Genomic DNA, 60,948 nt, shown 5'->3' with positions numbered 1-60,948 from the left:
AGTTGTTAAGTTTTATATAAATGTGTTATCACTAAAGTTTAATCAAATGTGATGGTACAATGGTTACTACTCTGGACTTCTATAGCAAAGGTCCCAAGTTTGATCCTTTGCAACATAGAATTTAGCATTTTGCAAAACTTAAAAAAAGATTGAGGGGAAAACTGAAAATCGGGAATTACCGGTTTGATTGGGTTTACCGGTTTTGACGAGTTCGACCGGTCTTGACTGATTTATTTGTCACTTTCGATTTTAGTATAGAATTGGATCGGTGTTATGGTCGGTTCACGATTTAACCGGTCGAACTGGCGATCCGATTCGATTTTAAAAACACTGATTGATTGTTAGAGCATCTCTTATTGGTTTTTTATTTTTATTTTTTTTAGTTTTGTCCGACAAGTTATGCCATAGGATTATGATAGTAATAACATAGATGGAATTGTTAGTGGCGGTGTGGCTCTAGTGGTAGAAACAAAAGAGTCTTAGAGAGTTTTCTATTGTTTTTTTAACCCTTCCAGGCGGCAACCTGTGCAGCGGTAATAGTGGTGGACTTGTAGCTGTTGTAGAGGCAAAAAGATGATAGTGTTAGTGGTTTTGGTGGTACAAAGAAGAATGTAAGAGAGTATTTTCTTTTCTTTTTTTTAACGAGAAGGGTAATACAGGATTTTCATATAAATTTGTGTAATTTCGAAGATTTTATTATCCAAACAATAAATATGAGGAGGTTAGTGTAATTTTTAAAATTAGAGAAGGGTTAGGTGATCCAAAATAAAATGCAGAATATTTGGTAAGTCCAGTAGTAGGATAATATTGCAATTGGATATTTATTTGCACATTCTGATTGCTTCCCCCAAAAAGAGGAAAGAAGAAATACTTCTTAAATATAGTTATGGGAAAAATATTTTTTTCTGAAATGCCCAAGCTATTTCTGGATCCACTCAAAAGTGCATCATATCAAAGTAGCCGTCTTTTTACTTGCGGAGAAATTTCTTGAACCAGAGGGCAGAGCTTTTGGGATATCTTTTCAGTCCATCTTCGAAATCCACATAGCATATACCGAACCTCAAGGTATAACCGAAGCCCCATTCGAAATCGTCAAGAAATGACCAAGCAAAGAAACCCTTTACATTCACTCCCAATCTGCCAAGATTACGATTGATTTCTTATCAAAATAAGCACCTTGTAAAGTTACAAAAACAAATAAAAAGATAAATAAAAGTACCATTATAACATCACTAGGCAACAAGACGGCTACTTTTTTTTTTTTTTTTAAAAGTATTTACATTTTGCTAAAATTAGAATTTGTAAAGTACTATTTAGTTGACATCTAATACGGTAGTATGGTTTGGAATAAAATTTTGGCTTGGGTTTTGTTTGATTAGATGTAAAGTTACGTGAGAAAGTCAGGTGAAGGAAAATCGAGCAAAGAAAAGAAAAGTCACTTTCTTATACATGTTTGATTGACAAGAAAAATTTTGGGCGAAATAGATAGTGGCGGTTATTATAAATAGTACGTGTAACTAATAATTTTCCTCCAAAGTCTTGCAAACTTTGTAGAAGACAAAATGTAGAAAAGTGAGGAAAAGTGTAGGTAAATTTTATAACTTTTCTGCTAATTTCCTCCGCTTTTCCCATACTTTTAATTGCAAACAACAACCAAAAGCAAGGAGACTCACTTCATGGCTTCTTGAACAGCCAAAAGATGGCGATGGTAGAAATCAACTCGTTGGAAATCCTTGATACTTTTTATTCGTGTGCTATTATTTGCATCACCAATCCCTGAAAATAATCAGAGCAATCAAGAGAGAACAAAAAGATAAAAGAGAAGCAAAGGCTTTAATAATAGATTGTCTTATGTACCATTCTCCGTGATATAAATTGTGGGATTATTGTAGTTTTTCTTGGTGTATTCAAGAAGATCTCGAAGTCCCTTTGGATAGACATAGAAGATACTGACTCCAGTCTACAATGAATTTTCAGAAAAATATTAAATATTTTTCCATGTAAAACAGGGAATGTGTAGTTGGGATTTGGAAAAATCTAGAAATTATCAGCCAGACATACCGGATCACCTAGGAACTTTCCATTCCTTTCCGCTGGAAACGAAGAAAATAATCAAGAATTTGTATAGCATAATTCATAAATTGGAAGAATTAACTGTGGTTTTGTGGCAAAAATATCAGATTATCAGCCATAGAACTTACAAGTGAGGTTGACTAGAGGATCTGTAGAGCTGCTAACGTTGATATTATTCTGAGAGGCAATATTAATTGCATATTTTGCTGTATAATAATTCAGTCCAAGAAAGTCGAAAGAACCCTTGATTATCTTAGATTGCTCCGGGGTAAATTTGGGCAAACGATTCTTAACAAGTTTATGCATGCTTGCAGGATAATCTCCATATATCAATGGATGTATAAACCTGCGAAACCATCACAAATCCATGATACATTGTTAGCAAGCATGTATAGATAAGATTGCTTAGACAAGATAGATGAAGCACCAAAAGTTTATGTTCTAAATTAATTTATTTTAAGAACTATTATTTATCTTTTCTTGACAAAATGCCAGCCCTGAATTTTGAATTGTAGAAGCATTAGTATTACCGCTAATTTGGATGTCTTGTCTTACAACTATAGTTTTTAGTCAATGTAAATTTCAGATAAATACCTGTACTACTTTTTGCTTACTAGAGAGAAAATGGAAAAGAGCAAACAATAAATCTCGAACAGGAATACAATTCCTATTCCTTGAAGTTGACGATTGACTCAGTTGAACCAGAAAGAATTCAATGTTTGCAAAGAGAATTGTTGTCCAAACTCACCATCCATACATAAAATCAAGAGCTCTTTGTGTTGCAAGAATGTCAAGCTTGCTACTAGAGTACGGTACTATCCAGTGCGACACCAATGTAATCCCTATCTCTCCTTTTTGAGTTGCCTGCAAATTGAAGTTTCAATCATGCATTTAACATCTACTCATGTACAGAAATTACCTTCACTAATATGATTTCAGGGTTCATGGGATTGATACAAAATTGGCGATGCATGCTGAAGATTAAAGAACCTGTGTTCATTGAGGGTTAACTAAGAGTCTTAACTTGTAACGTAGAGATGCTCTTTTTATGTGAGACGTCTTTCAAAAACAAAATTGAGACGTCAAATGCGCCAAAATGAACATTAGTTCAAACGAGCCAACAAACAAATTCTAGCATTAAATAGTATCAATGATTTTTAGATAGTTAATTAGCTACGGGAACGAGAAATGACATTGCTGACCTGGTATTTTTCTCTGTATAATTTTACAGCTGCTGCATGACAAAGAAGCATATGGTGTCCGACTATATAAGGCTCAGTTGCTGAATTTCCTGCTGGGCAATCGTTGTTTAGCCAAGCAGAGCAGCGACCGGGAGCCAGAGTTCCCCCATCATAACCTCCATTACTGAAAATATATGGCTCGTTCATGGTAATCCAATGCTTCACTCGATCACCAAATTCCTTGAAACACAGCTCTACAAAATCTAAGTAGTCATCCCTGGAAATATGATTGGAATTGGGTTTTTTTAATTTGCTATATATAACTTTTTCAAATACATTTGATAGGGTCGGATTTATAGTACTTTTCTACAAGTGAACCAATTATTTATTGTGGTTTGTAAGCTTACTTTGAATACATATATCATTTGAGTTGTTGTCGGTTGGTGCAAGTGAAGTTCACAATTGATCAAGTATTGGACTGTAAATGCAACAAAAGTGGAAGGAATAAAAGCAAACGAGCGTTTGCCTGGACTAAAAGGATCCGCGGACGGATCCATAGCGATCCGCGCGCAGATCCTCAATAACCGGCGCCAGTCTTTAATTTGGTCTTCTCGCCGTTATTCTTCTGGTTTTGGCCGCTTTTGAGTTTCGATACAACTCCAGTGCCGGAGTTTAGGCTGGAGTTCATGGCGGAGTTCATCGGGAAAGTACACCGACTCGCTTTCTTCAGTTTTAAGAAACCTATTCCTTTTGGAATTCAACTAGGACTTGAAGAGGCTATGAATAAGAGTACTTAGGACGTTTTTTGGGGTTAGAAAATATTAGCCTAGTTTAGTTCTAATATCTTTTCAGTGTCATTCGAAATTTAAATAAAAAATGATTCCTAATACATTGCATATTAGCCATTCGAAATCATCAAGTCCAAATCCAATCTTGGCCAACTATTGTAAATTGGATTAGCCCATCCTAAAATAGGGAGCAGGCAAGGGTTAAAAGATAGGATTGGGCTTATCTGACGCTATTTGATACCATAAATAATTGATTGCTGTGTTTCTCATGAATGCTGCATCCAGATTGCAAAAAATCTTTTTTTTTTTTAACAAAGAATAGCAATTTTATTAACCAGATTGGAAAAACTCATAGTTATAAATAACTTTTAGATTAAATGATGTAGTAGCTTCGGCCTCCATTAGCTAAAAAAGAGTTCGAACTTCCATTAGCTTTTACTTACACAATGAGAGGGCTTAAAAAGCTGTGGTACTCGTCTTCAAGTGCTTGGGGAACGTCCCAATGGAAGATTGTCACGAAGGGCTTTATACCTAAGTACGATATTAGGAAAAATTGTTAATAAGTAACTCAATAAAGAAAAATTGTTTGTTCCACGGAAGTGGTTAAAGAACGAAAATTAGTTAGCGAACCATTTGATATGAGCTCATTGATGAGATTGTTGTAGAAAGCTACGCCTTCCTTGTTAATACCTCCACTTAGCTTCCCACCTGAAAATGTGAATAACAAAAATGATGAGTAATAAGAGTAAACTTATAAGCTATAAATAACCAAGCCAATTTTGATCAATAAATTTTACTCGTACATCTACCATACACTTAATTTGCTATGTAAAATTACAAATATAATGGTCCCATGCATATAGACAATCAGTCAGTTTATTAGTTTGACTTTGCTTTTCAAGAGATTGACGCTCGAGAATCTTATTATTCCGTCTGCTTTGAACACACATTAGACAAACCGTGGCTTAATTATACATCAAATTATTCTGAATATGACTGTTGAACTTTGTTATGGTGCGTCACAAGATAAAGTAAGAATGATTGAATGAGTTAGAAAATGAACAAATTCGATTGGCTATTGGCCTATAGCCAAGCCAATTTTGAGCAATAGTTTTTGTTGTATGTCTTACGAGGCAATATTCTGGGCCAGGAGAAGGAAAATCTGAAAGCATCCAGTCCAATAAACTTCATCAATTTGACATCATCCTGTTGCCAATACATTAAAAGAAAAAAAAAGGCGATAATCAGATGGCATGCATATCACTTGTGAATAAGCAATTAGTTTGAACTAAAAATGAAAAATCAAAATAGCAATATGAAGAAAACTTAGAAGCATTTAACTAAATTGTTCAACTACTTGAGACTGAAGTAGTATTTAACAAGCGCATATAGGAAGAAGAAACTTTTAATTACTTGTAAGGCAATAAGGCAAGAAACATACCATTACTAACTTTCTGATGTGGTACATATATATATATATTGACCCTCTCCGATCAGCAGTTGTTTTGCATTACAAACACCAGTCAAGCTGTCCTAACTAGTGGAAGGTGTTCGGTTCCCATCCCCTCCTTGTATCCGCCCTTTTGAGTCCCATGATGGTACTCATAGAGTTCCTACGTGACCTATTATTTACGGTTATAAATAGTTGAGTCCAGTCAAATTCTTGTTTAATTAAACAGAGCTTGATTCAATTTTATCAGTTGTAAACTTGATCAAGCTTTTACTGTAAAACTCAAGCTCGACCTTAAAATTCGTTTTGAACTTAGTTGAGATCAAATTAAAAGTTGTAGTATCTTTTAAAATGGATAAAATAGATATTTTACTCCAATAAATAATAAAGTATGGGAGACATTTATGCAATTTAAATACTAATAAAAATTAATTAAAAATATATAAAATCGAGCAAGCTCGACGCAGCAATATGAGTCAAGTATATTTACACTGTGACATTACTCGATAGTCTTGCTAAAATGACCCGAACTCAAAATTAATCGAGTTCCAATCCAGTTTTGACGGACACAACTGACAATTGCTGGCCAGCCAGCTCTAATTGCTTGCAAGTTGCAGGGGACCTGCAGCCGTACTTTTCCCATTGTCTCCTTTTAACGTCAATGATGGAACCCTCGGGTAGATGGTGCGTAGTATTCATTTCATTGACAATTAGGTAGATTACGACACATTTATGTGCTTGGGCTCAAATGAAAAGGCACTGAATCTTATTTTTAGTTATTGTTGGTACAGAAATAGATGATCTCATAAAAAAATAGTTACATCTGATATGAGGCAAGTCTCTATCGGATAATGCGAAGCAACTAGTAACTTGTGTAGAAAGAATGTTTGTGTTTTTTTGTGGGGTACAAAAAGTTACGGTAATTAGATAGATTTCGTTTATATGTAAATTACAAAAATGAATAGAAAAACTGAAAAATAGCTTTTTAAATTTTCATATCTGAAAAAATTTGAAGATATATTTTCGTATAATCACAAATTATTTGTTACAGTGTTTTTTTCCTCATGTATTTAATTTTTTTTTCTATTTCCCTTGAATAAGCTTTTAAGGTGATTAATAAAAGTTTTTTGAGTTTATTCTCTAGAATCAAAGAAATGATTATAAAAAACTATTTTGTCATCAGATTCAATATCTTTTAAAACGAACTGTCTGAACTTGTTTGGATTGTAATTTTTTTTTTATGTTTTTTGAACATGTTTTTAATTATTTTTTCTCCAGGTACCAAATCAAATGAGCTCTCTATAGCCTTGTAAAACAATATTTTTAGTAGTAAATAACAGAGCCATTTACTTGAAACAATAAAAAATGATAGAAGAAAAAAAGAGGCATTTTGTTGATCTTTGCATGTTAATTTGTTGTGTTTACTAATAGTATTTTACTTTAATTTCCACGTTAATACATAGTTGTCTCACAAAAAAAAAAAGAAGAAGAAGAAATGCAATAAAAAAAAAATCCATGTCAATTTTCTAGATTGGGACAACTAGCTTATTCATGGTACTTTTATGGACGCATGAATTGTGTAACTAAGGTGTCTGGATGCAGAAAACTGGGTATCCAATAGACTTTTAGCTCTAATGGGATCTTCAATTATTTTCTATCACAAATCACAATCATATGATCCAGAACTTAACAACCAGTAATAAGAGAAGTGCCTACTACCTACTACTAGATATATATTTTCCATGCTTTGAGTTGGATTTGTAGCTTGTCCCTCTATTATTCTTTTATGTTTTCACATTATTTGTCCGGTGGACGGTGGCTTCATCTCCACTTGATAATTCCTTAGGGTATAATATTTTTTGGAAGTTTGAGGGCCATATAACCTTGCACTAATTGTCAATTAGGGACATTATTTATAGTAATTAATTGTAAGGCCAGAAGTAACTATGTCACCACTTGCGTATGTTGAAAAGTACTGTCTACCATACAATGATGTGATACAGTGCGTAAATTATCTACATGCATGACTTGAACGGTTCTTCGTCAAATTTTGTAATTCATAAACATGCAAAATGTATATCAAACTTAAAACGTCCTGAGTTTCAATCTTCCTTTCTTGGTTCTCTGTTTCTTAAATTCCACGTCTTCCCTGCTTAAAAATGTACGTCATGTTGAAAAGTTCAGCTAGGAAAAAAAAAATGAATGGCATGCAACAACAAATATTGTTGATTACTAGTTAATCAATCAACTCTCCCTCTTGTCTAGCATTAGTCAACATTATGTTCATACTTTTTTGCGACAATAATAATATACCTTGTATCGATGATAAAAGTCTTCGGCAACATCACCATTACTCCCATTCAAGATTTTCCCTGAAAAAAAAGTTCTAACGTTTGAGAAAAAGTATGCTTGAGATGTCACATGAATTATCGGCATCAGGCAAAGACTCTAAGGCTTGCACATTTAACATTGCATTTATTATGGAATTATTTCCTGATAATTCTAATCTTCAGGGATGTGGATTCTCAATGCTTTTGCTTATAGCCCATGTATGCTAATTGGATGTGATTAAAGCAGATTGGATTAACAAGGGCAGAGAAGAGACTCCAGATCTGGCATTTGCTGCCTCGTCGTGTTGTTACAATTGTTACAACATTGCTACCTTGTGTTTGTATCAATTCTGTGTACTGATTTGCCATTGCAATCCTCAGTGCATTGCAAATTATTTCTTTTCTTCATATTTTTAAGCTGTTAGATTACCATAGAAAGAAAGACATTAGTTTTTTTTTTTTTTATTTGTAGGTGTTAATTCAACATATTTTTATCAGTTCTTTGCTAACAATACAATTAAGGCGTGAATTTAGGACAAAGAGGGTAGATTTAGCATTGCCCTTCATTGTACTTTTTGACCTCATAAAAAAAAAGGGAAAGTAGCAAGCACTTCTTTTTTTTACAGTAAACCACTCAGGTAAATGCAGTACAATAAATGCTTTAATTAGTTGAAGCACTGGTTAGAGAAGTTCGTAACAAAAATTGTGGTTTCGTATTCAATTGAGCATCAGTGTCACATATACAGACCTGGATATTTATGGGTAATTGGATAAGTTTAAAATCATTAAACTTAGAGGACCAAATAGGCTTTTTGCCCTTTCTTCATATTTTTAAGCTGTATGATTACCTTAAAAAGAAAGAGGGTAGATTTAGCATTTCCTTTCATTGTACTTTTTGACCTCATCAAAAAAAAAGGGAAAGTAGCAAGCACTTCTTTTTTTACAGTAAACCACTCAGGTAAATGCAGTACAGATGAAAAAGTAAATGCGTTAATTCGTAAAAAAAATTGTGGTTTCATATTGAATTGAGCATCAGTGTCGTCACACATACAGACCTGGATATTTATGGGTAAATGTATCCCAGATACTTGGACCTTTCCCACCTTCAAATGCTGCACCTTCGTACTGGAACAAGAAAAGATAAACATTCACAGTTTGGATTACCATTAGGATAAATGCACATAAGGAAATAAAAATTTAAAATACATTTTTTTTTTCATTTCAAAAAGAAAAAAATGGCAAAAGTATAGGGACTGCAAAAATGGGACTGGCAATTTTTTTTTTCTTGAAGTAAACACAAGATACCAAGTTTAGTGTTCGAATTCTGTGTGTCTGACTACTGGAAGTGAAAAGAATGAAAAAAAAGGGTGGTTCCTCAGTCTTCTGTCTTCTGTCTTCTATTTATGGAACCTTATGACGTAACTTTTATGTCTATTTCTGGATCACAATAAATTTTTAAACGTGTTTAATGCATCAAAGTGGAACTTCATTATATATATAAATGCTTGGAGGAGATTTTTTTTTTTTTTTTTGGTTGGCAAATCCCGTATACAGGGGAGCGATGCCAACTCTAAGTAAACTGTGAAACTCTTATTTTCGTTGCCTAAAGATTTGCTCTTTTAATAACCCACTAGACAGAAACTCTTATTTTTCTTGCCTTTCGTCTACGACAGTACAATCAGAGTTGGTGCAAGTATATAGTATCTAACAATCTAAAAGGAGAGTTGCCTGGATGAATGGTAAGAGAGTGTTTGCGTTGGTATTGGTTGATATGTTCAGGTTATTGCGGCCTATTTGCATCACTCTATTTGCAGCTCCTCACGTCACTAGGTTTAGCCTTAGTAGTTCTTCATTTTTCGCTAATGCTATTTCCTGTTTCTCCCTTACTTAGGAGACCAAAAGATGCATGCTATAGTTGTGCGGTTCCTTTGTAATTTATTTGGCTAAGTGCTCATATTATTGTTCTAAAAAATTTGCAAAAATAAGATTCTGACAGGGTTGTAGTACGAAACTATAGCTATTGAGCTTAGTAAAAAAAAAAATGATTTTTTTTTTAAATTTTGGGGCTTCTAAGCTGACAAAGCCCGGCAGCCCAGATGCAACCTTTTAAAAAAAAAATTAAGATGGCTGCCGGCCTGTGCCATCATGGAAGGCGGGAAAAAAAAAAAAAACGACTGCGGCAATGTGTCAGATATTGGAAGTTGACAAACTCCATGGTTAATTATTTTGCTTCCATTATTACTCTCGACGCATTCTAGTCTGATATGGATATCTAACTAATCCCAGATTGTAACCAAATGCCCGGCAATTGAAAACCTTTTGATTTTTTCCCAAAAAAAAAAAATCTTTTGGTATACAATGGTATATTAGCATAAATCATTTTTGCCCATTGAACTATTATACCGACCTTACAATTTTTTCGCAACAGCTGCACTACACTACGGAAATTGTTACGTCCAGTTATTGTGCTCATTATTATTATTATTATTATTATTTGTTAGTTTTATCTTATTAGTTTATTTCTTTTAATTTGTTAATTTGCTCATTTTTCATCATTACTAATTTGTAACAAGTTATTGCCTCTTTCCCTACCTTTCCAAAATGAAATTTTAAATTTACACATGAAAAAAATACTAGGGGTTCAAAATTTTGCATTAAGTTTTTATGTTAACTTTTATAATACTTAGTTCAAATTTTTATATTCTTATTATTCAATTATTAAATAGTATGTAATTTTATGACAAAAAGTACGGATAAAAAAAATAATAATTAGGCTTATTAAACATTATAAGTAAATATTTAAAACTAATGACTGGTGCAAAAGATGGTGTAAACTGATAATTTAATTAACAAAAATGAATTTAAATGAGTTTACAAAAATGAATTCATGCAGATTGATGGGTTAACTTTGAATAAATCTAGAACCATGGAGAATCCACAATCCATCCCCACATATGATACTGGAAGCAACTGCAGGAACCATCAGAATGGGGACCCATCATCTAATATCCCCACATAACTTTTTTTTTTTTTTTTTTTTTTGGGCTTTAGATGATAGCTGTCGGCTTGTGTTTTAAGAAAAAGTTGCACGTGACTGCTGGGCTGATAAATTTTTTAAAAAAATTATTTTTACTTCTAGGCTGACTAGATAAGATTGCTTAGACAAGATAGATGAAGCACCAAAAGTTTATGTTCTAATTTAATTTATTTTAAGAACTATTATTTATTTTTTCTTGACAAAATGCCAGCCCTGAATTTTGAATTGTAGAATCATTAGTATTACCACTAATTTGGATGTCTTGTCTTACAACTATAGTTTTTAGTCAATGTAAATTTCAGATAAATACCTGTACTACTTTGTGCTGCCTAGATAGAAAATGGAAAAGAGCAAACAATAAATCTAGAACAGGAATACAATTCCTATTCCTTGAAGTTGACGATTGACGCAGTTGAACCAGAAAGAATTCAATGTTTGCAAAGAGAATTGTTGTCCAAACTCACCATCCATACATAAAATCAAGAGCTCTTTGTTTTGCAAGAATGTCAAGCTTGCTTCTAGAGTACGGTTCCATCCAGTGAGACACCAATGTAATCCCTATCTCTCCTTTTTGACTTGCCTGCAAATTGAAGTTTCAATCATGCATTTAACATCTACTCATGCACAGAAATTACCTTCACTAATATGATTTCAGGGTTCATGGGATTGATACAAAATTGGCGATGCATGCTGAAGATTAAAGAACCTATGTTCATTGAGGGTTAACTAAGAGTCTTAACTTGTAACGTAGAGATGCTCTTTTTATGTGAGACGTCTTTCAAAAACAAAATTGAGACGTCAAATGCGCCAAAATGAACATTAGTTCAAACGAGCCAACAAACAAATTCTAGCATTAATTAGTATCAATGATTTTTAGATAGTTAATTAGCTACGGGAACGAGAAATGACATTGCTGACCTGGTATTTTTCTCTGTATAATTTTACAGCTGCTGCATGACAAAGAAGCATTCGGTGTCCGACTATATAAGGCTCAGTTGCTGAATTTCCTGCTGGGCAATCGTTGTTTAGCCAAGCAGAGCAGCGACCGGGAGCCAGAGTTCCCCCATCATAACCTCCATTAATGAAAATATATGGCTCGTTCATGGTAATCCAATGCTTCACTCGATCACCAAATTCCTTGAAACACAGCTCTACAAAATCTAAGTAGTCATCCCTGGAAATATGATTGGAAAGGGTCGGAATTATAGTAGTTTTCTACAAGTGAACCAATTATTTATTGGGGTTTGTAAGCTTACTTTGAATATATATATATATATATCTCATTTGAGTTGTTGTCGGTTGGTGCAAGTGAAGTTCACAATTGATCAAGTATTGGACTGTAAATGCAATAAAAGTGGAAGGAATAAAAGCAAACGAGAGTTTGCCTGGATAAAAAGGATCTGCCGACGGATCCATAGCGATCCCAGCGCAGATCCTCAATAACCGGCGCCAGTCTTTAATTTGGTCTTCTCGTCGGTATTCTTCTGGTTCTGGCCACTTTTGAGTTTCGATACAACTCCGGTGCAGGACTGGAGTTCGTGGCGGAGTTCATGGCGAAAGTATGCCGACTCGCTTTCTTCAGTTTTAAGAAACCTATTCCTTTTGGAATTCAACTGGGACTTGAAGAGGCTATAAATAAGAGTACTTAGGACGTTTTTTGGGGTTAGAAAATATTAGCCTAGTTTAGTTCTAATATTTTTTCATAGTTTATTCTTGAGAAATCAAGATCAAACGTTGGCGAATCAAGGAGCACACAAGAAAGAGATCGGAGCAAGCAACTGAGAAGTTTTCTTTCTCTTATTCTCATCTTTGTATTAACTCTTTGAATTCATGGTTTTAATTTTCCAATTATATTGAACTAAATTTATTTCTAGGGTTAGGATTTTTATGAAGGAATCTGATTAATTTTTCTGGTTTAATTTCTTGTCTTTTACTGTGATTTATCTATCTTGATTTTAGTTACATGTTTATGCTTGATCACCATAAACATGATCTTTGGGTTCGTATTAAACTGGGAAGTAAGATACAGCCTTATAATAGATAAGCATACTTAATTTAATCATGAGAGTAGGTTAGGGTTTGTATAACCCACTTATATCACTAAAGTTCTTAAAGGATTTAATTGAATACTTGTGAGTTCGAAAGAGACATAAGATTTAATTAGGCACACTTTAGATGTATCGAGAGATAATATAAAATATAATTGTGTGATGCGTTCATGATTTATTAAGAAATTAACTAGATAATTGACTCAAATTTTGGATTAAAACCTAAAACCCTAGACTTCCATCTATTGTTTTCTCAACCACTTTCTAATTGAATTTTGCTTCTTAATCAGTGGTTTAATCCTTAAATTTGGCTTTTGCAATTCGTTAAAATAATTAAAGTAGGAGATTAACTCATTCCTGTGGGTTCGACCCTAAAATATTCCAAGTAATTTTGTCGACCCTGTACATTTATAGAAAGTTGTTGATCAATATTGTCATAGTTATAGGTGCAATTATCAATTAGTGAAAGTGGAATTTGTTATTTTATCTTTTTTGGATAAAGGCAAAATATGCTTATTTGACATCGTGTCAATTTCTTAGTAGATTGCTCCCATTAATAGTTGGAATCAAAGTGCTTACTGGCGATCATGACATAACCATTTTTGTTTAGAAAATTGAACGTGGCTAATGTAGGCCATGCTCAAATTCATCTTCTGTATTGTCCTATTTGTGTTCTGGAAAAAGTGGATCAAGTTAGAAGGTCATGTTCTTAAGGTACATGGATGGTCATTTTCTTTAGACATAATATATGGATGCATTTTTTCATGAATCTAATGTCAAAACTCTTTCCTCAAAAGTAAAAATGAAACCGCAACAAGCTATTTCACCCACTAGTGATAGACGGCCTGCCCGGGATTGGGGTCTGGTGTGGTTGTAGGTGCAATTGTATCGTACAATTGACTCCCTTAATTACCATAAGAGTCTAGAATTTGGGTTGTTCATTTGAAATTTGACGGTCCAAATTTCATCTAGACCTTGATAGTAAATTTGGACCATCAACTATTGCCTACGATTGCACCTAGATCCGCCTATGTGAGGTTGGAAAAACTCATAGTTATAAATAATTTTTAGATTAAATGATGTAATAGCTTCGACCTCCATTAGCTAAAAAAGAGTTCGAACTTCCATTAGCTTTTACTTACACAATGAGAGGGCTTAAAAAGCTGTGGTACTCGTCTTCAAGTGCTTGGGGAACGTCCCAATGGAAGATTGTCACGAAGGGCTTTATACCTAAGTACGATATTAGGAAAAATTGTTAATAAGTAACTCAATAAAGAAAAATGTTTGTTCCACGGAAGCGGTTAACGAACGAAAATTAGCTAACGAACCATTTGATATGAGCTCATTGATGAGATTGTTGTAGAAAGCTACGCCTTCCTTGTTAACACCTCCACTTAGCTTCCCGCCTGAAAATGTGAATAACAAAAATGACGAGTAAACTTATAAGCTATAAATAATCAAACCAATTTTGATCAATAATTTTTATTTGTACATCTATCGTGCACTTAATTTGCTATGTAAAATTGCAAATATAGTGGTCCCCATGTATATAGACAATCAGATAGTTTATTAGCTTGACTTTGCTTTTCAAAAGACTAAAACTCGGCAATCTTATTATTCCGTCTGCTTTGAACACACATTAGACAAACCGCTTAATTATTATACATCAAATTATTCTGAATCTGACTATTGAACTTTGTTATGGTGCGTCACAAGAAGAAGTACGAATGATTCAATGAGTTGGAAAATGAACAAATTTGATGGGCTATTGGCCTATAGCCACGCCAATTTTGAGCAATAGTTTTTGTGGTATGTCTTACGAGGCAATATTCTGGGCCAGGAGATGGAAAATCTGAAAGCATCCAGTCCAATAAACTTCATCAATTTGACATCATCCTGTTGCCAATACATTAAAAGGGAAAAAAAAAAAAAGGCGATAATCAGATGGCGTGCAAATTACTTGTGAATAAGCACTTAATTTGAACTAAAAATGAAAAATCAAAATAGCAATCTCAAGAAAACTTAGAAGCAGACTACATTGTTCAACTACTTGAGACTGAAGTAGTATTTAGCAAGCGTATATAGGAAGAAGAAACTTTTAATTACTTGTAAGACAATAAGGCATGAAACATACCATTACTAACTTTCCGATGTGGTACATATATATATAGACCAGTCAAGTTGTCCCAACTAGTGGAAGGTGTTCAGTTCCCATCCCCTCCTTGTATCCGCCCTTTTGAGTCCCATGATGGTACTCATAGGTAGGGCTCTACGTGTCCTCTTATTTACGGTTATAAATAGGTGAGTCTAGTCAAATTTTAGTTTAATTAAGCAGAGTTTGATTCAATTTTTTCAGATATAAACTTTTTTTTGTTGTCAAACGTTCAGATATAAACTTGATCAAGTTTTTACTGTAAAACTCAAGCACGATCTTAAACTTCGTTTTGAGCTTAGTTGAGATCAAATTAAAAGTTGTAGTATCTTTTAAAATGGATAAAGTAGGTATTTTACTCTAATAAATAATAAAGTGTGGGAGACATTTATGCAATTTAAATACTAATAAAAAATTAATTTAAAATATATAAAATCGAGCAAGTTTGACGCGCCAATATGAGCCAAGTATATTTACACTCGGACATAACTCGATAGTCTTGCTACAATGATCCGAACTCAAAATTAATCGAGCTCCAATCAAGTTTTGACGGACACAACTCGCAACTGCTCGAATTGCTTGCAAGTTGCAGCCGTACTCTTCCCCTTGTCAGTGTCCCGTGTGTCTCCTTTTAACGCCAATGATGGAACCCTTCCATCCGTAGGCGCGTAGTATTCATTGCATTGAGAATTACGTAGATTACGACACATTTATGTGCTCTGGCTCAAATGAAAAGGCAATTAATCTTATTTTTAGTTATTGTTGGTACAGAAATAGACGATCTCATAAAAAAATAGTTACATCCGATATGAGGCAAGTCTCTATCGGATAATGTGAAACAAAAAAGAATTTTTGAGGCCGTCATAAAAAAGAAATTTTTTTTGTGGGGTACAAAAAATTACGGTAATTAGATTGATTTCGTTTATATGTAAATTACAAAAATGAATAGAAAAAACTGAAAAATAGCTTATCAAAATTTCATATATAGAAAAATTTGAAGATATATTTTCATATAATCACAAATTATTTGTTACAGTGTTTTTTCCTCATGTATTTAATTTTTTTTCTATTTCCCTTGAATAAGCTTTTGAGGTGATTAATAAAAGTTTTTCGAGTTTATTCTCTAGAATCAAAGAAATGATTATAAAAAAAATTTTGTCATCAAGATTCAAAATTTTTTAAAACGAACTGTCTGGACTGATTGAAAATGCTCGTTTTCTTCAAAAGAACAAAAAAAAAAAAAAAAAAACTGTTTGGACTGATTTCGTACATCGTCTCAAACAAAATGCAATCATCCAATTGTGGCATTGATTGGTCCTAGACCATGTGCCATGTCCCCAGTCATTGCCCAACATTTGTACGTTGAAAAGTACTGTCTACCCTACAATGATGTGATACAGTCTGTAAATTATCTACATGCATGACTCTTGTCCGACTTGAAGGGCTCTTCGTCAAATTTTGTAATTCAAGGACAAGTAAAATGTGTATCAAACTTAACGTCAAGAGTTACTTTCCTTCTTAGTTCTTCCTTTTTATTTCTTAAACTCCACATCTTTTCTGCTTAAAAATATACGTCAAGCTGAAAAGTTCGGCTGGGAAAAGAAAATAAATAACATGCAACAACAAATATTGTTAATTACTAGTTAATCAATTAACTCTCCGTCTCGTCTAGTATTAATCAACATTATGTTCATACTTTTTTGTGATAATAATAATATACCTTGTATCGATGATAAAAGTCTTCGGCTACATCACCATTACTTCCATTCAAGATTTTCCCTGCAAAAAAAGTTCTAATGTTTGAGAAAAAGTGTGGTTAAGATGTCACATGAAGTGTCGGCAAAAGGCAAAGGCCCCGTTTGGACAGTCATTTTTCATCAAAAAATTGTGTCGTTTTCCGTGATCACATTTTTCTATTACCTTTTTTTCTCACATACATCAATTAGCTATAGTAATTTTTCTACAAAAAATCCTAGAAAATACAATCCAAACAAGGCCTTGGACTCTTAAGCTTGCACATATCACATTGCATTTATTACGGGATTATTTCCTGATAATTCTAATCTTCAGGGATGTGGATTCTCAATGCTTTTGCTTATAGCCCATGTATACTATTGGATGTGATAAAAGCAGATTGGATTAACAAGGGCAAAGAAGAGACTCCAAATCTGGCATTTGCTGCCTCGTGTTGTTACAATTGTTACAGCATTGCTACCTTGTGTTTGTATCAATTGTGCGTACTGATTTGCCATTGCAACCCTCAGTTTATTGCAAATTATTTCTTTTCTTCACATTTTTAAGCTGTTTGATTACCATAGAAAGAAAGACATTAGTTTTTTTTTTCATTTGTAGTTGTTAATTCAACATATTTTTATCAGTTCTTTGCTAACAATACAATTAAGGCTTGAGTTTAGGACAAAGAGGGTAGATTTAGCATTGCCCTTCATTGTACTTTTTGACCTCATCAAAAAAAAAAAGGAAAGTAGTAAGCGCTTCTTTTTTTACAGTAAACCACTCAGGTAAATGTAGTACAGATGAAAAAATATATGTTTTAATTAGTTGAAGCGCTGGTTAGAGAAGTTCGTAACAAAAATTGTGGTTTCATATTGAATTGAGCATTAGTGTCACATATACAGACCTGGATATTTATGGGTAAATGTATCCCAGATACTTGGACCTTTCCCACCTTCAAATGCTGCACCTTCATACTGGAACAAGAAAAGATAAACATTCACACTTTAAATTACCATTAGGATAAATGCACAAAAGGAAATAAAAATTTAAAATACAGTTTTTTTTTCATTTCAAAAAGAAAAAATTGGTAAAAGTACAGGGACTGCAAAAATGGGACTGGTAATTTTATTTTTTCGTGAAGTAAACACAGGATGCCAAATTCAGTTTTCGAATTCTATGTCTGACTATTGGAAGTGAAAAGAGTGCGGGAAGGGTGGAAAGTTAAAAGGAAAGAAAAAGGTGGTGAATTAACAAGATCAAGTGTACTTGATAGGCAGCTGAGGAAGCTCCAAATACAAAATCATCAGGAAAGCTGCTTCGATTGAATGAAGTTATGACAGTTCTTGCATTTAGGAGATGAAGGGGGAGTAGAAGAAGGGCAACCACAAAAGTGACTTGCATTGCCATAGCTAAGTGTGGTCTTGGAAGCTTTCGAGGTCCCCCCTCTTTAAATAGATGAGTTGGCCAATGGTTCCTGAGTCTTCTGTCTTCTATTTGTGGAACTTTATGACGTAACCTTAGTGTAATTTTATTAGTGTAAATTAGTGTAATTTTATTATGTTTTAACTAGTAAAAGGCAAAATTCTTGACTCTTACATTTCAATATAAATTTGATATGTTCTTAAGGTATCAAAAGCAAAAAAAAATTTTTTTTCGAAAGTTTATGCTTAATCTCAAGAGTTTTACATATTGTTTTTGTTAGGAAATTGGTTTAATTTCTTTTAGGTAGAATTCTTGTTTTATGTGGAAGTAACTAGTTTTCTAATTGGTTTTAGTTACTTGAAATATTAACCAAGCAATATTCTATTTAGTTTAGGATTAGAAGTTATTTCCTATTCTATGCAAGTCTAGGAATTAGAATTGGTGTCCTATTATTATTTGGGTTTTGGCTAAATAATGTTCTTTATAAATAGATGGGCTGATATAATACAAAGAGATACACAAAGGCATACAAGAGGCAACATGTAGCCTTATACATGGGGTGGTAAGAGACGGTTCTTGGAAGATGAGAGATGGTATACAAGGATTAGACTTGGGTTCAAGTTATATTCTTGTATAGGGTTTTCCTCTCATAATAAAGAATGGATTTTCTCTCCGTGGACGTAGACTCAATGGTAGAACCGAACCACATTAAATATTGTGTGTCATTTATCTTTCATACTTGTGACTTGTTTATCATTAAATTGTTGTGTACTTGATATCTCAATAGTTGTTTGTTCCGCGCTTGGATCCTGACAGTTTTGGGTAAAATACAAGGAACCCCCTTGTGGTTTCGCGAAAAGACACCTTACCCCCTTATTGTTTAAAAACCTCCACATAAACACCCTAAATTTCATAACTAAAGTGAAAATTACTTTCTGAACCGGCTGAGTTGCCGGCTGACTTTGTCAAAATCCTGTCCCTTATATCTATGAACTCCTTTGGCATCGATGCAATGTTCAACTCTCTCAGCGTTTTATCGAATCTCATGTTAATTTCCGGACACTGTCAATCACTTGATGCATATTATCACAACAACTCACAACACAAAGGTGCGTGCATGCGTGATTCGTTCTCCCTCTTCTAGACTAATTGTCTGTCTTCTTCCTCCCTCTTGTTCGTTCATTCATTCTTTTTTTTTTTTTGTTTAGAGACGTGCAGGTTGCGTTGCATTTTATGAGGAAGGGAAAATTTTCTTGGCTCAAGATTTTTGTGGAGAAGCCACTTGTTCAGTGTTACATTATTGTTTAGGGCTCCACCTCCACGTCCTTGCCGCTGAGAAATCAAGTTCAACAAAAGGCCCAGGTTTAATAAGTATCAGCTGCTGGCATTGTGATGCCAATCATGCAACTCAGCTCAATCATAAGCTCAATTATTGGCATGACATTGACAAATGCTGTAAAACCCACGATTTTTCGGCTCTGTTTTTTTTTAGTCTTTCCCAATTAAATTAAATGGTAATTTATCATAGGTAAAAGCAAAAAATAGTTACAGGTTAGGTTAATGGGTTAATTGAGGGATAGGAGGAGATAAGATAGGGTAAAAATTTACAACAGTTAAAATTCCTATCTAAACCACCTACTAGTGGGTGGTTATTAGGGTTTAGCACAATTATCAAATAACAAAAAAAATAACATATTCTCTACCTTTCATTGCCTGCTTCCCCTTAGAGTAAGAGCCGTCAAAAAGTAGAGAAGGAGAAAAAGACGTCGCCGTCGAACAAGTAGGCAATTAAGCGTTTAAACCTGTAACTCCCGAACGCGCATTAAAGTTTTTTCTCTTAAATAGTATTAATTCCATGAACTATTTTGGGGATTTTATGTATATATAGTTTGCGATATATTTATGCCTGCATGAAAATTTTAGGAAGATTCGTATCTGAATATGTGAAATTAGTGTGTTAGATTTTAATTATGAGATGAATAGGATTTACCCAAATCTGTTGGAAAGTATAAAAAAAAAAAAAAAAATGGCAAAGGTCGCCGGTTGGCAACCTTGACCAAGAAGAAAGGTTGGCCGAAGGGGAAACAAAAAAAGGAGGTTGCCAGCACAAGTAGGAAGGGTGGCCTTTTGGCCAACCTAGGTCTGATGACCCTCCTCCCTTTGGCTGAGAAAAGAAAGAAAAAAAAAACAGATTGTGAATAATAAAAATAATAATGAAATTTAGAAAAAAAAAGGACAAGTATATTTGGGAACAAAAATATAGTATGAGTTTAGTGAATGTCCAATAGTTAAATTTTAGGTATAATTAGTCCACTTTTTTATGGACTAACATAGGAATTAAATTGCAAAACCCAATCTAAATAATAATTTTTGGAGTTTAAAGATTTAGTCATTTAAACTTATACTTTATTTAATTAAGTCTAAAGTACTTAAATAGAAATCTAAAACATTTTAACCTAGCATTATTAGATTAAGTTATACAATGTAAGATAAGCTCTAGATTGTTGAATGAAATGCTTAAAATATTAGTAATAATAATAATAATAATAATAATAATATGGATGAAGCAAATTAAGGATATAAACGAAAATAAAATATAAATACAAGTGAAACAATTTAAGACAATAATTATAATAATAAGTCAATATATATATACATGTACACATAAATAATAATAACATCTACACATGCATAAAAATGGGAGTAAAGCAAAAGATAATAGTAATTAATTAACAAGTATATAAATGGTAATAAAATAAAATAGTGATGCCAAAGACGATAACAATAATAATGAATAACAATAAAATAATAATAAATATATATGTATAGTAAGATAATAGTCGAGATAATAAATATGATTATGAATAATTATTTTCTTTTAAATTAGAGAACTTCACAAAAAGGAGAACTTTCCAAATTAAGAAGTGTTACAAAAAGGGAAACTTTCCAAATTAAGAAACTTTCTAAAAATAGAAACTTTTCGATTTAGGAAACTTTCCAAAAAATAGAAATCATCCAATTTTTATGGATGAAACATACTAATGATGAGCAAGTTGCACCTTTGATAGAGGTAACCAAGAAATTACCGAAGGTATGTCTTTCAAAAATGGTTTAAAGTGTTTAAAGGCTAAACTTGATGTTATAACGTTACAAATTCAAATGGATGCCATTATGCATGAAATTGAGCAAAAGAGGAATGTTCATGCTTTTAATTCTAATCAAATGATTTGTGACTTGTGTGGAGGTTATCATGCTACTTATACATGTATGCAAGTACAAAATGTGGATTATTATGATGAATTGGGGCATTATAATTCTTGTTTTGATCAATATGGTGCTAATAGGGGCAATTCTTCTACTTTTGGTTAGGATAATTAATGTACTTATATAATTAATTAATTCTATTTTTATGATTATCCACCTGAATGTGTCAATTATGAATCAAAACCATCTTGGGGATTGGCAATAGAAAGGTTAGTTAATGCACCTTCACCTTTGGAATTAGAAAGTGAACCATTAGCTAACGATTCTAAGCCATCTTGGGAGTTAGCCATGGAAAAGCTAGCTAATTCGACTTCCGATCGTTTTGATAGGGTTGAGGAAAGATTATATGAATTAACCTCTCACTTTTGTAGAATACAAGAACAATTACATGTATTGATTGAAGTTATTTCTTCTAATAATATGCAAAATGAACCTATTATGAATGGTGGGAATGTTGCAAGTGAAAATGGATTATATTTTGATCAAAATGATGAATCCAATTTGTGTTTCAATGAGAAAATGTCCATTTCAGAAGATAGTACCTTTGGAGCTAACATTGAACCTTAAGAGGTGAACCTTAATGACTCATTTTTCACCCTCTTGAAGAATATGTTGATTGTATAGGTTCTAAAGGTATTATAGCCCAAGAGAACCATGTAGATGGTCCTTTGGTGAGTGCTTAAGTGATGCATGTTCAAGGTAATATCTACCATTCACTTGAGTTAGATAAGCTACTTCCACCTCTCATATCATTAGAACACGTGACTCATGTGATCGAGTCACCTTTTAATGATTCACCATGTCCAAAAATGGTGGATAATTCGTTAACTAAATCTTGTAGATAATGACGTTATATAGTCAAACTAATGACTAAAAAGAAGCGCTTGTTGGGAGGCAAACCAACGATTTCTTATTTTTAACAGTTTTTGTGTGTTTTACAGGTGGCAATGGCAAGGGTTCATGTGAATTGTTTCAAGTGCAAAAGATCTTATAAGGAGTGGATACCGACGTGAAAAAAAGAAACTTAACCTTTATTTTTGAGTTTACAATGTTTAACTTCATGATATGAGGTTAATTCAATTATTTGCATGAAATTAAAGTGCATTCAAGTGTTTAAATGTGGTCATGACCTATTTGCACTCTTTTGAACCATTTGAGTACCATCACGTGCATTGGAAGTGACGAGGGGACTATTTGATCGAAGAATCTCAACCCTCAATTTGGATTCTACATGTCTTTGATTTGTTTTGATGTGTTGAGATTCATGTTTAAGTCACTTTCCATGTGTGTGAAGTGTTGAATTGTTCAAAATTTCATTATAGAGCACGAATTGGAGAGTGTGTTTCGAATTGGGGTCAAATTGAAAATTGCTGAAAGTTCTGCAATAAGTGCAGATTCAATGAATCCGAGCTATGATCCGTATAGATCCGAGACCTCAGATCTACTTCTGCAATTAGAGATTTCTACAATAAAAATTCGGCCAGGAATCCGGCCAATTTTTGGCCGGATTCACGGCCGAATACACAGAGGAGGACAAATTTTTTTGCTTACTGGCCAGAATCCGGCCGGATATCAAGTGCTTGATTCCTTGACTTGTAGCTCTCTGTCCATAGGCAGCAAATCAAGTGCTTGTTGAACCATAGCAAGTTGATTCCTGAGATCCTCTATTATTGCAGATACATTACCATAGGCTTCACCGCTCCAAGATTTGAGACGATTTTTTAAGCGCTTAAGCTTTTGAGTTAGGATATCCATAGGATTACCAAACACTGGGGTAGCCCATTCCTCTTGTACTATGCCCATAAAAGTAGGATGTTTCACCCAATGATTAAAGAAGCGAAAAGTTCTCGGGGTGCGAGAGACACCTTTGCAGAGAGAAATGACCATAGAAGAGTAGTCAGAGATACTAGGATTGAGAAACAAAGCCTCTGTGCCCCCTAGTTTCATATTTCATCCATAATTAACTAATACCCGATCTAGCTTGCAACAAATTCTGTGGATGCCATCCTGCTTGTTTGTCCATGTATATTTCAAGCCTCTCCATTTAAGATTATCCAAGCCACAATCAAATAGACAATTCCCAAATGAGCGGTCCCTGGGATTTACCATAAGTCCCCCAATCTTCTCATCCATTTTTAGTACTGTGTTGAAGTCACCAAGAACAATCCATGGGCAGTTACTGTCCACATTTAATTGCACTAGGTCATGCCACAGGCATTCTCTTTCATCAATAGAATTACTAGCATAGACAAAAGTAGCTAATAATGATAAAGAAGACTGTTTATCAACAATTTCAGTATGTACAAATTGACTTGACAACTTAATAGTTTTCACAGATGCCTTTGACGGATCCCAAAAAACCCAAATGCTTCCATTATGATGGCATGCATAGTTGTCTAGTTTAACTAGATAGGGCCCAATGGCTCTAGCAATTCTATCAGCATTTTTCTGTTTTACACGAGTTTCCAAGAGTCCAAAAATAGATACTTCGTTATTCTTGATCCAGTTCCTTATTTCAGATTGTTTTGCATCAGAGTTCATACCCCTGATATTCCATGCTCCTATAACTGTCATTGGCATTGAGAGGAATAAGGACCAGGGCTAAAACCCCCTTTCAATAGTACCTTGGTCACAAGAGGATCCATTGGTGAGTCAGCAATAGAAGACATTTCGTCACAAACCTTTGTCACTGAGGTATGTTCATGAGATTGCAAGGCTATTGCATCCTGTTAAGGAGGAGGATGAAGGTTTCCTGGGGGTTGGATGAGAAGTCAAGTTACTATCATTCACTTGAGTGCAAGAGATATCTGAATTTTCCAAATAGGCAAGTGAGGCAAATCTGTTGTCGCTGGAAATGAGACAGGCTTTTTGGGGTAAAGTGGTGGATAGTGATAGCATAGATGGAGAAGATATATGTGGTTTCAAGGGAAGAGGCTCTGTAGTTTGGTGTGTCAAGGTTTCAGGAGCTGAACCATGAGATGAAGTAGTGAGTAGGGATTTGTTGGCTTTAGAGTTGAAGGTTTTTGGTGGGTTAGCGTAAGAAAGTTTAGGGGTGGGTAACGGAGGGCCTTTAGGCGCGAGGGCGCATTCGGGGGGGCTATGGCCCAAAGCCTTGCAATGGTTGCATCTTTGGGGTCTCCATTCATACACTATAAGGCTGAGAAACCCATTTGTCATCTTCCCCGACAAATTCAACTGAGTCAGGCAACTCGTCATCAACTCCAATCTCAACACAAACCCTTGCATATGTTAGTCTAGCTTTGTCAGCAGTCATTTTATCAGTGAAAAGAGGCGTCCCAACCAAACTGGTAATCCTACCTATGGAATCATTACCCCAATATTGCAATTGCAATCCAGGAAGACGAATCCAAATTGGGACGGTAGTCGCTCCCAATTTTTCAATATCCAAGCTTGGTTACCAAGGGATAAGGATAATAGGTTTACTTTCATAGGACCATGGACCGGATTCCAAGATGTATTCTTTATCCGATGCTTTCTCTGTTGGGGAAACCGGGTATTTTCCCACTCAAGATTACAACTAGTGATTAAACCGATTCAGTAATTCCCAGGAAAGATCGTCAAAACAATCTCCTTAGTCAGAATTACCATTCCAAGTAAATTTCCAAGAAAGGCTGGAGGGGTCACAAGCGGTCCCACTTAAAACCCAGTCTCCTAGACAGAACTTACGTGCACGGTGTATTATCACAACTATACCCGTGTATACATAAATAATACATAAACACGAATAATAAAATACACCCAAAAGAATCGTATAATACACTATAAATAAACCCGACAAATATATATTGAATACTATACTACAATAGAAAAGAGACTAATAAATAATGCGGAACAAATAAAAGATATAAGGAAAGAACGCACCCGAAAAATTGATAACGGAGTTCGGTCAATTTTACCTACCTCCGAGCACCACTCAAGCGACCTGCTTTTATAATTTAGGAGAGAAGAAAGAATACAAAGAATTACAAAATCGTTATGGGTAATTCTTTGTTGTTCTTGGTATATCTCAATTGGAAAGACTTGAGAGCTATTTATAGCTCTCAAACTAAGCTTCTTCCAATAACCCAACCGATGTGGGATTAAATTGTGTCAAAGAGAAGTCAACAATGTTGGCTTCCAAATTCAAGAATTGAGGCAGCCAACATTTGTTGAAATTCAACAAATCTCCACCTTGGCATAATTTCTAATCCCACCAAAAAATACAAATCTTCTCCCTCAAACAAAAAACTCAAACGGTCCTTGTGGTGCTTCCAAATTTGCGCGTTCAGGCGCCAATTCAAATATGCAGGATATTGACCAATTTAAACAATGTTCAAACTTGGACCTTGTAACCACCTTGGTCAGCATATCTGCAGGATTCTCCGTAGTCCGAATTTTCTGGAGAAAAATTTCCTCTTCTTCGAGAATTTCCCGCACAAAATGATAGCGAACATCAATGTGCTTCGTTCTTGCGTGAAAGACTTGATTCTTTGCTAAGTGAATAGCACTCTGACTGTCACAAAATACGTCAATGTGTTTTTGACCAACTCCCAAGTCTTCAAGCAATCCTTGAAGCCAAATTACCTCCTTCACAGCTTCTGTAATCGCCATGTACTCTGCCTCCGTTGTTGACAAAGCCACCGTTGACTGCAAAGTAGACTTCCAACTAACTGGTGCTTTAGCAAATGTGAACAAGTAGCCAGTTGTTGAACGTCGCTTATCCAAATCACCTGCATAGTCAGAATCACAAAATCCAACTACACATTGACCAAGTGATTTATCCTACTCAAATACTAATCCAACATCTACAGTATATTGAATATACCGTAGAATCCATTTCACAACTTGCCAATGACCCTTGCCCGGATCATGCATAAATCTGCTTACCACACTAATTGCCTGTGAAATGTCGGGTCTCGTACACACCATTGCATACATTAAGCTACCAACTGCATTAGCATACGGGATTTTCGCCATGTATGCTCGTTCTTCGTCCGTCTTTGGAGATAATAGGCTATTAAGTTTCAAATGAGGAGCAAGCGGAGTACTTACAGGTTTTGAATTTTCATTCATGCCAAAACGTTGTAGTACCTTCTTCAAATACTGCTTCTGTGTCAGACAAAGCTTGCCTCTCGTTCTATCCCTGCTTATCTCCATGCCGAGAATCTTCTTGGTTTCTCCCAAATCCTTCATCTCGAACTCTTTACTCAACTGAGCTTTCAATTTATCAATTTCAACTTGGCTCTTTGATGCTATCAGCATATCATCAACGTACAAGAGTAAGTAGATGTAGGAATCATCTCGTAACTTGTGCAAATACACACAGTGATCGTATTTGCTTCTTGTGTACTTCTAACCCATCATGAACTGGTCAAATCGTTTGTACCATTGTCTCAGTGATTGTTTCAATCCGTACAACGATTTATTCAGCTTACAAACCCAATTCTCTTTACCAGCAACTTTAAATCCATCTGGTTGAACCATATAGATTTACTCCTTCAAGTCACCGTGAAGGAACGCAGTTTTCACACCAAGTTGAGCTAGCTCCAAATTCAACTGCGCTACCAAGGCCAACAAAATTCTAATAGAGGAATGTTTAACAACTGGAGAAAATACCTCATTATAATCAACTCCCTCCTTCTGAGCGTAACCCTTAGCCACCAATCTTGCCTTGTAACGAACATCATTCTTGTCAGGAAATCCTTCTTTCTTTGCAAATATCCATTTGCATCCAATTGCCTTATTGCCCTTCGCTAGTTGTGTCAACTTCCACGTATTGTTCTTCTGAAGAGATTGCATCTCTTCTTCCATAGCATCTTTCCATCTACCATCTTCTGTACTTCGAACTGCTTCAGAAAATGTGGATGGAACATCATCAACAACTGGAAGTGCATAGGCCACCATGTCAACAAAACGAGCAGGTTTATGAATTTCTCGTCTTGCCCTATTGACGGCAATTGACTCTTGCTGCTGTTGAGGTTCTTGGGTTGAAACCTCTTCCTCATCTGACTCTTCTTCTGCCATGGGAGAGTCACTGAAGGTGCTCTTTGTTGGGCTCACCATTATCTGCTCAAACTCCACCTGTTTCGGCGTACACTCCACCTGTTGCGGAGTACCACTGGTTCCGTCTTGTGTTACCTTATTCAACATGGCAGTTTCATCAAAGGTAACATCCCTGCTGATAATGGTCTTCTTTGCTTCTAGACACCACAACCGGTATCCCTTAACTCCAGCACTAAAGCCCATAAAGAGAGCCTTCTTTCCACGTGGATCCAATTTTGATTCATTTACATGATAATATGCAGTAGAACCAAAAATACGCAAAGAATCATAATCTGTTGCAAGTTTTTCAGACCATACCTCTAATGGAGTCTTGCCACCGATTGCAGATGATGGCAAGCGATTGACGAGATGTTTAGCGTATGTCACAGCCTCAGCCCAAAACTTTTTGCCTAACCCAGCATTAGACAGCATGCAACGTACTTTCTCCACTAGTGTCTTGTTCATACGCTCTGACACCCCATTCTGCTGCGGTATTTTTTTAACTGTGAAGTGCCGAATTATGCCACATTCTTGGCATATCTTCTGGAAGGGATCACTCTTGTATTCTCCACCGTTGTCTGATCGGAGGATCTTGATCTTTCTCCCGTCTGATTTTCAACCTGAGCTTTCCATTTAAGAAAAATTCCTAGCACCTCATCCTTACTCTTCATAGTAAACACCCAAACTCTTCTGGAAAAATCATCAATAAAAGTGACAAAATAATACCTGCCACCAAGGGATGGAGTCTTGGCAGGTCCCCACACATCTGAGTGCACATAATCCAAAATACCCTTGGTATTATGGATACCAGTGCCAAATTTCACTTTTCTTTGTTTTCCCAGAATACAATGCTCACAAAATTCTAATTTGCAAACTTTCGTACCTTTCAATAATCCTTGTTTGGCAAGATTTTACAAGGATTTTTCACCAGCATGTCCCAATCGCATGTGCCACAACTTTGTTGCCTCTGCGTCTTTCTTACTGCTGGAAGATGTTGCTGCTACTACTGTCCCAACAACAGTACTACCTTGGTAGTAATACAGATTATTCTTCCTCACACCTTTCAACATCACAAGTGCTCCCGAAGTTACTTTAAGAATTCCATCTCGCATCTTCACTTCCAGGCCTTTTGACTCCAAGAGTCCCAAGGAGATGAGATTCCTCTTCAAATTCGGCACGTACCGAACATCCTTCAGGATTCTGGTGGATCCATCATGATTACGCAGTTTGATTGAACCTATCCCAACTGTTTTACATGGATTGTCATTTCCTATGTACACAACTCCACCATCAAGTTCTTCAAATTCAAAGAACCACTCCCGCATGGGAGACATATGGTAGGTACAAGCTGAATCCAAAATCCACTCATTTGGATGGGATGTTAAAGGTGATACAGCCAAAGAGAAATCTGATTCCGCATCACTTTTGCATTCTGCAATATTTACGTCTTGCGGAGCTTTCCCTTTCTTCTTTAATTTTGGACAGTCTTTCTTCCATTGCCCTTTCTCACGACAGAAAGCACACTCATCTTTGGCAACTCTACTTTTCGATTTGGACCTTCCTCTTCTCCCCTTTAATTGGCTTTGTTGACGACCTCTTGCCACTAACGCTTTATCTGCTGCAGCTACTTTCTTTTTCATTTTATCCTGCTTTCTCAATTCACGACTATACAAAGCAGAACATACAGCATCTAAAGACACATTTTCCTTCCCATGAAGTAACGTAGTTTTCAAATGTTCAAATTCATCAGGAAGGGATGACAACAACATCAAAGCCAAATCTTCATCTTCAAAATTTACATCTAAATTAAACAGGTCTGCTACTAATTGATTAAACATAGTGATGTGTTCATTCATAGTAGTACCTGGTTGGTAATCGAAACGGAACAATCTTTTCTTCATTAGGAGTTTATTCTGACCACTCTTCTTCAGAAATTTTTCCTCCAATGCCTTCCACAATTTCCATGCAGAAGTCTCATTCTTGAAAGCATATTTTTGCTCTTTGGACAAACATGATCGAATAGTTCCGCATGCCAACCGATTTATGGTATTCCACTCCTTCTCTTCTATGTCATCTGGTTTCTTTTCTTCAATGGTAATGTCAAGACCCTGTTGGAAAAGGGAGTCCATGACTTCGCCTTGCCACATGCCGAAATGGCCAGTACCGTCAAATGTGTCCACCGCCACCTTCAAACTTGACATTGGAATCCTCGACCATGTGGACGAGGGAGCCGATGCCCCAGATATAATTCTTGACGTGGAATTGTCAGATGCCATTACAGACTCAAATGATAGTATTCAATATAACAAACTACAAACAAGCCAAAGGACGAACCTTCTGCTCTGATACCACTTGTTGGGGAAACCGGGTATTTTTCCACTCAAGATTACAACTAGTGATTAAACCGATTCAGTAATTCCCAGGAAAGATCGTCAAAACAATCTCTTTAGTCAGAATTACCATTCCAAGTAAATTCCCAGGAAAGGCGGGAGGGGTCACAAGCGGTCCCACTTAAAACCCAGTCTCCTAGACAGAACTTACGTGCACGGTGTATTATCACAACTATACCCGTGTATACATAAATAATACATAAACACGAATAATAAAATACACCCAAAAGAATCGTATAATACACTATAAATAAACCTGACAAATATATATTGAATACTATACTACAATAGAAAAGAGACTAATAAATAATGCGGAACAAATAAAAGAGATAAGGAAAGAACGCACCTGAAAAATTGATAACGGAGTTCGGCCAATTTTGCCTACTCTCTGAGCACCACTCAAGCGACCTGCTTTTATAATTTAGGAGAGAAGAAAAAATACAAAGAATTACAAAATCCTTATGGGTAATTCTTTGTTGTTCTTGGTACATCTCAATTGGAAAGACTTGAGAGCTATTTATAGCTCTCAAACTAAGCTTCTTCCAATAACCCAACCGATGTGGGATTAAATTGTGCCAAAGAGAAGTCAACAATGTTGGCTTCCAAATTCAAGAATTGAGGCAGCCAACATTTGTTGAAATTCAACATTCTCAAAGTCAAAGAGAAAATTTCCATTTCCAAGAGTGTAGACTCTGGGCAATGTAGATGCTCTCCAATTCTTTTGCACAAACTTTAGCATAATTTGATGAGAAGGGGAAGAACCCAAAACAAAGCCGACTAATGCATTCTTCCAACGATCAATTTCTGGTTGAACAAAGTGTTTTGGACAAACAGTAACCCGTTTACCATTTATGATCGAAGGGGGGACGAAAGAAAGAGCAGCATTCTCGCTTCGAAAGTTATTTGAAGCAAGTATGTTAGACCAAGAGGGTCTAGGCTTTGCAACTGAAGTTTGTTGTAAAAAGACAGTAGTTGGTTCAATAGTGGCGATTGTTAGCTCAACATTTTGTGGTGGGCAAATTGGTGAGCTTGTTTGTTGCTGTGAGGAAGTAAGTGGGGGAAAAGGAGAAAGTTCCAAAGACGGAATAAGTGGGGGAGAGAGAGAGGAGTTGGGCTTACCACCACGTCCCCCACGACCTCTTGCTGCACCACGGGAGCTAGTGCCAGGAGCAGAATTTTGGCGTTTAGCGATTGGGAGTGCTATAAAAAGAGTAGGTGTGCGTTGTGGGTTAAAACCTTGGGTTGAAGAGCCCATGTTGCTGCAGAATTTTGCTTAGAGAATTTATCAAACAGATGGTGGGTTCTAGACTTTTGGATGTAGGAGTGAAAGACAGACAAGGTAAGAAAAGGATGAAGTTTGGGTGGTCTTAGAATTAATCTGGGGATGGTTCAGGGATGGCCATTGCTTTCGAATTAATCTGGATGTGGGCTACTACTTTCTTTATTTGCTCTCCGAATGCAATGAAAAACCAAGGATGAACATATTGGACAGGCGAGATAGCTCTAGGGGTGGCAATCGGGTCCAAATCGGGTTGGCGGGTTGGGTTGAGACCCAGATATAACAGAAAACCCGCTGACCTAAACCTGGCCTGCCAACCCAAAATGGGTCAGGATACCTGACCCGAATCCGAAAATTTCGAGTTGGCGTGTCGACCCTAAATAACCTGAAACTTAATTTTAATTTATTAATTTACCACTGTAATTTCTAAGAAAACCAATTTCGCACTAGACTAATTACATAATCAAGTAATAAAAATTTAAATAAATAATCCCAAACCAAATCTAAAATAAATTAAAACACCATAAAAGTGTTTTATCTCAAGCCAAATATAAAATAAATTAAAACAGTATAAAAGTAAAAAATAATATAATATATTATATGTCCAAATATAATAATTTCAACTTCACACGAGTTAAATAAATTCATTTAGGATTAAGTGATTAATGCCTTTGGAAAAAAAGAATAACTTAATTTAGTTAGATAAAATTATTTTTATATTTATTAAATTATTTTTAATTCGTAAACGGGTTATGGGTCATATCGGCTCACCCACGGGTTGACACGAATTCGACCCGTTTTCTTTTCGTGTTCATCGGGTTCCACCGGATTCTGACCTGAACCTGCGAAATTTCAACCCAAACCCATTAATTTCGTATTAGATTCGTATTGTGCTTTTAGATCGTGTCGGAAATTGCCACCCCTAAATAGCTCAATCAAAACAAATACTTAAAAAAGCTCGTGGAGTTGTCACTATAAGTTGTTCAACTGCACACTTCCGTTTTTTTTTTTTAATCAAATGTAAACAATCTACACCTACACCTACTCTTGGCTAATTTCTCAGATTATAGCCAAAAAAATAAAAAGTCCGTGAATTGTTGCTCTAACAGAGTCCGTGTGCTAAACTACGCACGGCAGTATAGTTAATTTTTTTTAGAATGGCTAAGCTACCGTATTTACTAAGCACGGCAACCAATAATTAAGGCACAATGCCTTCCGTGCTTAGTAATGGCAGTACTAATGGTAGTTGAAGAAGTAGAGCGAGAGTTAATGGCAGTACTAATAGTAGCACCACTAGTATTGAGATGATAAGAGAAGAACCTTTGGGATTTGGTGAAGATTGAAGATGTTGCTGCTAGGGGTGTGCATCGAATTCGAATTCGGTAATTCGGAAGTTTGAATTCGGAATTTTTCGAAATTTTGGTACCTGGTAATTCGACCGAATTCGATTTCGAATTCACCAATTCCGAATTCGAATTCGTACCGAATTCAATTCGGAATTCGGTAAATTCCGATTTCACCGATTTCACCGAATTCGGAAAAATTTATATATTATTATATAATATAAAATTTATAATAATATATAATAATATATTATATTTTATAAATTTTATATTATATTTTATAAATTTTATAAATTTTATATTATATTATATAGTATAAATTTTATATTACATGTATAAAAAATATATTTATATATTAAAAACGAATTTGAAATCGAAATCGGAATTCGAATTCCGATTTGAAAAACTCCATTACCGAATTCGAACCAAATTCGAAATATATGAATTCGGAAAATCCGAATTCGATTCCGATTTCCGATTTACCGATTTCGAAAATTCCGAATTCAATTCGAATTCGGTCGGTAAATCGGAATTTTTCGATTTTGCACACCCCTAGTTGCTGCTGTTGTGGAGATGGAGTCGGGCATGCCTCCTTTCTTCAAACCGCACAACGAATTTACTCTGGCATTCTGTTCCTTCCTCCTTTTGGGTTGTAATTAGGGATAATTTTAGAAACCTCAATTTGTGATAATTTCACTTGACTTCGTTTAAAGTTATAAAAATTACACCTCCCTCCCTTGCCAATTTAAAATGACGATACTAGTTTTAATATTTTAATAAAACTCCATTTTTTGATAACTTTTAATATCGTCCAATTTTTTTTATAACTTTTAATTCCTAATATCTATCCAAATCAAATGTTAAACTAGTAATTTTTTTGATAACTTTTAATATCATCCAATTTTTTGTAACTCATTTTTTTTGTATCAAAATTAAGAATAAATCAACAATAATTAAAACTAAATGGCCCAAAATTATTACCAAACTATGGTAGTTCCATCATTAAAATAGTCCATAAAATTTTATTAAAAAAAGTCCATAAACTTAAAAAAAAAATGATAACACTTTCTTCTCTATTTAAAAAAAAATCTATATCCCCAATAAAGCACTATAAAAAAAGTCTATTATAGCAAAAAATTTATTGTTATAGTTAACTATTAAATAATAAATATTGGCGTGAAAAATTTGAGACTTTTTTTCTTTTACAATTGTGCCAAATGACTTTACAATTGTTTAGAAGAATAAATTTAAACTTTATAAGATAAGGGTATTTATTACATTTTTTATCCTATTTTAAGGTTTGGTTATTAAAGTATCAAATTAAAGGAGGTAAGTATAATTTTTAAAACTTCAAGAAAACTAAAAAAATAATAAAAAAATTTCAGGGAAGGCTTCTGAAATTATGCATTGTAATTACTTGATCCTGTCTTCACGGCTTTGCTGCCTAGTACTGCCAGACTGGACTAGACCGGAATTCAATATTCTTTACTGTTTCAACGGCCTAAAGCCACGGCTTCCTGGCTTCCTGCTTGCGTCCCTTTCTGCATCCACAGAAAAAAAAAAATGGTTGGCTCCCATTATTGCATGCCGTGCTAACTAAGCACGCTAGCTTTTGTCATTAAAAAAAAATTTAGAGTACCCTGCCATATTGGGTCAACACGGCAGGTATAGTTCAAGTACATGGACTCTGTCAGAGCAAGAATTCATGGACATTTTATTTTTTTGGCTATAATCTAAGAAATTAGTCTATTTGAACACTAAATTTGATAGTATGAAGATTCTAAAAGTCCATGCCTGACCACTAGATCGAATGTAAATAGGCTAGTGCTTCTGCTTAAGTTGGTGAAAGTACAAAGACTGTTAATTGAGTGCTCGTGTATTAGGTTGCCACAAGAATCATGCACAACGCAATCAATCACTGCTCTCTTCATTGTCTATTATTGGAAAGATCGAGAGGCTGCGTTAAAGACAACAAGAGGTAGATTTGCAGCCATTGTGAGAAACGTGTAGAGTAGCTTTTTGATCGTGAAACTTGATTTTATTATTACTACGTAAAAGTGAACCAGAACAAGTGGCTTCACGAAATGATAGTAAAGAAGACTTCAAAAGTTCTTGCTTGACTACTAGATCGAATCTAAACAGGCTAGTGCTTCTGCTTGAGTCACTGCTCTCTTCATTTTCTATGACCCGAATGATCGAGGAGGGTGCATTAAATACAACAGGAGGTAGATTTGCAGCCAATGTGAGAAACGTGTAGAGTAGTTTTTTTATTGTTAGCGAGATTTGGATTGTTAGCAATGTTTTGAAACTCGAACTGTTAATTGAACCAGTGAAACATTCGAGTCAAGGTTCAATCAGTCGGATCGATTCAATCCTGATTCAATGAATTTTTTTAAAAATAATTTATATGAATATATACGCACACAATAAGATATGCAATGGACTAATTTAAAACTTTATGTGATAAAAAGTTAACAATGCACGATTAGAACATTACAAATTTACAATAATTTTGTGCCCACTTGAATTTAAATAATTCTTGTCCCTAATTTTGGTCACCCTTTTCCCCCGATAAAAGACAAATGCAAGATTAGAGCATTACAATAATTTTGAGCCCAATTCAATATATATATATATATATATATATTGTTTTTCTAACCTTTCCATCCTTCTTTATATTCTTCTCATCTTTAACTAAGTATAGGATTCGAATACTAAATCTAACAATAGAGAAGATTTTAAAAGTGGCTGCTTGGCCGCTGGATCGAATCTAAACAGGCTAGTGCTTAGTGCTTCTGCTTGAGTTGGTGAAAATACATTATTCCAAATAATATTTCGCTTGCATCATAAACACATTTTTCAACCTATTTTTTTTTATTCCCAACCACCTTTTTATCTCACATACATCACATCACAAAGAGTGCTACAGTAATTATTTCAAATAAAATGTAAAATAATACTCTATCCAAACAAACCCAAAGACTGTTAATTGAGTGCTCATTTATTGGGTTGCCACAAGAATCATGCACTACCCAATCAATCACTGCCATCCTCATTGTATATTATTGGAAAGATCGAGGAGGGTGCGTTAAAGAGAACAAGAGGTTGACTTGCAGCCATTGTGAGAAACGCGTAGAGTAGCTTTTTGATCGTTAGCCTTGATTTTATTATTACAAGGTAAAAGTGAACTAGAACAGGTGGCTGGATTGTTCCAAGAAATTCAGAAACTTTAATCAAGAAGATACGTGTAATTAACAACACAATAAAATGAGAGTTTATTCGCGAGATAGTAATAGCATATCTGGTGCAATATAAATTGGCTTACATTTATTTCCACTGATTTAGTTATTACATCCAATTCCATAACTGTCAAAGCCAAAACAGATTGAATCTTATCCTTCGAGGAACTTTTTGTACCACAGCCCTGATTTCTTAGGGGTTCTGGTTAGGTTATTGTTGTAATCCACAAAGGTGATGCCGAATCTCTGTATAAAACCTGAGCCCCATTCAAATGTGTCAATAAACGTCCACGGAAAGAATCCTTTTACCCTCACGCCATTGCTGAAAAGAAATGAAAAGTTTAATTAGAAACTAATTTTTTTTTAAAGACATAATAGTACCTTATACTACGTCGATTACTTCTTTTTTTTCATATGATTAATGCATAAAAACATCTCTAATGCAAGAACAATCAAATGGCTCAAAGAGCAATTAAGTATTGCGCTATTGAATATATTTAGGTTAGATAAGTGTTTTAAAAGGCGAAAGCGTTGGGTAAGGCGTTTTGCTTTCACCTAAACGGAGCGAAAGTCCTGAGATGTGGGGCATAAGCCCCACAAATTTTAAATTTTTAATATATAAAAAATATATAAATTGCAAAATATGTTATAAAATTGCAAATAAACATTATTAAAATACAAATAAATGCACCAAAATCATAGAGAAACTATATAGTGATAATAATAGTATTAGAAAACATTGTAAAAATTCATGATACAGTAGTTGTAGGTATAAAATATGATTAAATTTAATAAAGGACAATGATATTAAAAGTAAGTTTAGATATTTGAATATTATGGCATGTAATAGTACTATATAAAATGGTGAAAATAAAAATAAAATAATTTTTTTTGGGTTAAAGACAATTAAGATCACATGTGAGCTAAAGTTTAAAAGTGAGCCAAAACATAAGTGCCAAAATAATAATGACTAAAAATCTAATGGGTCAAAGTGCAAATCTCAAGACTTGTCATCTTCTCCAATCCCTTGGGGCTTAAATAAAGCCTAACAAATCTTGCGCCTCACACCCACTGCTTGAGGCATTTTACTTAACCCCCGCCCCAGGGCGAGTCTCAAGGCGCGCCCCATGCCCCCATTAACGCCTTTCAAGACGGTGGGTTAACTTTGAAATCAACTAGAATTAAGAAATAGGTATCTTGGGATAAAGAACAAAGTACATCAAATTATGCATAAAAGCTACAAGCAACTCTCTCTCAAGTCCATAAAGTATCCACCAGCATTCGGCTCTTCATTGGTTGAATGATGGAATTGATTATAACAAATTGCAATTAATTAGTTAACAAAAAAAAATCCAGATAAGGGACTAGATGAACCTTGAAACAACAGTACCTCATTACAATTTCCCTAAAGCAAGTTAAATACTTTATTTTTGCATCCCTCTAAATCATGATAAACAAAGAGAAAGAAAAGAGTGGATTTGAAAGCTAGCAAAACAGTAATGCGTGTTACCACATAAGATATTAAACTTTATGGTGCAAAAGTTACATAGTTTTACCAAAGTTTTTTTATTGAATTTTTGTAACATTGAATATGTAAAAAGAAAAGGCCATTTTAATATATATTGATTTAGTTTTCCTAAAGGTGGCCAAAAGTTGGTCCAAAATGAAAGATTTGACTTTAGGATGACAACGGGGGCACAGGGGCAAGGGAGGGGTCCAAAATGAAAGATTTGACTTAAGGATGGCAACCCTGCCCCGCTCCGCTTTCCCGTGGTGCTAATAAAATTTTGTTATATAATTTTATTATAATTAAATTTTAGCAAATAATCAAGTACTAAAATATCAACACATCACCAAGTTATTATTCATTGTAAAACCACAATTGAAACTCATAAAAATAATCAAACAAAAGTTATTTGAATACAATCCAATATAATGAAATAAATACAACTAAAATAGTCAAATTTTCGTTTTTGACACAAATACAATCACTAATTCATTATTGTGCTTGTGTTTTTTTTTTTTGAGAAAAAGTGTTATTGTATTAAGTGTAATTAGGAATTTAGTATAAATGTATTAGTAAATTTAGTATAACCAATTAATAATTTCTATTAGTAAACATATATAATTATTAGTATAATTGATAATATCTATTATATTACATATACTATTATACATTGTATAATACATATAATTAATAATATCATTATCATAAGTTTATAACTAATTAAATTAAATATTATATATAATTATATACATATATATTTATTTATATATTTACCCCGCCCCATTTCTAAACAGGGGGAAAAAATTCCCTCTGCCTCAACCCTGGCCCCATTAGCCCCCAGTGGGACGGGTGCCCGCCACCCACCCTATTGCCATCCCTAATTTGACTCACTCTATTGCGGATGGATTTCACAGCCAAAAGCCAAAAGGTGGCGATGATTTTGTGGAAAAATTGCATGTGGGCTCGAATTCATGAATTTAAGCATTTCCAATGGTTTTAGCCCACAAGGAATTGGTGGTAACTTTTTCAAATGATAATTAGTTTTTAAATGAGCATATGAAGTACATAATTACTATTCCTAATAAATATTAAGGATTAATTTTTCTTACATCCAATCAGTGTAAAGGTTTTCTAATAATAGTAAGTTTGGATGCATAATACATAATTTTCATTCAAATTTTATTTTGTGTATATCTCAAATATGGGTGCACTCATTTATATCTATAAAATTTGTGTTAATTTTACAAATTCATTTTATAAATAAAATTAATATGTATATATATGATTTTGCATCCAAGTGCCAAATATATTAGATTGACTTTTAACATTTTACAAATGGGATTTAAAAGACCATTTTGTCTATGGTAAGACAGATGGAGAAATTGAAAATTAGTAGCCATTAGAAGTCTAAACTTGTAATGGAAGATCAGGGGTAGTTGAGGAATTTAAGCTTGAATGACCTCTAATGAATTATTTGATCAGTTAATAATTCATTATAATAACTTATAGTGAAGTTGGTATGGACTAATTAAATCACATAAAATTTAAAGAAGTTTTCTTACCACACTCCAAGATATTTATGACAGGATTATTGTACTTGTGCTTTGTGTACACAAGAATCTCTCGAAGCCCTCTTGGATAGACATAGAAAACATTTACACCCGTCTGCAAAAACCATTTTTAATGAACAATGATGGTTAAAGTACTTGAGAAACTTCGGTCTAATTCCAAGGGGAGACTTTGTTTTGTCTTTTGCCCTTAATTAAGATCAATGAAATTTCCATTGCTGGTGCGCCAATAAAATGCCCATTCCTGTCGGCTGCAAAAACCCAAGAAAAAAAATATAAAAAGGGGTAAATCAGCTGGACATTAACAAGAAAACAAATCTATTTTTTCACATCTCTAATTGATGAAAAACCTTGCAAAAAAAGATCTTACGTGGCAAACTCTAGGCCAAGAGATGGAGAGTCTGAAAGCATCCAAGCCATAGAATTTCATAAGTTGAATGTCCTCCTACATTTCAAGTTGAATTTCATTTGCATATGAAATTAAAAAAAAAAAATCTTCTATCATTGGAGCAAAAAAAAAAAGGAAAAAACAAAATCGTTTTCACTAATTTGTAAAGTTTTCTAGGATAATTGTTTTCAGTTTGGATTGCTGAATAATTCATTTGTAAAGTGTTTGGATAATCGTTTTCTAGGATAATTTGTAAAGTGTTTGGATTGCTGAATTATCCCAAATAATATTCCGCTTGTGTCATGAACATATTTTTCAAACCACCTTTTTATATTTTCAACTACTTTTTTATTTCACATACATCACATCACAAAAAGTGTTACAGTAATTATTCCAAATAATATTTCAAATAATACTCTATCCAAACACATTCCAGCAAATGATATTTTTGAGTCTTTTTTAGTTTCTCAATTTAATTGTCAATTAAAACAAGTTTATTGATCTAGATTTGAGGTTCACGTCTCCTTTTATTATAATATTTCTCCAAATTTTCATTAACGAACGAGTATGGTTTTTCATGCGAGACCCCATATTACCACAGAGGGTATCTTTTTATCTCGATAAAAAGGTTTATGAATATACTACCTTATGACGGTAGTAAAAGTCATCCCCAACATCCCCATCCGATCCATCAGTAATTTTACGTGCAATGAAGTAAGAAAACCACGAAATTCCTTGTCTACCTTCCAACTAAATCCCACTTTATGTTCCTCAGACTTAGGAATTCATTAACAAAAGAACACAATTGTTAATTTTGAAGGCTTACATTTTTTGCAGACAATATCTTTTACTGTATTTTAGTATATCTTGTTCTGATTGCATAATAATGAACTTGTCATGTTATCAGTTGACAAACATTTTGGATAATATATAAATCTAATGCATTATGGAGTAAGTTCATACCATTTTGATCTGTATACAATCCATTTATACAGAGGTTCTAATACTTTTCATGGCATGACAATATAATGAAACGAAAAAAATTGAAAAGATTAAGTTGCTGTTTCTATTACTATCAAGCAAACGATGAGGCTGAAAGACTTCTTAGTGCTGAACCCACATCTGCAAAACAGGTTCCAGACAGATAATGGCCGACATTTTCTAGCCAGGTACTCTGATTATTATATGGTTACACATCCACTTCCCCATACTTGGCATGCAATAGACTGCTTTATATGGAATTTGGTATCAGGTCCATTCCTGTTTACAATGGCCGACGCATTACAAACATTCTGCCATGGCACCAAGTTGAGCATGGTCGTGTGGAATGTAAGTGATGGCATCACAAACCAATTGTTTATGCTGGCTAAAGGCTGCGGGCTTCATTGCCCAATGCAGACTAGTTCTAAGGAATTGCAAAGCAGTTGTATCCTCTTTAAATTCAAGTAGCATTCTTTTCGGTTCCTGTGGACAAGTCCAAATTTGAAATTTTGAATGGACCAGCATGGAATACTTGATTTTATGCAAGACAAATATTGGATTCAAGTTCTTAGGGGAATTTCATCAAGCACTTCATAAACATAATAAGCATAGTGCTAGAAACAACGCCTTCATGAATAGCTAAACAAATTAGTCTTGTTTAATGAATCCCGACCCCAAATAGATTAATGATCACTAATTCATGTAAATTATTCTTATGATGCTGGACCTGTGCTTTTTTACCTGCTGATTAGAGGTAAAATTTTTTTGTATGATGTCGTAAGTGAGAAGTTGCGTGAAGAATGCCACTGAGATTGAGCTTGAGCGTCTTCTGCTGCCAAATAGGGGTTTCCGCTGCAGGCCTTAGTATTGGATCAATAATTAATCAGTTCTCGAGGGTTGACATGAGATGGGGTGGTAGTTTCGTTGTTGTGTGATAGCACGGAGGAAGTTCAGGAACGTCTGGCAAATGAAGTTCTACTAGTCTTAAATTGTCAGATGAGCTTTCACCTAAATTTTTCTTGATAAAACAGAGGTTAATGGCCGTAGAACATAAGTATATTGGAAATTCTTTTGGGTCAGTTTTTTGGAGAGTTGCAAGAAGGGAGAGGTGCCCATGAGCTAACCATGGATTTAATATAAATGGATATATGTGGTTTTTGTGGATAATTCATATAAATCCATTTAATTTAATGGTTTTATTTTGATCAACCATTTAAAACCAATACTATAAATGGATAATCCAAATTCATTTAATTATGAATTATATGGATGGATAAATGGATCTCAATCCAAATTGCCACCTCTACTATCAATCATCTTCAGAAACCCCCAACAAAAAAAAAAAAAAAAAAAAAAAAAAAAAAAACGGTGAAAGAGAGAAAGGTAGAGGCCTGGATATTTGTGCGTGTAGGTATCCCAAATACTGAGACCTTTTCCATCAACAAATGCTGCGCCTTCATTCTGAACAAAAATGGCACAAAAAGAATTTATTAATTTTGTCGAATACTGTACATTTCCATATTGCATGGTTTGTTGGATTTTGTACATGTAGTATTGTTGGCATGTTTCTTGAATTTGAGTTAATTACTTATCGGACGTAAAATGTCTTCGGATCAAAATTGTATGAAACTAGTGATGGTTTAAACAATTTTTTTGGTGTTCGAATCACAATCTAAAGCTTGATGGCTCTACCATGGTCGCAAGTTGCCCCATAATAGAAACAGTTGGTAACTTATCTGGCCCTTGGAAACAGATTACAAGAACACACGTAGGAAGTGAAAAAACCATATTAAAGTAGTGGATACATGACTGGTGGACTTGATGTGGCTTAGATTTGGACCATTAATTTTGTAGATATGAACAATACATTTATTATCTAAGCATTTTATTATTATCTTCAACCAATGCCACTTTCCAATTTAGAAACCAAATAATCACATCAAACATCGATTTGCTGTAGTGATATTAGACGTGAAAGAGTACACTGGTTTTTTCACCTTTAGCTGTAATCGACAACTTTTTGCTCATAGTTTTGGTCTTTGGCAAAGTTTGCATAGCATATGAGGAAATATTGCTATGCATATAATTATTTTTCATATGGAAAATCAAGTACATCACAGGAGCTTGTCAAAGCTTTCGATTCCTAGCTATTGAGGACATTATTTTGCAATTATTGGCAAATATATATATATACACACACAATCATCTCACAAAGCATAAGCGATCTGTGTTACTTGAGGAATTGCTTCAACCAAAGGGCTGAATGCTTGGGGTACCTCTTGAGTTTATTCTTGAAGTCAACATAAGTGATGCCAAACTTCATTGTGTAACCTGAGCCCCATTCATAAGTGTCTAAAAACGTCCATGCGAAGAATCCTCTCACATCCACGCCCTTCCTGCAAAAGAGTAACAAAGTGTTTGAGGAGATCTCTTTCACAATTTAATTTGATTCCTTGACGGATGGTAACCAAATTTCTGTGTTCATTTAAGGGTCCTCTTTATTATTATTATTATTATTATTATTATTGAGTGTGCTTCGATAGAGTATTATTTGAAATATTATTATTTGGAATAATTACTATAGCACTTTTTGTGATATGATGTATGTGAGATAAAAAGTAGTTGGGAATATAAAAAAGTGGATTGAGAAATATGTTTATGATGCAAGCAAAATATTAATTGGGACAACTTAGCCTTAGAATGTGTGTGCCTCTAGACCAAGTACTAAATGTTAGAATATTAGATGTTAAGAAAGTTGACCAAGTGCGAAGGAAACTGTTATCTATCCCGTTTGGATAGCTATTTTGTGGAGTTTTTTGTTGTAAAAAATATACTGTAGCAGTTTAATATTTGTGAAATAAAGTGGCGATTAAAAAAATATAGTCATAGAAAATGTAAAATTTTCTTTTTTGGAAAACTACAATCCAAACAAGACATAATTCACCAAAACTTAAACATGGTTCACAAAATCAAGTGTGGCAACTTGAGAGAAAAATTAATGAAACAAACTATTAGCTAACTATAATAGGTTACCTTAGTATCTGCTTACTGAAGAAAAAAAAAAGGAAACTTTACCATCTCAAATCTACTATTCCACCTATATACATTAAGAAAAAAAATCAAAATAGCGATATTTATCTAAAAAAGCATCGATGACTTGTGGCGTCATCTAATGGGGTGCCTGTCAAATAAAAGGACTACATGTATTCTGAACTTAATTTATTAGTGAAAACAAGTGAAAATTTTTTAGATAAATATCGAAATACATAATTGTTTTCATGCAAGTTAAGAATCAATTGATGTCATAAATTTCAGGAAGCCTGAAGAAAACAACGAAATTTTTAAGCTGTATCATGGACTTCTGATTGCATTAGACCTTGACTGAAGACTGACATAATCGAGAAACATTCTATACATTTATAGACTCTGATTTGTAGGAAAGCGTGATAAACGACTCTACAGTTAATGTGGAAACAAGAAGAGTACTCACTCAATGGCTGCCTTCAAGGCCTTGAAATGACCACTGTAGAATTTTATCCTATTTGTATCATGGATCGCTTGCTCAATACTATTGATATTGGTTTCAGCAAGTCCTGGTCATTGTGCAAACGAATTTGAGTTATTTAAGTGAAAAAGTGAACATGAATCTTGCGCTAGAAAGTACTAATTATTGTCTATTTAGTTTTCTTCCTCACCATTCTCAGTAATATAGATTGTTGGATTGTGGTAGTTTTTCTTCAAATAGACAAGAATCTCAGTAAGCCCTTTTGGATAAACATATAAAAACCCTGCTCCTGTCTAGAAATCACCACAAACGAATGAAGGAAATATAAACACAAAAGTAAATTGGGTTAACGTCAAGAAAAGAAGAGTTTTCTTGCTAGTCTTATAATATATATAAAATGGCATTATTTCTCTGATAGTTTCAAATAATCGTAGCATAAATTAAACTTACCGGCGCACCAATAGGCTTGCCGTTTCGTATTGCTGTCAAACAAGAAATAGAGGTTATGTAGGTAAAATTATATAAATTGCACTTATAGTCCCCTATATTTGGGTTAGTTTTAGGTTGATCCCATTAAAGTATAATTATTTTTGAATTTGACCCCCCCCCTCCCACACACACACACACACAAACACACCCACACCCCAATATACTATTTTGATTCATTTGGTATATTCTCTGTACGTGTCAACAGAAAGCTACAACTGCAAGTTGATGGACATAAAAAGACACTAAATTTATGAAAAATCAACAACAAGCGACTAATAGTAGAAACCAGCATATTTTAAGAAACCAACCGCGTTAGAATTAAATTTTAAAATTAGAAACGAACAATGATAATGTTGATTTTCTAGGGACTTACATGTTATATTAACTTGAAAGTCTGATGTGTAGCTAATATTAACGGTAGTAGCATGGGGAATATCCTTAGCATAACTTGAACTATAGTAGTTCAATCCCAAGAAATCTAAGGAGCCCCTGATTAACTTTGATTGCTGTTGAGTGAACTTTGGTAAGCGTCCCCCTAGTTTGTCACGCATGCTTTTTGGATAGTCACCAGAAGTTAGTGGATCTAGAAACCTGTCAAAACCATAGAATTGTCAAAGCTATATTTTGTCTTACATACACTACTCAACATGTAATAAACTGAATGTTTTAGCTCAATGATATGGTTATTTTATACAAGTACATTTGCAGCACCTAAAATTGTACTCACCATCCCAGGAAAAAGTCTAGGACTCGTTGGGCAGCTATTGCATCAGACTTGGCATTGGAATAAGGCAACATCCAATTAGTTACAAGCACTATTCCTATTTGCCCCTTTTGAGATGGCTTCAGAAAAAAAAAATGCCAAATGTAGATTTATTATTGTTTCACGTGGGAAACATAAGTGATATTATTGTTGTCAACATATTCAGTAGTAAGAAGTACTTTATTTAAATTGTCAAGACAGTTAACTTTTTTTAGTATAGTAACCTTGTATTTCTCCCTGTATAGTTTAGCTGCTGCTGCATGGCTAAGGATGATGTGGTGGGCAACCAAATAAGGCTCAGTCGAAGAATCCCCAGCAGGGCATCCTTTGTTCATCCATGCCGAACATCGTCCAGGGGCTAATGAACCTATAAAGGTGGTAGAGTCATAACCACCTGTGGAAAATGTCCATGGCTCGTTGAATGTGCTCCAATACTTTACTCTGTCACCAAATTCTTTGAAACAAAGCTCTGCGAAATCTCGAAAATCATCCCTGTCAATTAAATTAAATTTGTGACAATCGACCTAATAGAAGAAAGTTGATCTAGATTATGATGTGGATGCTCTCACTCACCATTCTACCCTAAAAAAAATAACGTATCTTTCAAAGAAGCTCCTTTATTGGCTTCAAGATGTACCCTTTTTTTTTAAGGAAAAAAAATCATTAAATTCTCCATCTTTCCATCGTTCCAAACATGCCGTCCAATGTTCAGGTATATTGCACTTACACTATACTAATGTTTAGAAAGCCGCCATATTCATCTTCTAGGGCTTGAGGAGGATCCCAATGAAAGAGTGTCACAAAAGGTGTTATGCCTGTTTTAATTTCATAATCAGTGTTAGTTTGAGATAGAGAAAGAAATAAATGGCTAATTCTTTGAGTTCCTTCTTTGCTATGACTCCGTATTCCTTCTAAATTTGCCTAACTCTCACTTATTTCGAACATTATAGAGTAGACACATGCCTCAAATAGACAAGAGAATTGATAATCAAAGTGGTTCAAAAGATCGGAAGTTGATGGAAAAATTGAAATCCAAGTTTTTGATTATTTTTATCACTTTTTTTGGCATGCAGCAGTAGAAGGTATCGGACAAAGCTAAATGGTATCATCACAAACATGATTCTCTATACTAAGGGACACAGCTATAAGGTATCATCAAAAAATTGATTCCTTATACTAACGGACACAGGTAGTTAAAAAAAAAAAGAAAAAAGAAAGACACAAACCACTAAAGTCTCCTCGTCCAATTTGTCGGATTTGAGATTGGTACGGTTATACTTTCATATGATTTTGTATAATGAATATATTGTTACATTATTTGATTACAATTATATTATATTGCTACATTCATGAAAATGTTAGTGTATATGAACAAAGTATTCCACATTTATTTGTTACATTAATGAAATGTGATTATGTACTAAACATCGTAGTAACCACAACAATCAGATAAAACTGGACATAAAAAAGCAGTATATGCCCCAGGTTCGAAATTGACTCCCAATTTATGTCCTGTATGCAAAACTAATCTGCAATTTGTTACAACTTGCACTTTTACAACCTCAATTATACTGCACTTTCGGAAAGCAGTTGGTCGCATAGGAGTTCTAAAATGTTGAGAGCAGAATTTCAATTGGCTGGAGTTATAATCAAATCCTAATACTACAATTAAATATTGCATTGCAGAATAGGATGTCGAAGTAAATATTATTTTGCGTTTGAGAGAGGATACTTACCCTTTGATATTAAATCATTGATGAGATTGTTGTAAAAGGCTATGCCTAGCTTGTTCACTCCTTTGCTTAGCTTTCCATCTGATCAATAGAATTACATGTTAATCATACTAAGTATCTGCATAAATTACACTGACAATAAAGCACTTACTATTATATAATTCTGGAAATAAAAATACGAAATAAATAACTTGAAAGAAATTGGTGAATATGGAGAAATAATATTACGCTGATGTGCATAAGGGAGCTGAGGGAGGATTGGATTGGATGATAAGGCGGAAGAAGTTATAAGTAGGAGATTTTGGATTTAAAACCTTCCATTTTAAAAAAGAAAAAAACATCCCAATTTTTTTTAAAAAAAAGGGATACTGTAGCTTGTTTTCCTGTGAAGCTCATATATATGTCCCTTGGTTTTTTTTTTTCCCCTACCCTTGCTTTCCGTTCTGGATTTTCTGTAGTTATGCCAAATGGATGAAAAGACAAATAGCAGAACATTTTTCTTGATGAAGTTAGAATACTGCCTTTAAAGGATTGATTAGAAGATGAAGAAAGACTAAACTAAATACTCACGATATAAATGTTAGATGCATGAGTGGATAATAGATATATAAATAATTATCGTGTAATATGTTTCTGAGTAATAAATAAAAAAGAATCATCTTACGAGGCAATACTCTGGACCACGAGATGGAAAATCTGAAACCATTTAAGCCTATGTATTTCATTAATTGTACATCTTCCTGCATGTCACATTGTCTTCATCAATCATAGAAAAAAAAAATCTTTAAAAATAGTTTTTAACAAATAAACAAATTGAATTCAATTGTCAGTAGGATTCACCAATTGAATATGGTCAGTTGGTGTACTACAATTAAATAACTTTTAATTGGGCAACAAACCTTGTAAAGATGATAGAAATCATCTGCTACATCTCCATTGCTGCGATCTATCGCTTTCTCTGCAGAAATCACAAAAGAACCAGCTTCATCATGTGATTGACAAAATTTGTCGTCATTCTTTTAATGCATCATTTAATATGAGCTACTTTTAGTTTATATCTATGAAGTTTAGCGTTGCTATTTAACAATCCTAGAGGGTGGTATGGTGCAGAGGGAGATAGAAACCTGGATATTTGTGGGTAAAAGTATCACATATACTTGTTCCTTTTCCATCTTCGAATGCTGCTCCTTCGTACTGCATGGAATAGCTTAAAGGCATGAGTATTTCAGGTAGGGATATAGCAATTTGAGTGCTTATTCTATAATAAGCTCTTGGAGCCTAAGGTCTGTTTGGGATTGCAGTGTTTTTGGTAAAAATGTACTTTTAGGTGTAAAAAGTACTTTTAAAGCGTTTGATAAAATCATTCCATAAAATTAGGAGTAGAACTTTTAGTGTGAAAAGTGCTTTTAGCAAAAGCTCAAATTTGGTGCTTTTGGAATAACTTTTATAATTAAAAAAAATAAAACATTAAATTTAATCATTTTATCCTATATTATAAACTAAATAAAGAGATATATACATTTAAAAATTTTTAAATTACACATTATCCAATATAATAAACACTTATTGAACTATGTCTTCAAATAGTATATTTAAAAGTAGTTAAACATTTAATAAGTATTTTTATTAAAAACTCTATTGAGGAAATATCTTTCAATAAGCTACCGCAACTCCAAACGTACCCTAAATCAGCCTGAAATGTCCAGACTCAACTTGCTAGTGGAAGCAAAATCAAGGACATATATACATGAGTCATATGCCTAATATGTACAAATTGCAAATTAAATATGACGAAGCCCCATCAAAGAACTTAATGTAACAAAACTGTTAGTGTGAAATAGCAGACAAAACTAGTTTGGCAAATTCACGCGTAAAAGATTGACTTATGCATGCACATTTGCTATTTTTTTTTACTGTGCTACATGGAAATTTTCTTTCTTGCTTTTAATCTGAAGTCCGAATTATTATTATTTGCATGTACAAAAACAAAATGATTGTTCACACAAGAGATTGAATTCAAGAATTGGAGGAATTATGTTGTGAACCGAGTCTCATGGATGGTGATGGAGCTAATCATCTGATTAGCTACAATGATGATCAAATGAAAAGCAGGTGTCAGTTAGTTACTGCCAGCAAGCAAGAAGTTAACAGTTTGTTAGAATAATAATGTTAATTAATAGAGGGAATTGAGCAGTGTTTATTGCTACATCTTCAGCCCACTTTCTATATATAAATAGAGTATTGATTGCATCTGAGGTAGTGATGATTTGAGCTGTAATAACTTTTCCTCTCTTAAATAATAAAATCTTCCCATTCTCCCTCAACTTCTTCTCTGATTCTTTCCTCTTTCTCAGTTCTCACCTTTTCTACTTTCTCCCTAAAATCTCTTTTCTGAACCAAATCATTACAATTGGTATCAGAGCTTCCGATCCTTGAACGGAAACTTTTGGAACCCAGCAATTGCAAGATCTTTCTTGGTCTCCATTTTTTTCTTCCCTTCCCCTCCCTCTATTCTATCTCTGCTCCTTACTGATTCTTTCTTCTCTCTCCTGTTCAATTCTTCCTCCTAATCCTCCTAATTCTTTCTCCGATTCCTTCTATGAAATTCTTTAACTGACACCATTAATCCACCAACATTTTGGATTGATTTCCAGATTACGGACTTGTCAGATTTTACCAATGGATGATAACATCATCTATCAACTCTTGGAAGATCAAATCCAGAGAGGTGATCTAAATATGGATGAATTGGAGGGACAAACTGAATTACAAGCTCAAGGATTCCATGATCAGTTGGCTGCAAAAGGAAATTAAGGCTATCACGAATTGGATGTGTCAATGTACAAATGCAGATGTACTTTCAATGTTATGCTTTGGGTACTTAGTCATAAACAGGGGTTCACACTAGAAGAGCATCAAAAGATTATTGGGAAAATGGGACAGCATCCTTCATCCAATCAAGGCAGGGAAATAGTTGAAGAATCTGTAGTAGGCATTGAAGGGGCTTTTGAGAATCAAATTCTTGAAGAAACAGAGGAATCAAATTCCAAGGAGGTCCATCTTTCAACATCTACCCCAATCAAGAAGTGGACTGATGCACATTCGGCAATGGTAAAAACAAAAAGTTTGAAGTCCTCCATGGTGAAATGGAAGAAAATTTGGAAGGTGCCTATGGTTTTGCAATTGAAGAACACCACCTGTTTGGTGAAAGGTCAAAGCTTAATTCTTCAGCCATTTCAATTCAAGGGGAGTTGGAACATTCAACGTTGAGCAATGAAAGATAATTAGAATTCAAGAATCAACTTCTTGAAATTGAGATCAGTAATTTCAATTAGATGTTAATTGAGGAAAAAGTTGGTATGATTTCTTTCCCACAATTTTCAAGTACTGACTTGGTTATGTCTTCTAAGGGAAATTCTAGAAAAGCTAGAAAACATGATGAATCATATCTAGTTTGTCAAGTAATAGTCAGATTTTGGTAAATGATGAAATGTCTGTAGAAGAGAACGGTGACTATGGTGGGCTCCAAGCCTCGCACATGGTTCATGGGAAAATAAATGGGACAAAGTTCTGTGATGGCCCAAATAGTAGTTCTGAATTAGATGTTGAGAAGTCCCAACTTGAAGCCAGCTTTGGTGACATTAAGATGTTTGGCAATGAAACTTTTCATGAGGTCAAAAGAGAATGATATGATTCAAACTCAAGGATTGCATAAACTGATTCATTTGTTGTTATTGAATCTGATACGGGCTTCACTCCATTATCTGATGTTGGTGTTGGAATGATGGAAGATTTTGGAGTGAAATTGTGTCTGGATTCAAGGGAAGTACTCTAGCAGAAAGTTTCATTCTGCAATTTGTTGATCCCAATAGAAACCGAATCAAGATGAGAAAGATCAAATCATTGGATTTTGTTGATACTAATTCCAGGGGAATCAATCTTAGGAAAGTAATGGAAATATCATCATGTGAGCGGGAACTTTCTGGCTTGCAAAAATGGGGACAAGACATTCTTATTGAAGTTTATGGGTTGCCAAAGATCTTGATAGTTGCAAGAACTTGGCCTGCAGTAGGAAGTTCAATCCAGGGTTACAAACTTTTGGAACAGAATTTTCCGTGGGATCCAGGAGGCCAGGATTTTCTACTAGACTGCAACTTCCCAAATTGACTACAAGCCTTTTAAAAAAATGATGCAGGCTGCTCCCTTGGTCATATTCTTTTAGGCCAAGCCATTTAGTATCATTACTGATCTCAATCCTTGAGGACAAGGATTCTTATAAGGGGGAACTATTGTTATGAACCGAGTCTCATGGATGGTGATAGAGCTAATCATCTGATTAGCTACAATGATGATCAAATGAAAAGCAGTTGAAAGTTAGTTACTGCCAGCAAGCAAGAAGTTAGCAGTTTGTTAGAATAATAATGTTAGTTAATAGAGGGAATTGAGCAGTGCTTATTGCTAAATCTTCAACCCACTTTCTGTATATAAATAGAGTATTGATTGTATCTGAGGTAGCGATGATTTGAGTTGTAATAACTTTTCCTCTCTGAAATAATAAAATCTTGTCATTCTCCCTCAACTTCTTCTCTGATTCTTTCCTCTTTCTCAATTCTCACCTCTTCTACTTTCTCTCTAAAATCTCTTTTATGAACCAAATCATTACAAATTAAGAAGACATTGCCATGAGATCACCAAAAAAGTGAAAAGGTAGCATACCTGATAGGCAGAAGAAGCAGTACCAAATATAAAATTAGGTGGAAAACTGCAACGGTTGAATGGAACATTTATATTATGAATTGGTGCTTGTGCAGTAGAAATCTCTCTAAAGAACAAGAAATTCAGCAAGACTAAGAGGCCTAGGGAAAGAGAAACTTGAACTGCCATAGCTGACTACTGTTAAGATTTCCTCTGTCAATCCTTTAAATAGAATGTGAAGCACTTGAACAGGCATGTCTATTTTACTAAGCTATTTTAATAGAACATTTAATTGAGTCCTTATCTACCTAGAGGTTAGCGGGTTGCTATCACGAATTGAATTCATCAATTAATGCCAGAAGTGCACTAAAGAATACGATCAAGTAAAGTACTTAGATTATTCTCACTAGTAAACTGAGAAGAATACTGTTTTGGTAGCTAATTATTTGGGGTAGATGGATGGTTGTTGTTACACATTAATGGAGGATTTTTTTGACCAAAAATTATGCGGGAGCATATAATGCAATATGAATGCGAATCAGACAACAAGAAATCTACAAATTGCGGTAAAACAAATCAACTTATGTAGCCAAACAAAGTTATAGTATTACATGTCAAACGTCAAATTTAACTTTTTTCTTTAATTTGGAAGCTAAATTTATTTGAATTAAACGGACATCTTCTCAAGAAGAAAAATAGCTGATTTTAGATGGAATTTGTACTTAGTGAAATTTTCTCAGTTGTATCTGGTAGAAGTTTTTCTTTTTGTTTTTTCCCTCTTTGATGTTAAATTTAGTCAAACTTCAATTTCAATCGTTTTCTAAATCTCTCAAACCACCTTAAACAATTAAAACATCTCTAACATTAGCAGGGTTTCGTGTTCCAATGAGCTGTTTTTGATAATTAGTAGCATTTCTTGAACAAAACTTGTGAAGCATGTGAAAATGAAGGAATTTAGACGTGCGTTGGAGTCATAAACCAGCTTCTTCTAGGGTTGCTTTTTTAATATAAAGATAGCCTTACGTGTTAAGGATCTGCACCAAGTTTATTTATTTTTGCCAAGAAGATCTGGATTTAGTAGTTACAATTGAAGTCTCAGGAATTAGAGTTCTTGAGTTCTAATTCTCCTGTCCTCTTTGTGTTTCTTGAATTCCATCCCTTCCCTACTGAAAAAATTAAAAATAAATTTTTTGATATTGGAACGAGAAAATACTGATAGACGGAGTGACTTATAGAGTTTGTATAAGATGTATTGATTTATCTCCCACTAAAAGCAACGCAAAACAATAGACAATCAGTTTTAGAATTTGCAAAATTTTCCTCACATAAAATTGAAAATAAAACGGAACAAGTTCATCAAAATCCTCTTGCTGATTTGATCAAATGGTTGAAATTAAGAGTTAAACTATCTCTTATGAAATGATAATCGTTCCTCATACTAACTATGCCCTCGAAGTATTTTCTCTTAAGAAGTGATTTGCACAAAAGTATTATTATAAACTTGGAATTTAAAAACATCTGTTGCATAGTTATTTATCTTTTTAATTATTATGTGCGTATGTGTTTATTGATCATCCACTGTTGGAAAACCAATTTTAATTAATTCAGATCGTAAATTTCTTTGACAAATGATTAGTTTTGTACTTGCGTCTCCCAATCGTTTCGTATTAGTTAATTACTGAAAATGGCCCAATTGTTAAATAAAAGAATAAATGGTTAAAGTTTTTCTTTAAAAAAAATTGGAGTTCTTGTCACTCACTTTAAGACTATTAACTATTAAGTACTGAAAAATGCACCAATTTTTGGCTTCATAAATCAAAGTTCAAATACATAAAATTTGGCTACCACATTATTGGTTATGATTATCCAAGAGTGCGTTTAATAAAACTAAAGTTTAAAATTTGAATCAATTAAATTATTAAATTATTAAGTATCAAATATGATACATTTAATTATATATCATATTAAATACTAAGTGAATAACTCGTCACTTATTTTTAGAACAGATTTTATCTAGAAAACTCAATAATGCTATTTAATTAATTCACATGTACTATTTTTTATTATCAAACGCATTTAAACATGATAATATCTAAATTCATTAAATTTAAATATTAAATAGGATAATCAAAAAAGGTCTAAGAATATCATGTAAACTCCCTTGAGAACTAGGAATTCCAGTGACAACATTGCGCTTCACGATTTCAAACCAGCCTACCCCATCAAACATCAACAACTCAACTGAATTTAATTACTAAACTACTATTACTTTCATTTGGGAGCTGACAGAATTTCAAGCCTCTCAAGTAGTAATACAAAACTTCTGGCATAAAGTTTACATAGCTTGTAACTATGCATAATTATTTTCGATACGTACAACTAAGTAACACGAGCCTGTCTGTCGAAGCCTTACTACTTGCTAGGGACATTATTTTGGAATGAAAAGTAGGGTTCAATTTTTGCAACTGATTATATTACTCGAGGAATTGCTTGAACCAAAGAGCTGAATGCTTGGGGTGCCTTTTAAGTCCATTCTTAAAGTCAACATAAATTAAGCCATACTTCTCAGTGAAACCTGCATTCCATTCAAATCCGTCTAACAACGACCATACTAAGAATCCTCTTACATCAACTCCCTTCCTGCCAAAAAAAAAATAAAATTTGTAAGCATATTTAAGATATATATTTTTTCTCTTTGTCCTCACCTACTAAATTTTGCTAGGCATATTTATCTAATTCCTAAAAATTAAAAGATATTATACTAAGAACAATGGTTCTGTTATAGATGCGTGAAGTTACAAATGTCAGTAGCAACGGATGGTAGTAAATTTTTTTTTTTAAAAAAAAAAGAATAAATCTTATATATACTGTATATTATTACCGTTAGACTCATAGTACATGTACAAAAGTTAAATTTCAGATTCAAAATTTGTTGTTATATTCATCCAAAAGTGACACTATACACATATCAGAAGATTAATCCAAACAACCAAAAAAGTAAAAATAAAAGGACATCAAATAAGACATGGAAATGACAAAATGGAGTTGGTTAAGGCGACTTTACAGTTACAGTGCAACCCAAACCTTTCTATTACCGCAATATGACATGAAAGGGCCCGCTGTTTTAAAGAACGAGAATTGAGTGGTCTTTTTCTTTTGGCAACATTGTCATGCAACCAGATAAAAAAAAAAATTGCAGATTAGCTAACTTTGGCAACTTGTGGCCAAATTTTTGGGGTTTAAGAATTACCATCTTCAGTTTTCCTTTCACTAGATAAGGCCATGAGCTTTCTTTCTTTCTTCCCCTTTATGAGCTTTCTTTCATTATATTAGTCACTTGAAGTTTCTATTTGGTAAAGGGTCGTCCCTTTTGTATCAACTATCAAGCCATTTTAGTCTTCACAATAGGTCCTTGTATCAAGTGGCAGTGTTAATTAATCGGTCCAAACAATATTATGTAAAAGATTAACCTTCTCCAAAGTTACTTATGAAAAGTTAAACATAGTTCACAAAATCAAGTGTAGCAATTGAAAACAAAGATTAAACAAACAAACGACGGATTGACCATAAAAGAATACTTTACTATCTCAAATCAACTATTCCTCAACACAAGATATAGCGTCTTCTATGAATATATGCAATCTCTTAAACAAAAGAAATTGTACATAACTTTCTTAGGTTATCGATCTGTTTATTAAGAAAAAGAAGATGAAAGCCTTTTTTTTTTTTTTGGGTTTCTGTGAATGCAACTAAAGTACCCACTTGACCTCTTATAGAATTTGAGCAAGCTTGATAAAAACATGGAACCTTTGGAACGATTTCAGGAACTTCTTAATTAGAGATTTAGCCCTTGAAATTTAATGTAGACATGGGCAAAAAGCTTCTTTAATTAATTCTGCAAACAAGAAGTGCACTTACTCAAGGGCTGCCTTCACTGCCTCGAGATGGTCGATATAAAATTTGATCCTCTCTGTATCATGGATCGCTTGCTCAAGACTATTTATATGGCTTTCAGCATATCCTGGTCGTTGTGCAAATCAATTTGAGCTATTTGAGTAAAGTGAATTTAGGTGATCATATGCTAGAAAGTAATATAGTAATATTCTATTTCTATTTGTTCTCCTTCTCACCATTCTCGGTAACATAGATTGTTGGATTCTGGTAGTTTTTCTTCAAATAGACAAGCAGCTTAGCAAGCCCTTCTGGATAAACAAACAAATATTCTGCTCCGCTCTACAAATCAACAGAAATTAATTGGGGAAAAAAAATAAGGATATAGGTTTTTTAAAAAAAAAAGCAAACTGTCACTTTCCATCGATTGAGCAAAAATGTTTGCACAAGAGATGAGAGTCAGCTACAAAAATCTATACTATTTACATAGTTACAAACAAATTCAATAAAGATGTAGGTTAATTCAGCGTTTGTCGGTTAAAAACAGAAAAGAACTTTCCTTACTTAAAATGCCATCTCTTTTGACATTTTTAGCTCATATAGGTGCAAAATGAACTTACCGGTTCCCCAATAAGTCTTCCATCCCGTATCACTGTCAAACAAGAAATAGAGGGTCATTTAGGCATAATCAAATTGAATTGAAAATCTAGTCCGTACTGAAAGTCACTTTTGCTCCCTTTGTTTAAGTTTTACCACATTTGATCTATTAATAACAAATGTTCCTCTCTTCATTCCCCACATTTATATTTTGGCAAGTTCATTTCTTTATATGTCTCAAACAATACATTTTCGAGACTACTCTAGAGATGGACTACTCTAGAGATGCAAATTTGATAAACATAAATAGTCATATTAATGGATAGAGTTTAGGTTGGATTCCTTTGATCCAGATCTAAACTCATTAAATTTAGCTAAATCAAGGCCCTTATGGGTCTGAAAAAGTAAATTCAGACTCAAACCCTCATGGATTTGAGTATCCAATGGGTATCTGTGGATTTTTTTTGAACATAATATGAAAAACTAAAGTAAAAATATTTTGAAAATAAATAGAATTCAAAGATAACATAAATATCATCCAATTTTTATTTTCAAATAATAAAATTAACATTCAAAATGTTAAATGCAATATTATAAACTCAAAGAAAGAACTACTATCAACTAAAACTATTTATTTTCAAAACTTCATCTGCGTTTATATTCAATATTTTATTTGTTTGCTTTTACTTTTCTCCTTTTCGTGAAACGGTTTATACCAATTATGCTAACATAAAATATTAGATTATTTTATAAATAAATAAATATACATACATACACACACACAAACACAATGAGTTTGGGTAGTCTAGTATGGAATTGAATTTGGATTTGGATCATGGAAAACCAGGCAAGACCCTATTCAAACTCGTAAGATTTAGGTCTGGATAGGGTTTATGTATGAGTAGTTAAATCTAAATCCTATCCAAATATATAGGGTTTGGGTTAGATTTGGGTAAGATCTGACCTATTGATATGCCTAAACATAAGGGACTAAATCTACGAAAGTTGAAAGGTGAGGGACAAAAATTGGAATTGTTCATAACTTAAGGAACCATATGCATAGAAACGAAGCATGAGGGATCAGCTCAAAAAGTCCTTCAAGATGGGAACCAAATACTTAATTACTATTAACTCTCGCACATATTTCTTTTTTTTTTTTGTCCACAATTAGTTATAATGATAATATTAATTCCAAAAGAGCAAGGCTTCTCTTCCCACTCTAGTAATCTCTGAATGTCTAAATAAACAGGGTGAGGTCTATACCCAACCTCACCACTTCAAAAAAAATATTAATTTGAGCTATTTACCAGTGATATTAAAAAGGATACTATTAATTTGAGCTATGTACCTGTGATATTAACTTGCATGTCAGTTGAATAGCTCATATGAACACTATTATCCTGGGGGGCATCATAAGCAAACATTGAAGTATAGTAGTTCAATCCCAGGAAGTCTAAGGACCCTTTGATCAACAATTTCTGTTCTTCAGTAAATTTTGGTAAGCGTTCCCCCACTGAGCTACGCATGCTTTTTGGATAGTCACCAAAAGTGAGTGGATCAAGAAACCTATCAAAACCATAAGACTCGTGTTAAAAATTTGAAGGTTAGTACATTATGCAAGCAAGATACTAATTGAAGAGTTCATGTTAATAAACAGTGGCGGAGCCAAAAAAAATTCTTAGTGGGGACAAAAGCAACACCAAAATTTTTTACCTACTCTTTTTCTAGTTTTTTAAGGAAAAAAAAATTCACCAACAAGTAGAAATGATGCATATATTCCATGAAAAATATAAAAAGACAAATTCAAAATTATTAATGTAATAATAATTTTATTTCAAAAACAAACTAAACTATTTAAAATTGTTCACTGCGAGTTTTTATATTTTGATAACTAATTTGGTTGTGGAAGTAAGAATGGCTCTCGATTATGGAGGGAAAATGGCGGACCAGTGGAGGGAAGAGAAATTGGAAAGTGAGGACAAAGGAAGTGCATGATATGATTAGAAGAATTGATCAAGAAAAATAGTAGCTAGCTGCTTGGTTGTAAAAGGCAATGGCTCTCGGTTGTAGGGGAAAAATGGGGGACTCGGTTGTGGGGGAAAAATGGGGGACCAAAGGAGGAAAGGGAAATTGGGAATGGGGCCCAAAGAAAGTGAATGATATGATTGGTACTTGCAAGTTGAAATGAAAAGGCTTTTTTTAGCTTATTTCAAATGGAATTTGTGCCCCACGTATCTTTTTAAAATTTTAGTTTATGAACTAACTTAAAAAATCACGTAATTCTTTCACATCCTTTCTAAGAAAATTCTGGAGCACACTTAAAATTATATTAAAATTGTACAAGTATTATAGGAATTACGGGCCCCCACTGCCTCCACCTTAAATTCGCCCCTGTTAATAAATATGGTCTTGTATATCATATCAATATTATTAATTTCAACTCTCAAGGGAATAATAATACTAGTTGGGAGAACAAATTAGCTCCTAAAATGGTACTCACCATCCAAGGAAAAAGTCCTGGGTTCTTTGGGCCGCAATTGCATCAGCCTTCGAATCGGAGTAAGGTACCCACCAATTTGCTATCAGCACTATTCCTATCTGCCCCTTTTGAGATGGCTTCAGAGTAGAAAACCCAACTAAATATTTAATATCTCTCATTGAAAAACCAAAAATGTTTTTCTTGCGGAGAAATTATAGTGTAAGAAGCATAATAAATACGAACACTAACCAATTAATGGTTGTAGTTACCTTGTACTTCTCTCTGTACAGTTTAGCAGCTGTTGCATGACAAAGGATAATATGGTGGCCAACCAAATATGGCTCAGTTGAAGATTCCCCTTCAGGGCATCCTCTGTTCATCCATGCCGAACACCTTCCTGGAGCTATGGCGCTTGGAAAGGTGCTACCGTCATAACCAATTGTGGCAAAAGACCATGGTTCGTTGAAAGTCAACCAGTGCTTGACCCTATCACCGAATTCTTTGAAACAAAGCTCAGCAAAATCTCGAAAATCATCCCTGCCAGTTAAATTACAAATGTTAATGGAATCGAACTCTGTAAAATAAATTTGATTTGATTACGATTATCCATTTGTAACTTTCTTCGTTTATTTTTAAAAAAAAAAAGAAAAGAAAAGAAAAGGAATCTTGACTTACACAATATTAATATTTAGAAAACCACCATATTCATCCTCTAGGGCTTGTGGAGTATCCCAACTAGATAGTGTCACAAAAGGTGTTATGCCTGTTTTAACACAAAATCAATGGTATCAGTAAATGAAGAAAGAATTGCCATGGTCCCCTCTGTTTTAGTTTGGCAAAATTCTTGCTTAACTAGAACTTTAAAAGAGTTGACACTAAACACAACATCAAGGTATTGAAAAGAAAACGGAACGTAAAAAAGTGGTCTAGAGCATCCATAGTTAAGAAAAATAAAGAGGAAAAATTAAAAGTAAAGTTATGCCCCCTGTGAAAATTAATCTTTAATATCATCCAATTGCCCTGTTGCAACTTTGGCAAAGCTGCAGCTTCAAATGCAGTAATTGCGTGAGACTGTTTAGGGACAATTTGGAGAAGGGGAATAAGAAGATTCAAAATTCATAACAAGGGTGTAAGTTTTGAGAAATTTGTGAATGGGGTATGGATAACTATTCAAGAATTAAAATAACTAAAAAATTTATTACTAAATGACTAGTTATCCTCATAATAATATGCACTCCATTAAATAGAAAAATTCACGGTAACAAATGAAAATGCGTACTTCGGTCAATATAAGTGTATATTCAAATAAACACGGTTATATATATGCGCATACTAGCATGTGCACATTGGAGTAACTAATACCCCTATTACAAATTTTCCAAAACTTGTACCAGTCTCATGAATTTTGAATCATTCTATTCTCTTTGTTCATGTTCCCCCCCCCTCCCCCCCAAAAAAAACCCCCTCAACACCCCCAATTTTAATTACCATGTAGAACTCAATTTGTCTTTATTTGGAGTTTTGGTTAAACCACATGATTCGTACCTTCATAAACTTATTAGTTTGTTTCCTATGATAGGATAACACATAATAAGAGACTTCTCTTAGTTATCAGAGAATAAGAGATTATGTAGAATACAATTATGCAGAACACATTGAGAAAGCATCCTAACCCTTTGATATTAACTCATTGATGAGGTTGTTGTAAAAGGCAATGCCTAGCTCGTTCACTCCTCCACTCAGCTTCCCATCTGAAATCAAGAAGCGTGGTAAGCATACAAATTATCAAAGGACTGATTGAAAAAAGCATTTACTATTGCACATATATGCTGCTAACCAAATGCATAGTTAATATGAGTATATGACTAGAAAGAAATCTGATGAATAACTACTATAATTGGATATTTGACAGATGATAATTAGCCTTTTGACTAATACATTAAAAAAAAAATTCATCTTACGAGGCAAAACTCTGGACCACGAGATGGTAAATCTGAAGCCAGTTATGCCTATGTAGTCCATCAGTTGTACGTCTTCCTGTCAACATAAATCATATGCAGTGAGGATTCCAAGAGCAGTATTCACAAAAAAAATAATAATAATAAAAGTTTTACATTCAATTGCCCGTGAAATTTTAAAAATTGAATATAGCCCACTGATCTAATGCATTAATTAATGTATACCAAACCTTGTAACGATGATAGAAATCATTAGCCACATCTCCATTGCTGCGATCTTTTAAATTCTCTGCAGCAAGCACCGGTGGAATGTGATTCAAAACTTTGTCATTCTTTTAACATCATTGGAATTTTTGGTTATTTCTTTGAGTTGTAGACTAGTTATTGAGAGACAGAGAGAGGGAGAGAGAAGAGACCTGGATATTTGTGGAAAAAAGTATCCAGTATACTTGGTCCTTTTCCATCTTCGAACGCTGCTCCTTCATACTGCAGGCCATGGCTTCATGACATGAGTGTATATTTCAGCTAAGAAAGTAGCATTTCGGGTGTTTTATCTTTTAACTGATGGGTAGAGATGAAAAATGATGGTTCACACAGGAAATTAAGTCCAAGAATTTTGAGG

The 60,948-nt window shown here is 34.1% G+C and overlaps 4 protein-coding genes and 1 long non-coding RNA gene across 8 annotated transcripts in view; all 5 read right to left on the bottom strand.

Moving 5' to 3' along the window:
- Window positions 1-780: 780 nt before the first annotated feature.
- Window positions 781-18,232, bottom strand: LOC113728846 (beta-glucosidase 12-like). Of its 3 annotated transcripts, none has more exons than XM_072080194.1 (13): window positions 18,060-18,232; window positions 17,698-17,767; window positions 16,780-16,838; window positions 14,728-14,803; window positions 14,236-14,313; window positions 14,050-14,137; window positions 11,778-12,033; window positions 11,324-11,439; window positions 2,202-2,419; window positions 2,062-2,093; window positions 1,858-1,960; window positions 1,674-1,776; window positions 781-1,137 (listed from the first exon to the last, which is right to left on the bottom strand). In XM_072080194.1, the coding sequence occupies exons 1-13, from the start codon at window positions 18,198-18,200 to the stop codon at window positions 969-971; spliced, it is 1,509 nt and encodes a 502-aa protein (XP_071936295.1). In that variant the 5' UTR covers window positions 18,201-18,232; the 3' UTR covers window positions 781-968. The 3 variants fall into 3 exon arrangements, with proteins under 3 accessions (XP_071936295.1, XP_071936296.1, XP_071936297.1); XM_072080195.1 differs by lacking the exons at window positions 11,778-12,033; window positions 14,050-14,137; window positions 14,236-14,313; ... (2 more) ...; window positions 17,698-17,767; window positions 18,060-18,232 and adding exons at window positions 2,822-2,937; window positions 3,276-3,531; window positions 4,486-4,573; ... (2 more) ...; window positions 7,806-7,864; window positions 8,878-8,947; XM_072080196.1 differs by lacking the exons at window positions 11,324-11,439; window positions 11,778-12,033; window positions 14,050-14,137; ... (3 more) ...; window positions 17,698-17,767; window positions 18,060-18,232 and adding exons at window positions 2,822-2,937; window positions 3,276-3,531; window positions 4,486-4,573; ... (1 more) ...; window positions 5,173-5,248; window positions 5,484-5,655.
- A 5,197-nt stretch (window positions 18,233-23,429) lies between these two features.
- LOC140036177 (uncharacterized) lies at window positions 23,430-24,753 on the bottom strand. The gene is made up of 2 exons (XM_072077481.1): window positions 24,630-24,753; window positions 23,430-24,046 (listed from the first exon to the last, which is right to left on the bottom strand). Exons 1-2 carry the CDS (start codon window positions 24,751-24,753, stop codon window positions 23,430-23,432), a joined length of 741 nt encoding a protein of 246 aa, XP_071933582.1.
- A 14,114-nt stretch (window positions 24,754-38,867) lies between these two features.
- Window positions 38,868-41,344, bottom strand: LOC140036942 (uncharacterized). The gene is made up of 3 exons (XR_011840581.1): window positions 40,958-41,344; window positions 39,218-39,292; window positions 38,868-39,098 (listed from the first exon to the last, which is right to left on the bottom strand). It is a non-coding gene; the product is annotated as an uncharacterized lncRNA (long non-coding RNA).
- A 933-nt stretch (window positions 41,345-42,277) lies between these two features.
- Window positions 42,278-51,607, bottom strand: LOC113732193 (beta-glucosidase 24). Of its 2 annotated transcripts, XM_027257847.2 has the most exons (13): window positions 51,423-51,607; window positions 47,831-47,900; window positions 47,606-47,664; window positions 47,371-47,446; window positions 46,710-46,787; window positions 45,701-45,788; window positions 45,198-45,465; window positions 44,938-45,053; window positions 44,584-44,801; window positions 44,172-44,203; window positions 43,912-44,014; window positions 43,707-43,809; window positions 42,278-42,612 (listed from the first exon to the last, which is right to left on the bottom strand). In XM_027257847.2, the coding sequence occupies exons 1-13, from the start codon at window positions 51,588-51,590 to the stop codon at window positions 42,447-42,449; spliced, it is 1,545 nt and encodes a 514-aa protein (XP_027113648.1). In that variant the 5' UTR covers window positions 51,591-51,607; the 3' UTR covers window positions 42,278-42,446. The 2 variants fall into 2 exon arrangements, with proteins under 2 accessions (XP_027113648.1, XP_027113649.1); XM_027257848.2 differs by lacking the exon at window positions 45,701-45,788 and having other exon boundaries at window positions 45,198-45,442.
- Window positions 51,608-53,643: 2,036 nt separating this feature from the next.
- The window catches only part of LOC113732192 (furcatin hydrolase), a 7,600-nt gene continuing 295 nt past the window's right edge, over window positions 53,644-60,948 (bottom strand). The window contains exons 2-13 of the mRNA XM_027257846.2: window positions 60,743-60,812; window positions 60,557-60,615; window positions 60,330-60,405; window positions 60,042-60,119; window positions 59,044-59,131; window positions 58,638-58,905; window positions 58,390-58,505; window positions 57,238-57,455; window positions 55,913-55,944; window positions 55,532-55,634; window positions 55,320-55,422; window positions 53,644-54,041 (exon numbers count right to left, since the gene is read on the bottom strand). Of these exons, the coding sequence (XP_027113647.1) occupies window positions 53,876-54,041; window positions 55,320-55,422; window positions 55,532-55,634; window positions 55,913-55,944; window positions 57,238-57,455; window positions 58,390-58,505; window positions 58,638-58,905; window positions 59,044-59,131; window positions 60,042-60,119; window positions 60,330-60,405; window positions 60,557-60,615; window positions 60,743-60,812 (1,377 nt within the window). The 3' untranslated portion in view covers window positions 53,644-53,875. The remainder of the gene's footprint in view (window positions 54,042-55,319; window positions 55,423-55,531; window positions 55,635-55,912; window positions 55,945-57,237; window positions 57,456-58,389; window positions 58,506-58,637; window positions 58,906-59,043; window positions 59,132-60,041; window positions 60,120-60,329; window positions 60,406-60,556; window positions 60,616-60,742; window positions 60,813-60,948) is intronic.

Source organism: Coffea arabica, chromosome 2e, assembly GCF_036785885.1.
Source record: "Coffea arabica cultivar ET-39 chromosome 2e, Coffea Arabica ET-39 HiFi, whole genome shotgun sequence".
NCBI classification, from domain to species: domain Eukaryota; kingdom Viridiplantae; phylum Streptophyta; class Magnoliopsida; order Gentianales; family Rubiaceae; genus Coffea; species Coffea arabica.
The sequence above is the reverse complement of the archived record's forward strand: the minus strand, read 5'-3'. Positions and strand labels throughout refer to the sequence as shown.

Excerpts from the sequence above, each read along its gene's own strand:
- LOC113728846 (XM_072080194.1), bottom strand. The coding sequence starts at position 18,200 with ATGGCAATGCAAGTCACTTTTGTGGTTGCCCTTCTTCTACTCCCCCTT. Across the intron at positions 17,768-18,059 it reads CTTCCTCAGCTGCCTATCAA|TATGAAGGTGCAGCATTTGA; the intron begins GTACACTTGATC and ends TTCTTGTTCCAG. Across the intron at positions 1,777-1,857 it reads AATTTATATCACGGAGAATG|GGATTGGTGATGCAAATAAT; the intron begins GTACATAAGACA and ends GATTATTTTCAG.
- LOC140036177 (XM_072077481.1), bottom strand. The coding sequence starts at position 24,753 with ATGACTGCTGACAAAGCTAGACTAACATATGCAAGGGTTTGTGTTGAG. Across the intron at positions 24,047-24,629 it reads ATGGGTTTCTCAGCCTTATA|TTATAGGAGCATGGAATATC; the intron begins GTGTATGAATGG and ends TGCCAATGACAG.
- LOC113732193 (XM_027257847.2), bottom strand. The coding sequence starts at position 51,590 with ATGGCAGTTCAAGTTTCTCTTTCCCTAGGCCTCTTAGTCTTGCTGAAT. Across the intron at positions 47,447-47,605 it reads ATTTCTATCATCTTTACAAG|GAAGATGTACAATTAATGAA; the intron begins GTTTGTTGCCCA and ends TGTGACATGCAG. Across the intron at positions 44,015-44,171 it reads GCAAGCCTATTGGTGCGCCG|ACAGGAGCAGGGTTTTTATA; the intron begins GTAAGTTTAATT and ends GGTGATTTCTAG.